Source organism: Camellia sinensis, chromosome 15, assembly GCF_055761805.1.
Source record: "Camellia sinensis isolate YWXY chromosome 15, ASM5576180v1, whole genome shotgun sequence".
Classification (NCBI taxonomy): domain Eukaryota; kingdom Viridiplantae; phylum Streptophyta; class Magnoliopsida; order Ericales; family Theaceae; genus Camellia; species Camellia sinensis.
The window spans coordinates 24,804,176-24,876,264 of record NC_138975.1 but is presented as its reverse complement, the minus strand read 5'-3'; the positions used below and the strand labels follow the sequence as shown (position 1 = coordinate 24,876,264).

At 34.7% G+C, this 72,089-nt stretch overlaps 2 protein-coding genes across 8 annotated transcripts in view; both read right to left on the bottom strand.

Annotated features, from left to right (window-relative positions):
* The window catches only part of LOC114304765 (uncharacterized), a 19,915-nt gene extending 2,220 nt beyond the window's left edge, over window positions 1-17,695 (bottom strand). Inside the window, exons 1-6 of one of the 2 annotated variants that reach the window (XR_003644148.2) lie at window positions 17,315-17,688; window positions 12,524-13,520; window positions 4,134-4,578; window positions 3,756-3,993; window positions 3,200-3,425; window positions 312-368 (exon numbers count right to left, since the gene is read on the bottom strand). Coding sequence is in view for 1 of the 2 variants with exons in the window: in XM_028249914.2 (XP_028105715.1) it covers window positions 312-368; window positions 3,756-3,993; window positions 4,134-4,578; window positions 12,524-13,508 (1,725 nt within the window). In the remaining variant the exon portion in view is untranslated. Of the gene's footprint in view, window positions 1-311; window positions 369-3,199; window positions 3,426-3,755; window positions 3,994-4,133; window positions 4,579-12,523; window positions 13,521-17,314 lie in introns of both variants that reach the window. The other variant, XM_028249914.2, reaches the window with a different exon arrangement.
* A 16,829-nt stretch (window positions 17,696-34,524) lies between these two features.
* Window positions 34,525-47,907, bottom strand: LOC114304766 (protein MLN51 homolog). 6 transcript variants are annotated; one of them, XM_028249918.2, is made up of 13 exons: window positions 46,924-47,907; window positions 42,237-42,339; window positions 41,934-42,130; window positions 41,006-41,841; window positions 40,113-40,227; window positions 38,944-39,066; window positions 37,029-37,084; window positions 36,859-36,904; window positions 36,652-36,721; window positions 36,491-36,569; window positions 35,346-35,374; window positions 35,071-35,156; window positions 34,525-34,977 (listed from the first exon to the last, which is right to left on the bottom strand). In XM_028249918.2, the coding sequence occupies exons 1-9, from the start codon at window positions 47,472-47,474 to the stop codon at window positions 36,694-36,696; spliced, it is 2,055 nt and encodes a 684-aa protein (XP_028105719.2). In that variant the 5' UTR covers window positions 47,475-47,907; the 3' UTR covers window positions 34,525-34,977; window positions 35,071-35,156; window positions 35,346-35,374; window positions 36,491-36,569; window positions 36,652-36,693. The 6 variants fall into 6 exon arrangements, with proteins under 6 accessions (XP_028105719.2, XP_082765391.1, XP_028105717.2 ...); XM_082909265.1 differs by having other exon boundaries at window positions 41,006-41,838; XM_028249916.2 differs by lacking the exon at window positions 35,346-35,374.
* Between the last annotated feature and the right edge of the window lie 24,182 nt (window positions 47,908-72,089).

The window sequence follows — 72,089 nt, the reverse complement described above, 5'->3', positions numbered from 1 at the left end:
AGTAAGGAAAAAAGTTGATGCAATAGAGCATAATTTTGATGATGAAAGCAAGGAATAGTGCTTTGCTCTTTGTTAGTTGACAGGAATTTAGGCAAATGAAAGATATCAGGGGTTACAATTGAACTCCATAATTTAATGGATGCTATTCTTTCTGTCACACGAATGCATCAAAGTGAACAGAAGATAAGCAGAGATTTTTACTCTGTGCATGCATATACATACCTTTGTTAGTCATGTGAGGACTAAACCAAAAAGATACAATGACTATTAAACATGAGGATATATAGGAAAAACTGAGTTGGTTGCCATACCGGTAGACCAAATGCCATTGCTTCAATTGTCACTCTCCCAAATGTTTCTCCAAGCCCCTGCACAACAAAATATTAATGTAATATTTGGATGGAGAAGTAAAGATCAACAGCAAATAAAATTAAATTTCAGCACAGCGTGAACTTTTCAGGGAAAAGTAAATACATTGATACATATTTCAATATTTTTAAATCTTAAGAGAATAGTTATAAACAAAGAGACTAATCCCATTAATAATAGTAGGTTTAACCTGGATGCATTAGGATGCTTCAATAAATGAACTTGTCAACTGTGTTCTATAGAATATTTACAGTGAGTTCATATTCTGTTTTACAGAATTCAACATAGATCTATTTGCTATGTATTATATCTTTATTTTTGAGGTTCGTGAAATAACTGTGCTTCAGCACATTGCTATGAATTCTTATGAATTAATTCTCTTGAATAACTCTAATCTAGTAAATAGATTTCTGCCTTTGAATTCTGTTGGACATCCAAAAGCACAATCAAATGGATTCATATTTGATAATCATGGGTTTTTCTTAGGGCCTCATGTGGTTTTGGATTAAAGTGCAATACTAATACTGTTACCAGAAGATGTAAAATGGCCTTAACACCTCTATCCCCTCAGTAATAAATATATATCCATACTTTTTAAAACCTAATTTCTAACATTTTTAACCTATTTTCTGCATGCGCGCGCACACACACACACACATATATATATATGGTGGGGAGAAGGGGTTTGCCAGGCGGATCCCAAACAAGGTTCCCAGTGCCATCATCAATTTCTCAATGTTTTTGGCACTTTCTCCTAGAGCATGTACCAGATAGGCAAGGCTAACAAGATTTGAATTCATCCCATCCCCCATCACATCAACTTGGGCATGTCTTTATAAATACTAGTGGTAGGAGATGTGCAATGCACATAAAGAGTTTCTCATAATTTTTTTAAAAAACTTTTTTAGAGGGTTTTAATGGCATGAAGTATGCAACATCATTAAATGCTATATTTTAGTTTTTATGAAATAAAATGCTATATTTTAGGTTTACATATTGTTTAAACATAGAAATTAAGCCTGAAGACTAGAAAGCCCCAACAGAGGCATAAAGACACCTGCACAGCACATGGAGAAGCAGACACCGAATTTAGTGGCAAGAAATCTACCAAGTGATTAGTGGCCGCCTAATAAGCAACTCTTGAAATTAATCTTTATAAAGCATTTCATAGTAGAGAATTCGTTTCTAGGTTACTTGAAGTTGTTGTTTTGTTTCCTTTTTAGGTAGTTAGAAAACAAGGGACGACCCACCTAGTGTGATTTGCAGGTCCTCATTTGCGGCACCACCACATAGACAATGCTACATGGTTACTCCAGAACTACCTAATAATTTTCCCTATAAGGATGATTGAGTAGGTTTGATTTGGGATTTAACAAATTGCTGATGAGTAGTTTTGGAAACCTAAAGTACAGAAAACATGGGAACCTCTTCTGTGTTTAAAGTAGTAGATAGATGTTTACATTTTATGTTTTTATTATTGTATATCTGATTTGGATTGTAGTTATTCTTTGACTTGGGTTTTTTTGTCAATCCACATATCAATATGGGGTTAAGTGTGTCATGTGTATGTATATCTATGTATGATTTTTATTATAATTATTGATATTGGTGTCCTTGAATTGGCATATCAAGATGGAGTATGTTAGTTGTAGATTTGGGCTTTTGCTAAGTTTGTCCTTTCGGATTTTTAGGGTTAGGTCTTTGGGGAAGAAGATGGCTAGGGTTAGAGTTTTGGGGAAGAAGATGAATAAAAGTGCATATTTTTCCTTTTACATTGCATTTTGACTTTGACTTCTTTTTTCTTTTATTTTTTATGCCTAATCTCAAATTAAGAACGTGTGGCACAAATTTCATCAATTGGACAGCATCACAAGGAGTGCAAAATTCTTTTGGCTATTTTTAAATGTCAAGGAGGTGAAGTGCTCTGAGGCCACATCACAAGGAGTAAAATGGATTTTGCTTTTGTTCTAATGATCCAATCAAACTTGAGGAATATGCCATTAGAACTAAAATACGAATCACTACTTGAGTTAAGATCAATTCTATTTTCACTTATATGTCAAGTTAATTTGAAAGAACAGATTAATTTATATGTCAATGTGACTAAGAGAGGAAAAAAAAAGGATACATTATTTTGAAATTGATTGTTTGAATTGGCTTGGAAGTGCCACAATACCATAATTTCGTGAGTTCTGATTGATAAGAGAAGAAAGTTGGTTAATCTGGTCCAAAAGTGAACTTTAGAAGAAGAAAACAATGTTATGAAGAACAAGATGGCTGAGTTTTTTTATTTTGACAAGTAAAGAATGAGATGGTTGAGTGTGGTAGGAGGGTGCTAAAAGAGGAACGTAGGAAAGGGAATAGATAGATATAAAGAATGTAGAAAAATGATATGGTTCACATGCCAATAAGCAAAACACAGCAACTTACAAAGCTTGGCAATTTCACTGAAAGCAGTAAGGTTTTGCAGAATATAAGGGCTAGTGACTTTCTTTTGACAGTCAAATGAGACCAACATTCTTCACACATAGCACAACACCACAAAAAAATTAAAGCTATAAAGTGTGCAAATAATTAAGCACATTGAGTTGCTTCCAGGTACCAACAAGGGAAAAGATTCATTCACCAGCAAAAATTAAAGCTACAAGGTATGCAAATTACCATGCCTTACTTGCTTGAAGGAAAAAAATTCCCATCTTTTAAAAAATAAAATAAAAAGTAAAATAAAAATATATATTCATATATATTCAATTGAATGTAGGACATGAACACCAACATCTACTCAATACACACTTTCATGATTTAAAATATGAGGGTATCTTAATTTTACCTTGGTTTGCGAGCCTAAGCGAGCCGAGCTTTAGCATATTTGGACTGGGCTCGTTTAATGAATGAGCTTGAGAATGCGGCTCGAGCTTGTTTGTTAGCTAAACAAATTGAGTTTGAATGAGCTTTACATGAGCCAAGCTCGAGTTGTTTATGAATGGCTCGGTTCATTTGCAGCCCTAATCTTAAGAAGCCTTGAATGTTTCTACTCACACAGTCTCTTAAAGAAGCTTGAAGTGGTGAAAGAAAAGGATAACATGAAAAAACAAATCATATTGCATGAAGTAATCAAATAAGACTAACTACAGCTATTTGATTCACTTGAACATCAAAATGAAGATTTGAGCTGATCTATTATATGTATGAAGATTTGAACATCAAAATGAAGATTTAAGACATGTTAGCAATTATTTGCATGACATCAAAAAATTTACGTTCCTTAGTTTTTTTACTAAATAAATTAATGGAAAATATGTGCAAGCACAAAGAAGCTTTCAGTGCAAAACTGATAACAAGTTCAAATGTCATGTTGACATTTTAAAACCATAAAGACTCATTACCTGGGAATTTATGACATAAACATCTGCCGCAGAGTAAAGTGAGGCAACACGTGTAGTTGTTGGAGTCCAGAGCACTGATTTTGATAGATTTGAATGCTGAGACAGAAAGCTGAGCATTGCTTTGACATAAAGCACCTTATTGCTTTTAGATCCAACTGAACCAATAAGAACTTTAAGAGTCTGTTCTTGCATTCCTTCACTCTCAGTCTCAGATACCAATTTTATTATTTTGTCATTGCTGTCAAACATCACAACGTCAAGGGTCATCAACACAGGTGGTGGTTGTCATGCAAGTACAAATATTTTCATTGTATATATGAAGCATGTTTTATTTTTATTTTTTTTTAAGTTAAATTATAAAAAAAACCAGAATCATACTTAGAAGATTCTTGTTCAAGCAGCATGTGTGCTGATTCAAGAAGCAAGAGCTGGCCTTTTCCAGCATTTATGCTACTCAGAGTCATCACGAGCATATCGCTATCTTTCAACCCCATCTCTTCTCTAACTGCATTTCTCAATATTCTTCTTTTCTCAAGCATCTTCTCAGTGCCAAACGATGGAGTATTTAGTGAACAAGCAATCCCTGCTACAAAAGCCAGTTCATCATTGACGGAAAGTGGAACCAGAGCAAGCTGAGAATTCAAATTGATGTTTTCTTCTGCACACCAGGCTTGCCACTGTTTAGACTGTGATTCAGAAAGAAATACAAGCATTTTCACTTGGTTGAGAATAAGTTTTGACCGATCAAAATATTCCCGTCGGTTCTCCATAATCCACCAAGCAATATGACTTGAACCAGCCGGAAAATGTGCTATATATTGTTCTGAAACCATAACAATATCATCAAGTATAAAGTCATAAAAACACAAATAAATACACACACACACAGTATTTATCAAATATAAAAATTACAAAAAAAAAAAATTTTCTATTCCAAAGTCATTTCTGGTGTCTATGACTAAAATTTGATGGAGTTAAGAAAACTATCCCCCAAATAAGGCACAATAAGAACTATGCCAGGACAGAACCACACAAAGCAAAAATATGTATTGTCAAAACTTAGTCACCAAAAGCCAGATACTGAGCCATTCATTAATGATGACAAGTTAAATACACTAGCCTAAAAGGCGAGGGGGTAGCAAAATATTCATTTTGATCTTTTAAATTATTAGTATTGAATTTAGTAAATTGATGCAAAAGTTGAAATGATTATCAAAGCCTTAGTTTTTGCTTTCGCATAAAGTTTGTTTCACTTTGTGGTAAAAGGAATAACTATTACACTCTGAAGCATGGATACAGATATAGGATTAGGATATGGTGATACAACAAAACCTTAAAAAGTAATATACGAGCATGGCCAAGAAACGTTCATAAAAAATAAAAAATAAGAAGAGAGTATAATTTTTTTATTGTGATATTCAGAAAACTCAAAAAGTGAGAACAATTTTAGGAATTTGGTATTAATTTAAGAGCTAGTAGTCAGTTGACTTTTTCATTTTTCTTTTCTTTTCTTTCTTTCTGTCTTTTTTTTTTTTGGGTAGTGGATCCTATAAAATTTCATTTTCGATATCAAACCAAAACATATTGGCATCGTGTTTTTTCCTTTCACATTTAAAAAGTGATATACAAAGGTATTGTATGCAAATTTACTTTCTTGTTTAATTGTTAAAAACCGATTTTAATATATCATTATATTTTCTTATTTATCCCTATTTTCTAAAAAGTATGGATATAGATATGGGACACAAAACACGTATGTGACAAATTAATGATACATCAATTCAATAAATTTTGAAGAAGGTAGTAGTGGGGCCTATATAATTGAGTGTGACAAATCAAAAGTTGAGACATGCTAAATCATTGTCGGTCAAATTAAGGGAGCTCTTTTTGGGATCTCAAACATTTTGCATTTGCAAAACTATTCCTTTTTCTATCTTAAAAAATATGAAAAATTATTATAATATCAATTCTATAATAGTTCGGATACATGACCTGTAACCGATAATTATCAAAATTAAGGAAAATTAATTTCAACTATCAAATATTGGTTAGATACGGATACGACTCCCTTCTAGAAGTATCCATGCTTCATTGCCTTTACATCTGGGACACTAGGGAACCTTTATGTATGAATGCACATCTTACATTTGATGATCAACCAGCAAACTCAAAGATTTTTCTGGTTCTGACTTGAGGCAGCCAAATGCATAAGCAGACCTTTAATCACTAAATTTAACCCAGCAATAGCCACATAGTTTTTTGTTACATTAATTCACCGTGTATACTCTAGGGAGTAGGGGGCCATGGCGAACTTAACTGGATAATTTTCACACCCGAGATTGATCAATTACCCCACAAGCTGCTTCCCATCATACGACTCATTCAACAAAATTTACATAGATATAATTCTCATCTGAGACTATGACACATATATAGTTTTCATCTAAGAAGCACGAACATTTCTACGGAGGAAGCATGTCACGTCTGGCACGAAACTCTTTGGACACTCCTAACGGCATGTCCGACACTTCTTCAACATGTCTTAATGAAAAAAACAAATTCATAATATCGGACACTTTAGCGTCATTTCGTAGACACTTTGACGACACTTTCTAAACTCTCTAAATAAATCCTTTATGATGAACCCTACCCCTTCATTCTTCAAAACACAACTTATGCATTCTAAATATGTTTTGATATTTTTTGTAAGACGAATACGTTATATGTAATACAATGTTCTATAACTGTTTGGCATTATTTAGAATGTTGTTGTGATATACATGTAGGTTTCTGAAGAATTTCTATATATTAAATTGTGTGTTTGGTTTACAAAGAGTGCATCAATTATATAACCCTAATCTATGACAGAAAAAGGAAATACAAAGAAAAGGAAATTGCCTAATTCCTAATATACAATATATACAATATATATTCTTACACCCCTACTCAAACTCAAGGTGTTTTAGCAGAAAACACTAAGAGTTTGCTAAGAAGAAACTGAAACCGAGCGGTAGGGTGAGTCTTAGTGAAGAAGTCCGCAAGTTGCAAAGCTGAGGAGACAAAAGAAAGTGAGATAGAGCCAGAGTGAAGATGTTGTCGGACAAAGTGACAATCAATCTCAATGTGTTTCGTCCGTTCATGAAAGACAGTATTGTGAGCAACCTGAATAGCACTGCGGTTGTCACAATAGAGGGAGGTCGGAGATGACTAAGGTACACCTAAATCAGAGAGAAGACAACGAAGCCAAACAAGCTCAGCAGTAGCATGAGCCATAGCACGGTACTCAGCTTCGGCAATAGAGCGAGTAACAACAGTTTGTTTCTTGCTTTTCCAAGAGATCAAGGAATCGCCAAGAAACATACAGAAACCAGAGGTGGACTTGCGATCAGTAACATCACCAGCCCAATCAGAATCAGCATAGGCCACCAAGTCTAAAGAGAAAGTAGATGACAATAGCAAGCCCTGAAAGATGGTACCCCGGAGATAGCGAAGAATACGAACCAAAGCAGCCCAATGAGTAGAGCGAGAAGCAGAAACGAACTAACTAACCACATGAACAGCATAAGCAAGATCAGGACGAGTGACAGTCAAATAAACTAAACAACCCATCAGCTCGCGATTGACCGTGGGATCATCCAGAGGGACACCATTAGTAGAGTTGAGCTTCACATTAAGCTCAATAGGTGTATCAAAAACCTTAGTATCAGTAAGACCGGCACGGTGAATAACCTCATTAGCATACTTGGCCTGAGACAAAAAATAGCCTTTTCGAGAAGAGGCAACCTCAATACCAAGAAAATACCGTAATGGACCCAGATCGTTCATTTCGAAGGTGCGGAAGAGATGTTGCTTGATCTCAGAGATAGCAGAAAGGTCAGAACCAGTGATCATATCATCCACATAAAGTAAGAGAGCAACAAAACCAGCCGAGGTATATCTGAGAAACAAAGCAGAAGAATGAAATCCAAGCTCGGTAATGGCAGTCTGAAAGCGATCATACCAAGCACGAGGAGACTGCATCAAACCATACAGAGCACACCGAAGACGACAAACCTTCCCAGAAGAGTAGAGAAGACCAGAGGGAGGACGCATGTAGACCTCTTCAATGAGTTACCAGTTAAAAAAAGCATTCTTAACATCCATCTGATAGAGAGGCCAATGTCGAACAGCAGCAACAGAAATCAAGATACGAACAATAGTCATCTTGGCAATAGGGGCAAAGGTCTCCTTATAATCAATACCATACTCCTGTGAGAAACCCTTAGCAACCAAGCGAGTTTTGTAGCACTCGAGAGAACTATCAGAATGAGTCTCGACTTTATAGATCCATTTGCAACCAACCAGATTCTTGCCAGCAGGCAAAGGAACCAACTCCCAAGTGTTAGTCTTCTGTAAGGCAAACAACTCATCCTCCATAGCTTGAACCCAATTAGGATCCTGACAAGCCTCCTTGTAAGACTGGGGTTCTGAAAAAGAGTGAATAGCAGTCAAAAAAGTACGATAGGAAGCAGAAAAACATGTATTAGACCAACCCAACCTGTTTGGAGGATGACGCTCACGAAGAGGATAGCGGTGTGCAGCAGGATCAGAGTTGTCAGAAGCAGAAGGAGCAGCAACAGGAGTAGAGACAACTGGTAGTGGAGAGACAACTGGTGGTGGAGAGACAACTGGTGGTAGGTGAGCCTTGCGACGAGAATAGACCAACAACGAAGGGAAAGAAACAGCCGAAGGAGAAGAAGGAGCCATAGGTGACATAGACGGAGAAGTAGGAATGACTTTAGGAGGAACAGTGGTGATATACTCATCTGATGGGACCTCAGAAAGAAATGGGTCAATGTGAACCAAATCCTCTTTGGAAACGGGAGCAGTGAGAGGGGGAAGCTGAAAGTAAGACAGACGTTCGAGAAAGGCAACATGACGGGAGACATAGAGGTGACGAGAGTCAGGGTCGTAACAGCGGTAGCCTTTCTGAGTAAGACTGTAACCCAAAAAGACACACAAGACAGACCGGACACTAAGTTTGGTTCGATCCTTACGGCGAAGGAGGACAAAATAAGCAGACCCAAAGACACGCAAGAGGGAATAATTGGGAGGTTGGGAATACAGAGCCTTATAAGGGGATTGACCAGAGAGTAGGGGAGTCGACATACGATTAAGGAGGAAAGCGGCGGTAAGAACTACCTCACCCCAAAATGGTGCCGGAACAAAGGCAGAGAGGAGTGATCAAGCTGTCTCAAGGAGATGACGATGTTTACGCTCAACACGACCATTTTGGACAGGAGTATCAGCACAAGAGGTTTGGTGAATGGTGCCCAATTTTGCTAAATACTCACAGAATTCAGTTTTAAAATATTTCCCACCCAAGTCAGATCGGAGTATTTTAATTGTAGCCCCAAACTGTGTAGTGATCATAGATTGAAAGGTACAATATATCTGGTAGAAGTCAGATTTATGAGCCATAAGATAAACCCATGTATAGCGGGTACAATCATCAACAAATGATACATAGTACGCAGAACCCCCTTTAGTGAGAACAGGAGAAGGGCCCCAGACATCAGTATGGACAAGAGAAAAAGGGAAAGCAGAAATAGAAGTACTGTTATTAAAAGGTAATGCTGTCATTTTAGCAAGTTTACATCCTCGACACTCATTAATTTGACTAGGAGAAACTTTACCTAATAATCCTGACTGAGCTAAAGACCGCAAGCATCAACAGACAAATGACCTAAACGAGAATGCCATAAATAAAACTGACTCAACTGAAAATCTAACTGAAAAGATGAAAGGGCAATGGGGAGGTAGATAGAGGAAGATGTAGGCTTTCCACCACATAAAGATCTCTAACTCTACGACCGGTCCCAATCTGCTTCTTGGACACCCGATCCTGCACACAACAGACAGAAGAAGAAAAGATAACATCAAAACTAGAAGCATCAAGCTGACTAATAGAAAGCAAGCTAACAGACAGTTGAGGAACATAAAGAACAGAGGGAATAGTAACAGCAGACAAGGCAGAGGGTAAAACAGGCCCAGTAGATGGGACAGATATACCAAACCCATTAGCAGTATTAATAGTAATAGGAACGGGAGGAGGAATACAGTTTTGGAGTAAAGAAAGGTGGGAAGTCATATGATGAGAGGCACCAGAATCAAAAAGCTAGATAGAAGAGGAATACCTGAAAAGGACCCAAGCAAACCTAAATGAAGAGAGGTGAGAGCAGAGGAAGATGATTGAGAGGTAGACCAGAGATGCTGAAGCTGGGCAATCTGGGCACTTAAGAAAGCCAAGTCAGGATCAGAAGCCGGAGTAGATGCAGTATAAGCAGCAGGAGGGCGAAAAGTACTCGGAGTAGGACCTCGGAATTGTGGCTGAGACGGCTGAGCAGACTGACGGCTCTTCTTGGGACAGTTGTACTTCCAATGACCCTTTTGATAGCAGAAAGCACACTCATCTGATCCTAAGGGCCCCTTTTTGGGCTTGGCAGAAGATTGAGGCTGAGAAGCAGATGGAGTTGCCAATAGGGGTGGCTGTGCTAAGAAGACTGAAGGAGACACGGTCTGACTGGCCATCTTGAGACGGGTTTCTTCGGAAAGAAGCTCACGAACAATAGCATCCACAGAAGGAAGAGGAGAACAGTGAAGGATGCCACCACGGATAGCCTCGTACTGAGGAGAGAGAGCCGTTAAGAATTGCACCAAACGACCCTCCTCCCTAAATTGCACATAAGCATCGAGAGCTGTAAGACGAGGAGGTTCCATAAGAGCAAGTTGATCCTAGAGACCCGTCATCTCAACATAAAAATCCTGAATAGATTTATCCCTCTGACGAGCATTCTAAATAGCGAACTCCAACTCATAGCGTTTGGCAAAGTTGGACTGCTGATAGACACTGAGTAAATACGCCCACACCTCCTTTGCCGTGGAATATAACATCATGCCAATGCGATCTTCCACAGAATTATGGAACCAAGTCAGAATCTGGGCATTATTAGAATCCCAAGCATCACATGCAGCCTCATATCCCAATTTCTTGGATTCAGATGGACAAGGGACTGAACCAGAAACATAACTCCACTTTTTACGGCCGACGAGAAAAATTTTCATAACACTGGCCCAATATGTGTAATTGGAACCAGTTAGACGACAACTAATGGCATGACTTTTGTCTTCAGACATGATGAGAACTCAGAAGGGTCAGATTGTAAATACCAGAAAATCTCGGGGTCAGAATGAAACAACCAGCAAACCAAGAATACTTAGCAAGCACACCACAAAAGCTGAGAACCAAATCCAAAGTTGAACTAGAGAGCAAACCCAAAGACGAGGGCCAGAGGTGGTTCGCGACTTGTCTAAGACAGAGTACAGTAGCAATCGTGAACCAGAAACAAAAATCGCGAGTCTGATGATGGTCAGAATTAGATCGCGACAGTCGCGATGAAGAAGACAGAGATGTGAAATCTCGGGTCGCACAACGATTGTGACTTCTGTTAGGGTTTTCAGAGCTAGAAACCAGATGGGTTGACCACGAAGGAGAGCCAGAGAGAGAAAACGAGCTGTGGGGAGCCAATGACTAGATGGGTCGAACCGTTGGATGGGTGTGACTACCAAATAGCACAAACAGAGAAGAAATCCAGATGGGTTGACTAAGACAAGGCATAATCACGAACAAGGGAGCAATGGAGACGGCTCTAGGGTTTCGGATCAGAGAACAGCTCTGATACCATGTAAGTTTCTGAAGAATTTCTGTATATTAAATTGTGTGTTTGGTTTACAAAGAGTGCATCAATTATATAGCCCTAATCTATGACAGAAAAAGAAAATACAAAGAAAAGGAAATTGCCTAATTCCTAATATACAATATATACAAGATATATTCTCACAATACAATGGGTTATTTATGTTATTGTTTTGCATTATGGAAGCGACTCTTTGGTCTTTGTGATGTACAGTGGGTTGCTCCGCGGGAGTGTACGCATATGCTGATAGTTTTCTACAGCGGGTTTGGAAGCAGTAGGAAAGCCAAAACATTGTGGTCTTGCATTGTTTTTGCTATTTTCTGGATCATTTGGTTGGAAAGAAATGATAAGATTTTTAATGAGAAAGAAGCAGGAGAAGGAACTTTTGTGGGAAAGGGCGAGACATCTGGCATTAGTTTAGGCTTGTGTGTCTCCCCCTTTCAAGGACATACCCTGTTTTTGATTTCTAGGGATTAGGCCGCTGTTTGCCATACTTAGTGGTTGATTGTTTTATGTTTATGTTTTAGTTTTCGTTTCTTCGGTTTTTAGCTTTGATTTCTTGACTTTGTACGAGAACTTCTTGTCCTCCATTTGTTTTCACCTTTTGTTTCAATAAAGTCATTTGTTGTTGTTCCAAAAAAAAAAAAAAAATTTGATATCTTGCTGTTTAAGTTACACTTTTTAATGTAAAAGATGTGTTATGTTACCTAATTTTTAGTATGTTTGAATAAATTATTCATATATATAACAGGACATGTAATAAATTTGTAAAAATATAAAATTTTAACGTTCCAAGCGTGTCATGCCTTGTATTTTTTTGAAAATCAACATGTCGGTGTCATGTCATGTTGTGTGTACGTGTACGTGTCCGTGTCCGTGTCCGTGTTGCTTAGGTTTTCATAATAACTCAGGTCATGCAGTTTGTTCAGGGAATGGAAGCCATAAGAAGCAAACAAGTTAACATTGAAGAATAATTTAATCACCTTTAACTCTAATGAACACTATTAGCATACTGTTGGAAAAAGCTCTCACCGATCCATGATGAACAGACTGCTGATCCTGCAATGACAAGATCTGCCTTCATCGCAGTTTTGAAGCTGAGATTTGATCTATCATCAAGTATCTTGATCCTTCTCCTAACAAGCTCTGGCATCAATCCACCCTTTTTGCTGACAACTACAGCAGAAACTGTGGCCCCACAGCTCAAAAGCTCTGTTGCCAACTCCATCATCGAAAGTGGAGCTCCAGTCATCGAAAGCTCATGGAATATCAACAAAAACTTCCTCGACCAAACACGTCGTGCAAACTCTGCCCTCCTGTCACAGGATCCTGATCGCTTCTCAGGACTCCATTCCAAAATTCTATCCTCTGTTGAGCCAAACGGACCAACAAGCAATCCATAAGAAGTATTTCGCTTAGGGATTTCCGGTTCTTGCTCCTCAATCTCAGTGGCCTTGACATCTGCTGTTGCTTTCTGCTTGCCATGTGTCTTACTACGTGAACCACGTCCTGATCTCTTACTCTTCTTCTTTACAATTCTACGAGATGGAACAACATTCTCCTTTTTTGCTAAAACCACATCTATATTCTTCGAAGTGGACTGGTTTTTATCATTTCCAGTTTTAACTTCCAAAGAGGTGTCATTTGCAATCATGCCCCGACTGTGAATCTCTTCAGAGTCAGAATTTCCATCATTTGGTTTGCTTCCACGGCCAAAAAAACCTTCCTTCCTCTCCCCATGTGCCCACCTGGACTGCACGTAGAATCCAGCATAAGCCCAAAGAGTGATTAACAACAACCAAAGCACTAAACGGTTACTCCGAAACCACTGAGCGCTACTTCCACTACTTCTGCCTTCTCTTCGAGGAGTCCGGCTAGAGTTCAATCTTCGAAAAGGAGGAGAACCCCTGGGAGTCGATTTTCCTGACAAAGTGATCTTCAAGTTGCCGCTTGTCCTCAATGACGATGGTCTCACTACATTTCCTAGCAAATCTCCTCTGTTATCACCTTCTTCCATTAGTCACTTCAACTACAGGATAAAACAAATAATTCATTTGTCACTGTTTCTACATTATGCACTAGTCAAAATCAGTCATTAAACTCTAATCAAGGCCGGTTTTATATAAAGCCAACAATACCTTTTCTTTTAGGCCCCTAATTTGGGAAGGCCGCCAATCTTTTACAGGAATAGTTTAGGCCCGTAAAATTTATATCTTATTTTTGTGTGTGGCTAAAGAAGGCACTACAACTTAATAAACAAAGCCCAAAAACATCGAAGTTCCTTAAAAGTCAAAAGGAGTCAACTTGTGCCACAACAACAAAAACAAAAAATAAAAACAGAATCTACATTACACATCATGGAGAGATTCATGCCCCAATAAAAAAGCTATGGATAAAAAAGACCTTGAAGGCCCCTACTATTTCATTTATTTTCCATCTATGAACAATTTCAAATGTACAAAGATGTTTTTAGCTTCCTATTTAATTCCACAAAATTAAAATCATTTGGACATAAAAATCTTACTTAAGATCAACCAAATTAGAAATGGATTAGCTATACTATCAATTGCAAAGGGATTTGTTAGCAAAACTTGAGTATAAACATTTAATTAGTAATTTTACATCCTAAAAAACTGGAAAAAATAATTTTAAATAAAACATTCCACAACAATATTAAAAAAAATTAAAACGACTAAGGGTGTCTTTAGGGGATACTGTGTCTAGAGCGCAGGGGGCTTTTGTAAAAAGAAGACAAAATTTAGATGTTGCCTTAGTGGCAAATGAAGTTGTGGAGGATTATAGGAGTTCAGGGAGTGTGGGTCTTATTTTTAAGATAGATTTTGAAAAGGCATATGACCATGTGGATTGGCAGTTTTTGAATTTTGTAATGGACAAGAAAGGATATGGTGAACGGTGGAGATCTTGGATTAGGGGTTGTTTGTCAACTTGCAATATGTCAGTCATAGTTAATGATAAACAAGGGGAATGCTTTAGGGTTTCGCGGGGGCTTCGACAAGGGGACCCACTCTCGCCCTTTCTTTTTATCTTGGTGGCTGATGTATTGGGCAGGATGGTCGATAGAGCTAAAGAAACAGGTCTTTTTGAGGGATTGGAGGTGGGGAGGGATAGAGTTAGTGTAACTCATTTACAATATGCGGATGATACTATATTTTTTTCTTCAGGGGATGAAAATCAGCTAGTTAATCTTTATTCGGTTTTGAGGATTTTTGGGCTGCTTTCGGGGCTCAAGATTAATTTAGGAAAAAGTAGCGTGGTGGGAATTAATATGCAGTAAGATCAACTTCAGAATAGGGCGTCTCTTTTAGGATGTGGTATAGAGGCACTTCCGTTTAAGTATTTAGGTCTTCCATTGGGGGGTAATCCTAGGAGTGAAATTTTTTCGTCTCCGATGGTAGAAAAGATTGGCAAGAGATTGGAAGGATGGAGTAAGGCTTTATTATCACGAAGGGGGAGATACATTTTGGTTAAGACTGTTTTGAGTGGAATTCCTATTTATTATTTATCTCTGTTTAAGGTTCCGGTTAAGGTGGCAAGGTCAATAGAAAAGTTGATGCGGGATTTTCTTTGGGAGGGTAAGGATGAGGGGAAAAAAGATCACTTGGTGAATTGGGAGATGGTGTCGTTACCTAAGGAGAAGGGGGGTTTGGCTATAGGTAATATTGTGGCTAGGAACTTGGCCCTTCTTGGCAAGTGGTTATGGAGATTTCTACTTGAGATTAATTCACTATGGCATTCGGTTATAAAAAGCAAATATGGGATTCAAGACAATGGTGGGGATTCACGAGTGGGGTTGAGGGGTAGCTGTCGTGCTCCTTGGAAGTCAATTTCTCAAATTTTCACATGTTGGTCCCGACATGTTTCTGTAAGGGTGGGCAATGGGGAAATTGTTCGGTTTTGGGAGGATGTTTGGATGGATCAATCTTCTTTTGCTGCCGATTTCCCGCATCTATATCGAGTGGCTCGTTCCCATAATTCTTCAATTGCTTCCATGGCTTACTCACTTTTGGCTCCAATCTCCTGGAATTTTGATTTTTCTAGAAATCTTAATGATAGGGAGGCTTCGCAGTTGATTTCTTTATTATCCAGAATTGATCATTTTTCTTTATCTCCTCTTTTGGAGGATAAGAGGGTTTGGGCTCTTCATTCGTCCGGAATATTTTCTTGTAAGTCTTTTTTTAATTTCATCATTGGTCATCCTCAAGCTCCGCAGTTTCCCTTTTGCAAAAGAGTTTGGAACGCTTGTGCTCCCTTAAAGGTAAAGGTGTTCATGTAGGCCTTGGTTCATAGAGGCATTTTGACAAATGATACATTGCAGAAAAGGAGACCTAATCGTGTTCTAAATCCTCAGTGGTGCATTTTGGGTTGTAAGAACGGGGAGTCCGTGGATCATTTATTCTTGCATTGTCCAATAGCTTTAAATTTATGGCATAGATTGTTTTCTTTGGGAAATGTTACGCGGGTTGCCCCAAAAGGGAGTGCGCATATGTTTCTAGTTGATTTTCGCACATTTGGAGGATCAAAGAGAGCCAAAATTCTATGGTCTTGTGCCGTCTTCACAATTTTTTGGGTTTTATGGATGGAGCGAAATCAGAGGTTGTTTGAAGAGAAGTTTCGGGAGGTGGGCTGTTTGTGGGATCATGTTTGTCACTTATCTTCTTTTTGGACATCAGTGAACTCATTATTTAAGGGAGTTCCACTTTTTTTGTTAGCTAGAGACGGGGTGGCAGTGTGTGCTATGTAGACTTTTACCCGTGTTTAGCTTGTTACGGGTTATTTTTGTGTTTGTATTCTCATTGTCCTATTGTAAGAGAATGCCTTATCCTCTTTTTCTTTTTTGTTTTATCAATAAAGCTTTTGTTGTTGATCCCAAAAAAAAAAAAAAACGATATTAAAAAAAATTAAAATGCCTCATTTTAAGTTTGCAGCATTTGGGCCTTGAATCTAATTGTTGTTGGATTAGCATTATGATCGCTGCAAAAGTTTTGGTACAACAACATATCCTCAATTTTTCCACTTCCTTTATTATAAAACAAAAAAATATGCCCTGTTTGGTTACTAAGAAAACACAAGAATTCAAACTTCTAGCTGATACTTGAAAAAAACTCAGTTTCTCTAACTTGTTGCCTTGCTTTCTCTAATTTTTTTGGTTTTAATTTAATGAATTTTTTAAACACTTTTATCAATTTTCTTTACGTTTTAGATCCATATAATCTAGATACACTTAAAAATATAAAATTTGTACGAAATTTTTTTAAAAAAAATCATTGAATACAACAAGATAAAAAAATATAAAACTGTTTTTGAGAATTGCAAACCAAACAGAGTGTTTTCTCTGCTTTCTCATCAACCAAACTGTGATACTTGAAAAAAAAAAAAAAAAAAAAAAAAAAAAAACTCAGTTTCTCTAATTTGTTGCCTTGTTTTCCCTAATTTTTCTGGTTTTAATGAATTTTTTAAACACTTTAATCAATATATATATATATATATATATTTTTTTACTTTTTAGATCCACATAATCTAGACACACTTAAAAATAAAAAATTTGTACAAAATTTTTTTAAAAATTCATTGAATACAACAAAATACAAAAATATAAAAGTGTTATTAAGAACTCCAAACAAACAGATTGTTTTCTCTGCTTTCTTATCAATCAAACTGAAGTTTAAATCAGTAGATATTGAAGAATAACTATTTGTCAATAACAGGGAAGACATATATAGAAGGTAAAGCACAATAAATGATAAATTAAATGCTCAAATCAAGGAATAGTAAGAATTTGAAAATCAAGCCCTAAAAACTTACTAGATTTACTGAATGATTGGTGCAAAGGAAAGTTCAGCTTCAGCAGAAGCAAACTGAGATGCGGATCTCACATGAATCGCTTGAAGCTGCTAGTTCGAGATCATCAGAGTTGAGTTTGATAGCGAACAATGCTCTACATATCTCTTCAAACGAAGAAGAGAGAGAGAGAGAGAGAGAGAGAAAATGCTGAGAGAGGGTCTTGTGGGAGTGATGTCTGAAATCAGTGAAGAATGGTCGCACGTGTAACGAATTCAACTCGTGTGAGCTGCTTTGAACAATGGTTTTTAATACAGTGGTGATACAAATCACTAAAATTGTAACACTAATCCCAACTTTATGAGTTGATAGTGCAAGAAAAAAAAAAAATTGTCAAATTATCATATTAATAGTGAGGTCTACGTAGTGATGTTAAATTAGTGGTCGAATCAATTTTTTTTTTTTTTTTTAGGACAATGATGATAATGATAATGATTGTGATGGAGGTACATGATTGGTTTTTAATCAGACAGCTGTGAAGGAGAGGACCAATCTCCTCACTTGAGGAAATTAATTTCATTGAAGGGATTATACTCTGGCTAATTCTAAAGATAATGTGATTTAGCAGAACCGTTTGTATTTTACATTTTGCTAGAATACTTTTATATTTATTAAAAAGAAATGTAATTTGAGATATTCATTCTATTTTCGAAAGAATAATGTTTTAGAACACTAAATTGGAAGCTCTATAGCATCACTAATGATGTGGCACAGTGGTCCCCACCAAAGTGATATGATGTTTTGGCTTGAGTTTTTTTTTTTTTTTTTTTAAAGCTCATTAGAATTATTAGTGGTCCAAAAATTAGTGGGATGAATTACCACTCTTTTTAAAATGATGAGGAGTAGAAAATTATTTATGATTTTAATGAAACTCGAATTATTTTTTCAAACTAAGTAGAAAGTTGTCAATCTCGAAGTAATTGAGGTCAATGGTTGCAGGTGGCAAGTATGCCAAATGTTGCTTGAGCTTCCTCCTTGGGTTTGAATTAACTATTTTCACCACTCATGCTCTAGAGTGTAGCCCAAGGAACCAAATAAATAAATAAATAAATACCTAGAAGAATATTGTATGATTAACTTGGCATTCCATTTGATTCTTTTTATAAATGATGTACATTAAGGTTTATTTTAAAAATATGATTAAAAATTAATTTTTTTATTTTTATTTTTTGACTTTTTTTAAAAATATTAAAAAATATGAAAAATAATATAACTTAAAATAAATTAGAAGTTAACTTTTAACTTTTTAACTCTTTCCAAAAGAGCTTTAAAAGACCTTATAAAAATACGTGGATTGTATCATTAAAATGAAAATAAAATTCTCATTTCATCTCTAAATTTTGATCATTCAAATATTGGACATAGTTGCATGTCCTCATCGCACATTAGTTACCGTTCGTTTCAATTCTCTCTCCCTCTTTTTTCTTTTTTGTTGAAATTTTTTTTATTGTTTTCCTCTTCACAATCCGATAAACCATACTTGGCATACCATATAGATGGGTGCAGCACTGAATCAGTTCTATATAAACAAACAATACTGCAAGTAACCACTACCCTTCCCCAGCCATTATATTAAACAAACTGGATTAGAGCATGGTGGTTAGAGCCCCATTCCCTTTGCATTGTATATATTACATTATTATTATATATTATATTTAAAGTCAATAACTCATTTAATGGTGTCTTGAAATCCACTCTTACCTTTCGCTAAGTGAATTTTTTTCTCTATCCAAAGAAAAAAAAAATTATATAATAAAGTAAACAAGACTTGAAGCTAAGATATTAAAGTGAAAATAACATCCTTATCACTTGAACAATACACAGGTCCTGTTTAGTAGGGTTTATTTTCAGCTTATTTTAGTTTTTAGCTTAATTTAAGTTATTTTGATATGTTTGGTTCAGCTTAACAATACAACTTATAATTTTTTATAAGTCAAAAATTAACTTATTCTTTGAGTAAGCTTACGTTCACAGTTATAATTTATAAGCTGTTAGGTTATAAATTATAATCACTTTCCCACAACTCTACCAAACGGGGCCACACTACATACATTTTTAATTTAAGATTAAAATTTATATTTTACGGCACACTCATCGAGTAGGCATACACCCTCTAATCATATATATATATATATATATATATATATTAAAATGAGTTTTTTTTTTCCATACTTTGACACATTGGCCCCGTTTGGTGTAACTGTTAAAACAGATTATAGATTATAGCTTAACGGATTATAGATTATAACTTTAATCAGAAGCTGTTAATCTGTTTAGTGTAGCTGTTGAATTATAGATTTAAGTTACTGAGTAGTGTTTGTTAAATAAGCTGTGAAGTAACTTTTTTAATTAATTTTTATTTTTGTTATTTACTACTTGTCTACATATCTCATAAAAAATAGTAATAATATTCTATAGTCTATTTGGGTTTTTTTTATTTTTAAAAAAAATAAAAAATAAAAAAATCTAAGAATATAATCGTAAATTAACATATCCACAGCAGAAGCTGATAATCAGAAGTAAGGGGTGAACAGCTTCTCAGAATCAGCTTTTTTGACTTGAAATAAGTTGTTAGAATCAGAAACTATTTGAAATAAGTTTAACCAAACAATCCAAAATAGCTTTTCAAAAGTCAGAAGTCATAAGTTGACCCAAAAAAGTCCAAACAAACACCCTCATTATAAGGGTGTAACATTTACTTTCCTACATTATTTTTATTTTTTTTTTAAAAACGTAGAATATTCTGAAAAATGTTTTTTTGAAACCAAAACCAAACAAGTTGAATACTATTGAGGAATCTCTAAAGTTTGAATTTACTACTTGAGTACTTTTTCAATTGTTGAATAATAAGTTCTTTTTATATTTCAACATCATATTACAAATGATTAATTATTTCACACACTGAGGTGTACATATCGTTTGGATATTTTCATTATTTTTTTCTTTTTGAGTTTAGATGTGGTTATATGATTCTTTCTTGGTTAGTCGTTGTTAATTTTTTTTATATAATTGATATTTTAATTAAGAGCATTTATTTTGCAATCTTATAATTTAATATATATATATATATATATATCATATATCATATAAAATCATTATATGATAATCCAACTACAACATATTTATATTTAATTTTTTTAATAAATTTTATATAATTTCTATTTCTACATATTTTTATTTTCCAAATGAATACAAAAGAAAATTAAATAGTTAGAATTACTTTTGATTTTATGTTACTAATTCTTCTTAATTTAACAATTATTTTTAATATCAAAATGAGTATTTATTTTACTATTTTATAATTTAATATATATCATACAAAATTATTATTTGATAATTATACTTTTATAATACGACTAGCAATTGACCCTTGCAATACATGTATTTTTTTTTTTTCAAAAAATATTTGATGGTACAATATATGTTATAAAAAATAATTTAAATTTATAATTAACGTATGATTTTAATTATTTATTTTGATAATATTGGTGCTATCGTTATAGCGATCCCAGTTTTCCCTTTATTGTTTAATTGTATTCCGGACTCGGCTCCACGGATGTGTTATTGTCTTATTCCCGTTCCCATCCTTTATTCTTTGTATTTGAGTCTTGGGTTGTGTTGGGCAGGTTTGAAACAGGTTGGTTGTGTTTGAAAACCAAGAGTTGATGCCCAGATTTTGGCCTTCACGCTCGAGCGGGCTTTTGACACTCGAGCAGGCCTTTTACTTTTGTTCCTCCGCTCGAGCGAGAATTTTGACGCTTGAGCGTGATTATTCAACCCTCAGTACTTTTCGCTGCAGGTCATCGGACGCTCGAGCGTCCACTTTCACACTCGAGCGGGGATCCTCGTCGGCAGAACTTCTGGAAGTGTGCATTCGACGCTCGAGCGTCGCTTTTCACGCTCGAGTGGGAGTCTGTGTCTGACGCTCGAGCGAGGCGTTCCACGCTCGGACTGTGTATTATATCAGTTCGAGTTTTAGCTTTTTGAACCACTTTTTCAACCCACTCTCTCTCTAGCTTTTCAAAACCCTCATTTGAGAGCTCATCTCTCTAGAATACATCTTCTCTCTACAAAATCATCTAGCTTTAGTGATTTCCTACCTTAGTCCCTTTGTAAAAAGTGTGGTGCTTGGTGTGGGCTACATTTTGATCCGAAAATCTTTGGGTTTGGAGCACCTTCGAATTTTCTCTTTCTTCTCCTTTGAGCTCTGAAATTTGAGGTAGGGATAACTACTCATATTTGTGATCTTTGACATAAACGTGTGGTCTTTTCGATTTAATGTTGAAGTTGGGTAATTTTGGATGTTAGGGTTTCAAAATGTATAAAGAGGGGTTTTGTTCATTTAACCCATTCATGTGTATTTTGGGTCCTAAAATGAGGGTATTGATGTTTATTGATGATATTTGGACCTTTGGGTCAATGTTGAGAAAAGGAGGAGAAAAGCCCTAATTTGTTGTGATGAATTAATTCGGGAAAGTTATGAAAAAATGAAATTGAGTTGGAAATAATAAAATTGAGTAATTATGAGATTTAATAGTGGAGTTGGATTAATTAATCACTCACATTTGAAATTGTAAATAATTTATCTGTTTGATAATTTATTATCTGTTTAGAAATAAATATTTTGGGCTATCGGTGGAGGATAGTCTTGATTGTTGTAGACACTGCATGATGGTTAGGTGAATTAAAACTAATCATATAAGTATGTCATTGAATATGACGGATGAAATAATACATTGAATATGTGTTTTGCTTTATCATTGTATATGATAAGTGTTTAAATACATTGTATATGTATGTTGTTTGGGAGAAGATAGGGGATGTACTCCACGGTTTGGGAGGAGATATGGAATGTACTCTACGGCTTGGGAGGAGATAGGGGATGGACTCCAGTGATAACTAAGTTGGCCGGAGTGTCCATGGTGAAAGCCCCGAAATCCTAATTGCGTTTGCGTAACGTAGATGAATTGAAGTATTGAAATGATTATAATATGAGTTGTAGTTTCATTTGAAATTAAATTGTTAAAGTGTTATTGATATGAGTTGGAGGCTCGTTATAAACTTTCTGGATGAATTGAGAACCATATCTTTGGATTGGTTTGGGTAATGGAGTAGAAAGAGATATATATGTTTGTTTGTATGAGCTAAACATTTACCAAATGCTAATATTTTAGTTATTGCTCGTATTATGTTTAGCATATCTCTACTGGGTGTTGGCTCACCCTATATGGGACATCATTTTCAGGTTCAGGTGTTATGCCACCTCCAAGGACGTAGCTTGGGAGGTCTTGGGAGTTAAAGACTCTTTTGATTATTTCTGTTATCTTTTTGATATTACATGTAAATTCAAGCCATAGGTTTAATGTGTATTTGAGTTAGTACTCATTTTTTTGCAACCAAGTGTTGGCTTGGAAAGTTGTAAGCCCGTAGGGCATTTACTTTTGTTGTCAACATGTAATATTTTTGTAAAGAATACTCTGATGAATGGAAATATGTTTTATTCTCTTGTCTTTGTATATCATGAATGTTGGGTTTATATGTATTATTTTGAGGGCGTTACAATCGTTCTATAAATTGTTACTTGAATACTTATATATATATATATATATATAATATTTTAATTAAATTATTTGTGTATTTTGATAATTTTAATTCTATTGCATTATAAAAGTATAATTATCATATTATAATTTTGTATGATATATATATCAAATTATAAAATAGTAAAATAAATATTCATTTTGATATTAAAAATAATAGTTAAATTAGAAGAAGAATTAGTAATATAAAATTAAAAGCAATTCTAACTATTTAATTTTGTTTTATATTCATTTGGAAACTAAAAATATATAGAAATAGAATTTATTAAAAGAATTAAATATAAATATGTTGTAGTTGAATTATAATATAATGATTTTATATGATATATATGTATATATATATATATATATATTAAATCATAAGATTGTAAAATAAACACTCTTAATTAAATTAAAATATCAACTATATAAAACAAATTTAACAATGACTAATCAAGAAAGAATCATATAACCACATCTAAACCCAAAAAGGATAAAATAATGAAAACATCTAAATGATAGATACATCTCAGTGTATGAATTGATTAATTATATGTAATATGATGTTAAAACATAAAAAGAACTTATTATTCAACAATTGAAAAAGTATTCAAGTAGTAAATCTAAATTTTAGAGATTCCTCGAGAGTATTCAACTTGTTTGGTTTTGGTTTCAGGAAAACACTTTTCAAAAAAATCTACTTTTTTATTTTCCATATATATTTTTTTTGTTTTCAATGAATTTTTTTTTAATATTGTAAGCAATTTTTTTTTTAATTTTTAGACACACCTAACATAAATACACTTAAAAAATGTAATATTCGTGAAAAATAATATTTAAAAAATTCACTAAATACCAAAAATATATACGAAAATTTAGTACATTTTTCATATTTTTGGGTATTTTATTATTATTTTTTAAATATTTTACTATTTAAATACATCTAAGTAAGGTGCATCTAAAAATTAAAAAAATTGCTTAAAATTTTAAAAATATTCACTAAAAGCAAAAAGACATGAAAAACAAAAAACTCAATTTCTAGAAAATTGAAAACAAACACACTGATTATTGTTGTACAGGTTTTTCCTTCTGTGAGTTGTGATTATATAAAATAATGTAAGAAATGAAATATAATTTCATATATAGAATCACTTTAAAATTTAAACAATAAATCTATAATATAGAATAATATAGATTTGGTATTGGATATATAACAATGTACGGAAAAATAAGAAGGCAATTTAGATTAAAAAAAATACTAATACCGTTGAAAGTATTAAAAAGAAAAATGTGAAATACAAAATTGGTATTGAGTTTGTGAATTATCTCAATTTACCATGAAAAATATATAGAAAAGAAATATTTGTCAAATAGGGTTCATATAAAATAGGTAAAATTAGTATAATTTTAAATTGAAGTTTGGATTTATGTAAAATTCTATATGTAATTAAGAAAATAGATGCTGGCGTGGTTTTCTTAAAAAAAAAAAAAAAAAAAAAAACCCTTATAATGTGTCACCTAAACATGGGAAAAACAGTCATTTTAATAATATATATATGATTCAATAACGACTGACCAATAAATAATCACATAACAATATCTCAATCAAAAAAGAAAAAATAATGAAATATCCAAATGATAGATACATCTCAGTGTGTGAAGTAATTAATTATCTGTAATATGATATCAAAATATAAAAGAACTTACAATTCAACAATTGAAAAAGTAACTCAAGCAATAAATCCAAACTTTATAGGTTCCTCGAGAGTATTATTATTGTGCAGATTTTTCCTCATGTAAGTTGTGATTATATAAAATAATGTAGAAAAGGAAGCATAATTTTATATATAAAATCACTATAAAATTTATATGACAAATCCATAATATAGAATTAGTATTGGGTATAGGATAATGCACGGAAAAATAAGTGAAAAAAAAGAAGTCAATTTAGCATTTTAAAAAAATCCTAATACCCTTGAAAGAATTAAGAAGAAAAATATGAAACGCAAAATTGGTATTGAATTTGTGGATTATCTAAATTTACGATAAAAAATATATGAAAAAGAAATATTTATCAAGTAGAGTCCATATGAAATAGGTAAAGTTAGTATAATCTAAATTAGGTTTGAATTTGTTTGAAACTCTATATGTAATTAAGAAAATATATACTGACGTGACTCTCTTAGAAAAAACATAAACCCTTGTATGTGCCACCTAAGAATGAAAAAAATATTACTTTTAATAATACATATATATATATATATATAATAGAATTAAAATTATCAAAATACACAAATAATTTAACTAAAATTAATATATATAAATATTCAAGTAACAATTTTATAGAACGATAGTGTTAATATTATCAAAATAAATAATTACAATTAAAATTATCTATATAATAAGCGATAAGGAATTTTGAAAATATGTAAAATGCATCAGAGATACATTTCATTTTAAGGGCTCAGATCAATTGTAATACACATCAATGGTTGAGATTATGCTTCAATTCCCGCCCAAACACTCAGTGCTCTCTCCCGCCTACCCACGTCTCCTCCCCCATTCCATCTTGATCTCCTCTCTGTTGCACGTCTCCCTTATCTCTATCTTGCTCTTTGTTCCTCTTCTTTATCTTTCCCACAGACGCTACCTCTCTCCTTCTCTCTCACCCGATCTCTGCCTCTCCCCTTCTCTCCCCACCCTCCCACTCGCTGCCTCTCCTCCTCTCCCCCCTTTCGCAGAGACGCTACCTCTCTCCTTTTCTCACACCCAATCTCTGCATTTCCCCCTCTCCTCCCACCCTCTCATTCGCTCCCTCTCCCCCTCCACCCGATCTCTGTCTCTCCCCGTCTCCCTCCTTTCGCAACCCTCCCACTCGTTTTCTGAAAGCTAGGGTTTTCGATTAAGAACCGCCGCTATCTTCTCTTTCTTTCACGCCATGGTTGTGCAATCAGGTAATCATAAATTGTTTTCATTTTTAATTTTGATTTAGTTTATTGTGTATGATCTTTCCATTTTACTTTTTGTTTGAACCCTTTACTAATTTTACCTAAGTTATATATTTGCAATTTGTTTTTCAAGACTCAATCTTTTGTTTGTAAAGTTTTTATTTGATCGGAATTTGGATTTGAATTCTTCTGCAATCTATGATTTTGTCGGTGAAACTGGCATTCATGAATTTATTTATTTATTTGATTTTGTTGTTTTGCTTATCAATTTGATTCACTTTATAGTTTCTGTGAAGACATAATTTTTGAATGACGAACACGTGGCCGAGGTGGCACCGAAGTGCTAGTCGGGGTGCCACGTGTCCTGGTCATGATGCCGAGATGATCTCAGCTAGGCCGAGGTTATCTGCGAGAATACCGGAATCCAGGATAAGTGGATAAGGGACAAAAGTCCTAGAATGAGAGAAGACTTCAATTTCGGTAAAGATAAGACTCTTAGAGAGTTTATCCTAATCCTACCGGGAGCCCATGATTAGCAATAATCCTAAATCCATTGGAGATAGGCTTCTAGTAGGACTAGGTTTATGTTGGCTATAAAAGAGAGGCGCCCCCATGGGTCTAAGGTATGTCTTTTATGCTTTGTCTAGTGAGTTAAGTACTATTGGTTATCTTTGAGAGACATTTTACTGACTTGATCGTTGGAGTGCCCCCGGGTGGACGAACCACCGCAGGATTCTTATCTTTCTGTGATAGGTTGTTCGGGCTTAATCTATTCTGCCGGTGTTCTACAGCTAAGTACTAGTTTAGCAGTGTGGTCGGAAATTGACACACACAGTTTCTTACATTGGTTTGAGTGTAGACCATTCAAGTTGGTGTGTCCAAACACGTTGACTCCTTTGCAACAACAGCTATTTTGTTGTTTTCCCTCTTACTCTCATCTTCAATCCCCTGCTGTTAAGGTTTCTTCACCCATTGAATGTTTGTTATTTTTCTCAGCTGATTTTGTTTCTATGGTGTGAATGGTTATGGGTTTATCATGAAATTAAATGGATTTTGCTCCTTTTTCCCCACTTTTCACAATTAAGTAGTAGACATAGCAAATGATACAAAATGGGTTCAGATTATCAAGTAAATTAAATAAGAAATGTTGAAAAAAATTTGATTATGGAGTGAACTATTTTGTTGTTCCAAATTTTATACCGTTGGGTTTAGGGAATTATTCTTATTCAATGTTTGTTATTTCTCAACTGATTTGATTTTCGTCATGTGAATGGTCGTGAGTTGATTTAGAAATCAAATGAGCTTTGCTTTTTTTTTTTTCACAATTAATTAATAAACATGGCAAATGATACCAAATGGGTTCAGAATCCCAAGTAAATTAAAGAAGGTATATTGAAAAAATATGTGATTTTGTGGAGTGAAAAAATATGTGATTTTGTGGACAGAATATATTGTTTCTGTCCATACCTCATCATTTTTTTCCTTATGTATTTTGATTTCAGTTTCACAATTTGAAACTACAGCATCTGTTTGAGTCTCATCTCTATGTTCATTTCATCTCATCTCAACTATCTCTCTCAATTACAATTTGTTATTTTGATTTTAAAATTTTCAATACTTATGTTTCTTATGCTTGTAGATTTCTGGTTTCTCATATTGAATTGTATTACTAGTTTTAATTTTTTTTTAATTGACATCGGTCAGAATATATTGTTTCTGTCCATACCTCATCATTTTTTCTCTTCTGTATTTTGATTTCAGTTTTACAATTTGAAACTACAGCATCTGTATGTTTCTTATGCCTGTAGATTTTTGGTTTCTCATATTGAATTGTATTATTAGTTTTAATTTTTTTTTAATTGATTCAACGACAATCAGTGTTCTAAGGGGCCGTCTGGTAATAGATTTTTTTAGTCATTTTATAAAAACAAACTTCTCTCAGCAATCCAAAAGGGAAAACCAGGGGCCTTTTCTCCTGTAAGACCTACAACGTTCTTGAAAAATTAAAAAATCAAGCTTAGATTTCTTGGGTCATTTAGAAGGTAAATTCTTTTAATTTTTTATTTGAACTCTTTTGGATTTAATTTTTTTCTTTTCAACAGAGGTGACTGTAATATTCAAACAGGGGCCTCCGATTCCTCTAGACAATCACAAACCTTTGCCAGTTTTAAAGAGTTGCAACCTCTTTCAATAATCTCTATGATGGCTATAGAAAAATTGTCACTTACTTTTCCAATTCATTCAATTTTCGCTAATTCTTCCTGCATATATTCTGCATAGTAAATTTCCGGGAGTACATAACATAGTTTTTGTACAATCAAATTTGTATGTGCACAAATTTGACTACGGAGGTGGTCATGTTAATCCTAACAAAGCCATAAATCCCGATCTCATATACGACATGAAAGTCATAGACTGTGTCAAATTTCTTTGCTCCATGGGCTATAATGACACTGCCATCAGCTCAATAACCAGGGATAACAGCCCATGCCAAAGAACACCGAACTTCCTTTTATACCTTAATCTGCCATCTATCTCTATTCCAGAGCTGAAGCATACTGTCACAGTGTCAATAACAGTCACAAACGTTGGTTTGATATTATCTTTCTATGTTGCTCGAGTTGAAGCTCCCCCAGGCATAAATGTGACAGTTGAGCCCTCGATTTTGTTTTTCAATTTACAATAGAGATGCTCAAGTTCAAGGTAACATTTTGCTCCCAACTGAGAGTTCAAGGAAGATATACATTTGGAAATCTGTATTGGGAAGATGGTTTACATGTAGTAAGGATACCATTGATAGTTCGACCTGTCATTGAATATTTTTTATTCTAAAACATGATCACATACTATATCATCTTTTTTTTTTCTTTTTTTCTTCTTTTTCATTTTTCATATTATTAGCCTGTAGTTTTTTTATAAGAAGAATAACATTGATTTGAGTTCATTTTGCAAAGCAATAAAATGCTATAATTGCTAAGCAGAAGATGGAAAAGCCGATGATGCCATGACCGGGACTTACCAGATTATTTGTCGTAGTTTCTAATGTAAAAACTGTGATTTATGTGTGTGCGCGCGCGCGCACGTTTGAGATGTTCCTATCTGTTCAAACAATCTTTGTATGTTGGAATAATGTTGCAGTTTTTATCATATTCCAGGTTATGCATTTCCTTTTACCTTTTCACGTAGTGGTAATTGTCTCTTTACTTATAGATTTTTATTTTTCTTTTTCTTCTTGTTCTTCTTCTTTTATTTCTATTTTTATTTTTTATTTTTTATATTAAAAAAAATGGGATTCGTGCATTTTAATCTTAATATTATTCAAAGTTTGGTAGGCTTATATGCCACCAAGCTGGGTTCCATTTTTTTAAAAAAAAAATTTTGATGGGTTTGGATCCTGATCAACATTCTTTATGTGTTTATAGATTTTTAAATTGAATGTCTAAATCTAGGGAATCACTATCCTCAATTGGGACAGTAATCCCATTAAATATGTTATCATACACTTGAGCCACACCAAATCACAGAAATATCCACGAATTCCATTTTGATTTATGGGTGGAAAATTGGTGGGTTTGATGTTTTCCACCCATAAAATCACAATATCGGCCCGAAATAGAGTACTTGGGTTATGTGTAGAATTGTGGATACTTTTCTCAAGGTTTCAAATATTTTTCCGAGTATCACTGTAATTTTCCCAACATGAGAGTTAGGCTACACTACACTACCCAAAAAAATAAAATTGAATAATTTGAGATGTTCTAATATGTTCAAATCTGTTTAAATAGTGTTGGGAATAAATTTAAATTTAAATAGTGTTGGGATTAAATTTAAATTTAAATAGTGTTGGGAATAAATTTAAATTTAAATAGTGTTGGGATTAAATTTAAATTTAAATAGTGTTGGGATTAAATTTAAATAGTGTTGGGATTAAAAAATAAATTTAAATAGTGTTGGGATTAAATTTAAATTTAAACAGTGTTGGGATTAAATTTAAACAGTGTTGGGATTAAATTTAAATTTAAATTTAAATAGTGTTGGGATTAAATTTAAATTTAAATAGTGTTGGGATTAAATTTAAATTTAAATAGTGTTGGGATTAAATTTTAGGGAAAATTAGTCTAAGGTCCCTCTCCCAATTTTAATAATGGAAGACATCCACAATATTATTTTTTGATGTCTAAGGTCCCTCCCATCTATCACAGAGAAATTCAGCCCCGTTGATTGTTGTTTCTCTTCTTAAGTTTATTTGCCTTTGTTATTCCAATCCCACCACTATCTCCCTCTATCCTCTCTCTCTCTCCTTCTCAATTCTCGCAGATTACAACCTTCCAATCTCTCTCTGCACCTCAAAACCATTCAAACTCAACTCCAAATTCACAAACTCAACCGACGAAGAAACCATCTCTAATCTCTTCGTCAATTTCATCGAAGACGTCCTCATTTACTACCCTAATAGAACTACATCGTTCCTCAGAATCCCCCAAATTAATTCATCGAACAACTTCAAAGACATCTTCAACGTCTCGTTTTTTACTCTAACTTTCCTGATTTGCATCTACGAAGCTCTCGCAGATCTCCGGTCGGAAAGTCTTAACGTTCTAAAGAATCGACTCGCGTGTCCACGATCGAGAGAGAAGACGAAGCTATTGGCGAAACTCGTGGGGCCGAGTTTGGAAGAGTAGTGGATGGGATCGGTAAATCTCGCGATCACGAATTGGATTGTGGAGCTTCAAGCCATGCTCAATCATAGCATCAAAACTCCATCGCCTCTGTTTTCGTACGAAGTTTCGAATGTTGAGTTATGGAAAGTTCAATTGTATTGTCCTGTGATTGCCATGGATGTTGAGAAATCGACCAATCCTCCTCCTGATGAGCGATTGTGGTTCTCTTTGAACTATCACCAACTTGAGGGGATGATTCAATTGAATTACAAAGTGATTGTTCGAGAGAACTGTGTTGACGTGATGGTGAACGTAGATAACATAAGGTACGTTGATTTCTTTGAGGGGGGAAATGGAAACAACAAAATTCAAAAACGAATTTTCAATAATTCTAGTTTAGTGTATAAAATTTGGTTTACATTTTATTTTATTATATAAGAGTCCAATTTTAATTCGTTTGTCAAATTTTCGCGATCTGTCATGGTTTCTCTGGAGAGTCCATGTAATCACAAATATCCATTATCTTGGGATATTTCTCTGGAGAGTGGGAAGTATATGGAAAGTATATGTAAGGCAGATAAATTTGAAATTTTTCTAGAGAGTCCATGAAAGGTTAGGGAGGCCAGAGAAATTTAAAATTTCTCTAGAGAGGTAATTTTGTGGGAAGACCTGTGAAGTTAGAGAATTTCTCTGGAGTATTGAGTCTAGAAGAGGCATGGAGGGCAGAGAATTTCTCTAGAGATGTAATTTTGTGGAAAGACAGAGAAATTTCTCTGGGAGAGTAGGAAGTATATGGAAAGCAGAGAAATTTACAGTGTTAATAGAAGTGTTGATTCAAGGCATTGGTGAACTATCAATATGAAGATGCACACTCTTTAGTTCCACGTATTGCATTGTGTCTCGTATTGGTTATATTCTTGAACCCTTCTATCAAACTGCAGACAACAAGTGAATTTCTCTGGTTGGAGGGAATTTTCTCTGGAAATGAGTAAATTTCTTTGGAGTGGAGAGAGAAATTTCTCTGGGTTGAATCCAGAAAAATTCTCTGGTGAGATTTTCTCTGTGATGTGTCCAGAGAAATTTGAATTTTCTCTGTGATTTGTCCAGAGAAATTCTCTGGATCGAATTTTCTCTGGATTGATGTTGAGGGACCTTAGATATCATGAAAATATTGAGTGTCCTTTATGTTATAAAATCATAATACCAGGGACCTTAAAAAAAAACCCCTAAATTTTAATAGTGTTGGGATTAAAAAATAATAGTGTTGGGATTAAATTTAAATTTAAATAGTGTTGGGATTAAATTTAAATTTAATCCGTGTTGGGATTAAATTTATAATAAATTTAAATAGTGTTGGGATTAAATTTAATTTTATCAAATTAAAAAATAAATTTAAATAGTATTGGGATTAAATTTATAATAAATTTAAATAATGTTGGGATTAAAAAATAAATTTAAATAGTGTTGGGATTACTTGAAGAACCGACCCGATCAGCAGAATACGATGGGGGTGGTTTCGACCAGTTGGCTGTGGTTGAGATTGATGAATTTAATTCTTATCTCGGATAGATATTGAATTTAATATATAAAAAATCATATAATCAACCCAATCAACTTATTCATATGCGTACAACTTGAAACATGTGTGTTTATTTTCTAAATTAATAACTTGAATTCAGCTTTAAACAATTGTTGCTAAAGGACTTCAAAGAAGCACTTAGAACCTGTTTTTGAGGTTTAAGATCCTTGAGTTTCATTACTTTGGGTTCAAGGTCTCAAGGAATTTAATTGGGTGTATGAATATTATATAGATATGGTTTGCGTGAACTCCTCGTTATGGTCTTGCTTTGTAAGTTATTCATGTATAGGTATGGTTTGGCTGATGGTTATTCATTATATATATAGGTATGGTTTGTCTATGACATTTTTCTGCTTCTTTTCTTTTCTTTTTTTTTTTCATTACCAAGTGTCTCATTTGTCTAATAACAAATATCAAGTTTTTTTTTTTCATTACCAATTGTTTAAATTGCTGATTAAACAGTTTTTTTTTTTTGGTCATAAAATTATGTTTGAAAAGCTTTAACCCACTTTTTTAAATAAAGTTTTAATCCACTCTTTTGGTATATGACAATATAATATTTGTTTTTCTTATGTAGTTATAATTTGATTGGCAGCAGTAGCACTAATTGGTGTGCATTTTAGTTTTAATTTCTTTTAAATTGCAAAGCACTAGTTGGTGTGCATTATTTGATATTTAATTTTTTTTATATTTGATTTGTTTGGAATTGTAGAGTATAGTCTGTTAAACATATTTTTATAACTGCATTTTAATCTTAATATTATTTACACCGTGCGTTTAGATACGGGCATACGCTAGTTTTTTTATAACACATTGTACCATCAAATAATTTTTTTATAAAAAAAACCATATATATTGCACGGGCCAACTGCTAATATATATATATATATATATATTTGCTCTTCTTGAATCTAATAAAATATACACATGTGTATCTTTCCTACCTCGGGTAGTTGTTGAAGAAAAATGTTTGAGGGCTACAATTTTTGTGGCCACAATGACTCAAAACTGCCAAAACGACGTCGTTTTGACAGTTTTAAGCCATTGTGACCCTCTAGCATTGTTGGTTGTTGAAATGCGTATTTTCCCTTTCAAAATCACAATTAAAGTTGTCATATATATTCTAATATATAATGAAATGAAATTCTCTTCAGTTGTACTCTTATTGCATTGCAACAGATTCATATCAATCCGGTTTAAATTGCGTATCTTAATTTTTTTTCAAAATCATGCTTTAATCTTAATTTTAAATTAAAATTAAAATTATTCTTTTATAACACATATTGTACCATCAAATAAATTTTTTTTTTTTTAAAAAAAATGTGTAATACACAGGTCAACCGCTAATATATATATATATGCTCTTCTTGAATCTAATAAAATATACACAAGTGTATCTTTCCTACCTCATGTAGTTGAAATGGGTATTTTCCCTTTCAAAATCACAATTAAAGTTGTCATGTATATTCTAATATATAATGAAATGAAATTCTCTTCAGTTGTGCTACTATTGGGTTTCAACAGATTCATATCAATCCGATTTAAATTGCTTATCTTAATTTTTTAATAAATTAATCATTAATAAAAAAATTAAATTAATTAGATAATTGTACTACATGAGTCATGTTTTCAAAATTATATTTATCATTCATTTATTTTTTATAAACAAAAAATAAATTATCTAATTATGTAACTACAATTTGATCAACAATATAATTGTTTGCATATATAATTTGGTAAAAACATATTACAAAATGAATAATTTGAATAAATTCTATGACAAGGCCACCAAAAGGCCAACAACACATTCGAGTTGAAAATATCAAGAAGAGAAAAATCCCAATTCTTTAATAATTACAATGAAGGCAACTACAACCCATTTCATTGTTCTTTCCATCAACCTAACTGCATCAAGTCAAAGCAACCATTATTACAAGCACTGAAGTCGGTGTCTCCTAATGTCACCCTCTCACCTGTTAGTTATTAAAAGTAGACAAAAGGAAAATTAAAGCTTAATGTGTAGATGAATACTATATACACTAATTAATGCACTAACTAGTATACTAATTAACAATGCGAGATAATTTAAAATATTTTTAATATTTGTAATTTATATAATGAGTAGAGTAAATAATAATGTCATAACTAATATTGATACACTAATTAGTACATTAATTTGTATACGTAACATGTGTGATAATATAAATAAACAAACACGGCAAAAGTTACAAAATAAGGATTTTGGCAATGTATGCCCTTAGAACATATGTTAAAAAGCTGAAAAGTATGAAGTGAAAGCAATAAATAAGATACAATACTTTTAAACTCTCTTAAGATATATGCTAAGGGCACATGTTAACAATACTCGTATTGAAAATCCATCATTCCATCACCTATAAATCATCAGTTAATCATAAGTTCACCACAACATTCATAAAACTCATATGCAATACACCAACCATCATAATGGCAGTACAGTTACAAGTCCTCTTGACATATAAAGCTTTGTCTCCACAAGTAGATAATCTCTCTCAACTTACAAAATAAGAAATCCCAATCATTAAAGGTACCCCTCAAAACAACAATTAATGACCGAGCAACTTGAGGCCACTATAGATGAATTTAAATAATAATAATAAAAATATAAAAAAAAAAAAAAACCCATGAGATGTACCATTCCCTAAGAACACAGCAGTCAACTTCACTAACCAAACAGCTTCTGCATAATACACCTGTCCTTTTTGGATCTCCTTTTTTTTTATTCTAATTTTCAAAGAAGCCCGCCAACAATTCTCACAAGCTTTCACAAGATTAAAAAAAAAGAAGAAAAAAAAAAAAAAAAACAAAGCCACAGGAAAACCTGAAATTAAAGATAAAAATAATATCAGAAATTAGTCCAATTTCCATGATATATACTGAAAAGTTGAAAGGTTCTCTAATTGCATTTTCATACCGCACATTTGCACAAAGAACTGCCACCCATCAGGCTGCAGTGTTTTCCAAATGACCACAGCATGAGCAGGCGTTTGTCACATATACCTGAAACGATAATAAAATCAGAGATGGAGAGGGTAATAACCGATAACCTGAAAGGAACTAAAGTACATTGTATTTAAAATGGAGGGAAAAAAAAGCTCAAATAGCGCCTATATATTCAAAACTAAACCAAGTTGACTCAACTTTCGCGATACAAAACACAGAAAATGGACTAATGCATCATTCACATACATGAAAAAAATTTCCGCAAATCCCAATTGCTGAAGGTAGTTCCATTTCCACAATCATTTGTTGCCCAAAAAGTGGAAGTGGGAGGGGAAGGAGGAACGGAGAATTAGATTCCACATTTTGTCATATTATAATGATAAAACATAAGATCCAAACTTTACATTATTGAGTTGACAAAATTAAACAAGTTCTGATATGACTAAATTCCAAAAAATCTACAAAAATTGAAGAAAAGCAATTATCTGAATTAGAATTAGGCTGTGTTTGGATCAAAGATTTGAATAGGGGTTGTAGTGGGAAACGAGAAGGGAAGGGAAAAAAGTGAATGGAATAGAAGCTAATTACTTTTTCACTTTGCCTTCCCTTTTCTTTTTCTTCCATAAATCCAGGATCCAAACACAACCTTGTCATAAGCCAATAAGCTGGCTTTTTTTTTCCCTTCCCAAAAGAGGCCAAAATTCCTGAGAACATAGTCAACCAAGTTGGACAAAAAACACTGCCGTTATCATATATGCCTAAATTCAAGATTACAAAGCAGAGGCATATCTGAATTTATAATTTATATTTGAGTTGTGAAGAGAAACATGGCCAACACACGCCTAGGTACTCCTAAAATCACTGCACTTGGTTAAAATTATCTAAAACCTTTTTCCAAAATTACCAACTCCCAGAGACCATGGTCGCACAAATGAAATGACTATAAAAATCTTCTACATATGTTCTGTAAGTAATACTACTGAAATTCATGTATCGGCAATCATGTAAATTCAATCATTTGGATTAACATAAACAAACAAATACTTGTAGTCAAAATGTACACAACCCCAATAATCAGCTTTTAGAAATTTCAACCCAAACCTGCTTCCATTGTGTGTTTCAGCCACTTAAAGCTACCCCTTGTATGTAAATGTAATACTTAATCCATATATATATAGTTGGGGCATTGTTCAGGATTTCAAAAAAAAATGGAAAGATTCACACAAAAATTGGCATGGATGTACAGTTTTTTCACAAGTTGAGCCTTTCAGTCACACGGCAATTCAGATTATTTAAGCCCAATGCAAGGAACATGATCATAACCATTACATATAAAATAGATAAACAAGTATGTGAGCATTAACAATACAACTCAAGAACCAAGTCATTACCTAACATATCATGGAGCATACTGTTGCCCAAAGTGCTCCAGAACAAATACTGAAGATTACGAAGGGCCTGGGACAGGACCTGCAGCACCAAAAAAGCACAATTCAGAATGTTGCAACTTGCAACAACAAAATATGCCAACGTTTAATAGGAAAAATTTAACCTTTATCTGCTTATTCAAATAGGCTCAATCTATCTAAGTACTTCACGGGCCAAAATTCATCTCCGTATATCTGCACACAGAAAATAAAAAACTCAAAATAATTTTCAAGAAAAAAATCAGGATATGGCTAGAGATGGACTGTAAAAGGAGATAATGGCAGAAAGTGGTCTCCTCTGCACTCAGAGAAGTTGATGAAATCCAACTTGCCTGCGAGTATTTTTTTGCCGTTGACCAAACTCATCACTCGCAACCTCTGCATAGAAGGGTTAGTTCAACTATGAGATAAAGGAAACTGATTAAGTCATGCTAGTTTCAAGTTTAGCCACTAAAATCAATAAATAAATAAAAAATCAAAAGGCAACGATTATATGTCTAACCGGGTCTCTGTGAAGGCTTCCACTCGTTATTTGGTTTGTTTGAATTGTTTTCTTTGCTGAAAAAGAACATGAAAGTAAAACATTAATCTCCCTTCACTCAAACTGCAAGAACAACATTGCCTATTCTCTTTCAAAGGACCAGGCTCTCAATTTTTTTTAATTAAAGCAATAACTTATAACTGTAATTAGCAATCATCGCAGTTATAAGAAAGAACATAAAATCAGTAACATATTGTACCTAATGATATAATTCTATGCTTAGCTCAAGAAGGAAAAGGGAAAATAAAATAAAATATTGCCAAAAGAATTTTTTTTTTTTAATTTAAAAAAACCAGACATACAAAAACTGCTCAAATTAGAACTTAAAATGAAAAAAGAAAAGATCTGAGGCATCTTGGGGGACTAGATGACAAATAGGGGAGAAAAAAAGCGAAAAAGAGAGGATGCGTATGAGTTGTTATGCCATACTATGTATACAAACATAAACATATATATATGTAGAAACATAAACTTGGGATCTTAGTTGCACGAAGCGGAAGCGGGAGCGGGAGCGGGGAAGCGTGAGCTGATAGAAGTTTCTTAGGTTGGGAGCGCCTCGGGAAGCGGTAATATATATATATATATATTTTAATACACATTAGAAATTTTTTTATAAATATTTTTTATAATACACATTAATTATTTTATTTATTTATTATATTTTTTAAATAATATGTTATTGTTAATTTATTTTTTTATTTTTAATTGATATATATATTATAAATAAAAAAAATATAACAAATAAGGAATAATAAAATATGTTAAAATAAATAATAATAAATTGGATGATTTATTTTATAAATTTTATTAGATTTTTTTTTTATTATATATGATTTAATTAGATTTATTATATAACAAATTATATTATTTATTATATAACAAATTATATTATAATTATATTATTTATTATATTCATTAAATGTTAAAAACGGGCGGGGACACAGATCGACGAGAGAGAGAGAGAGAGAGAGAGAGAGAGAGAGAGAGAAGAAGAGACGACGACGACGACAACAAAGAAGACGACGATGAGATGACGAGGAGATGCTGAAGAAGAGACAGAAGAGGAGATCGAGAGAGATGAAGACAGAGAGTGAAGAGGAGATCGTGACCAGATTGAAGGCGATGTAACAGAGATCGAAGGCTATGTAAAAGATCGAAGACGTGTCCGAAAAACCCATGCCCTAAACCAATGAATCCATGTAACAGATCGATGGCAAGACCAGGTTTCTCTCTCTCTCTCTCCCCTTTACGATCCTATCGTTGATTGAATCGCGTTTCTCTCTCCACAGAAACGCGATTTTTACACGTTTCTTTCTAGGAAACGCGGAATCGCTCACCACCGAGTTGCACGATTCCTGCAACTAAGCTTGGGATATGCCACATGCTAGGTGTAAAAAAAGGGACAAGAAAATTGCACCATAATATGCCACACGCGGGGTGAAAAAATGGGCAAAAGCACATGCAAGGACCCTAAAAAGCATTCTAAGCTTTCACTCTTAATATGCTTCCAGCTATAGGACAGCAGAAGAGAAAATGACTTGAGGAAGTAACTTGAGGAAACCATCTTAACAAATTGACACAAAAAAACAAAACTTTGTCGATCATCCATTCAAAAGTGATGTAGATGTTTTGTTGGCAACAAGAAGGAATCTTGTAATTGTTTTGTCGTTTTGTTGTTTTCTTGGAGGACTCCTTGTCCTCTCGCTGTACTCTTTTCTTTTAATAAAAGTTTCCTTCTTGTTGCCAATAAAAGAAAAAAAGAAAAAGAAAGAAACATTCAAAAGAGATGTAACCAAACGCGAGAACACACACACACACACACGTGTATATATAATCAGAAGATTAAAACGAGACTAGAAACCAATTGGCAGCTAACCTGGAAGCTCCTGAGGAAGATGCCTGCCCTGATGGCCGGGAGTGGTAAGCACCATCAACAGTAATATAGGGTGAGCAATATGTTGCCCCCAAAGCTCCTGCAGCACCAGCCAAAACCGGTAGCCTGGACATAAAAAACAAACCACTGTCACCCCTTAAAAATAACAAGAACGACAAAAATGGGGTAGTGGTAGTGGTAGTTGTAATAATCAGTTAATATCTTCTGTAAAACTTGATGGGTTCATAGTACACTGAGCTTGTATACATACATACATACATACATACATACATACATACATATGTAGTGGGAGCTAGAGAGCTTGTATATACACAAAAATACCACCAGATCATGCCAGCCCAGCTAATCTAAAACGTAGTTTTCTGAATGAAAGCATTTAAATTTTTACTAATGCTCCTAAAAACTATATCAACTTAATAAGAAAAACATATTAGGAAAGAACAATTCACATGGAGCATTAGCCATATAAACAATTGACATACATGTAACTGTCAATCATTTGTTAAGGTCCATTCATTAAAATGACAAAAAAAAAGGTAGCGTTTGGTAGAGTTTTAGAATTATGATTTGAGAATAGAGTTGTATTTTGAGTTTATGAGTTTTGGAATTATGATTTGAGTGTGGAAAATTTGCTTGGTCATGAGTTTTGAATTGAGCTTGAAATTTTTGATGTGACATGATATTTGACTAAAAAGCTTGCACCTCATAACCAAACACACAACCCAAAATTCTATTTAAAACTCATAAAAAATTTTAAAAATTTCTGAAAATATCAAAACCCCGCCTGAAACGAGTTTGCAAAAGTGTGTGGAATTAATTTTTCAAAGTTATAACCAAACACGACACTTAAATATGAGTGTAAAATCATGATTACAACTGCATACCAAACACAACCAAAGTTTTTTTTCATCTGACTATTCTCTTCCACTGACACAAAACCAAAAACCAAAAAAAAAATAATTATGGAATAGCTTGAAAATATCTATTATTAACAGGTCATTCTCATGAGGCTCATATCTCCCACTCCATAAGATATATCATATAACTAATTAAAAAATTGACGAATTAATTATCTCCCTAAAAGCTATGAATCAAAAGAGAATTGATGAAACAAATAATATTACACTTGACAGAGGGAAAAGGTAAAATACCATGTCATCTCAGAATTTCCCAACCCAAGCTGTGGTTGAGCAACATAACCAGGGAAAGCCATGCCAACAGCAGGAACTCCCATACCACCTGGATGCTGGCCCCCAAACGGCATTACTGCATGTCAAACCATCACAAAATTAGAGCTTTTATGTGGTTGAGAACATTAAGAAAAAAGCAAAAGAACAAGGAGCAATAATCTTGAAACTTTCAACATCAAAATAACCAATATTAAACAACTAAATAGTCATCCCATTTTCAATGCAACCACACAAAATGATTTAAGCAAGCACAGGGGAGGAGGGGGGGTTATTATGCTATTGATACTAAATGTAAGTAAACTCAGGCTTAGGTTTGTGCAAGAGATAACACAGAGTGAACAATTTCATTACATAGGTTCGATTATTAAGGAGGATCAAGAGTGATGCTTTTCATGATAGAATGTGGGCAATTAAGAAACAATAAATTTCATAAAATGAGTATGGCTAAGATGAAGATGCTTAGATGAATTTGTGGTATGACAAGAAAAGATAGAATTCAACATTCATGAAATAGTAAGAGTAGCACCAATTGAAGATGAGTAGATAAATAATAGACTAAGATGATTTGGTCATGTACAATGAAGATAGTGATGCAATTGTAAGAATGGGTGATATGACTCCCCTAAATGAAAATGTTGGGGAAAGACCTAAACTGAAATAGAATGTTGTAGTAAAATACAACATAAATTTATTTAATTTAACTAGCAATATAGCCCCCTGACAAAGCAAAATGATGAAAAAGAATTCCAGTAGCTAACTTCACTTGAATGGGATACATGGTTTCGTTTAGTTTTTTATTTGGTTTGGTTTCTCCCTTGACAAGTAAAAGTATAAAGCAGATTGTGAAGCTTCACCTGGCAAGAACGCAGGAGTTGCACCAAAGTTCTGATCACCATGACCACTGCCCATACTACCAGAAGTTCCCATGACCTGAGCCCCACCGTACAGAAAAGAGCTCATTCCACTACCTTGAACACCGCCTTTTCCTTTTCCAACCAATGCAGTCTTGGATTTACTTGATTCTGGAGGAGATTCCAATTCTCCAGATTCAAAAGAATTTATCGACAAAGCTGCCTTTGGTGGCGATGAAGTTTGAGATCCACTACCAGGACGCTGTCCCGACTGCTGAACAGAAGCTTGCAAAGAAGGTTGAACTCGGCTTTGAGCAGGATTTCGTTGGATAGTATGGTGTTGGGTTGGTGGAGAAGCTCTGCTGACTTGGTTATGAAGTGCTCCTGGTTGAAAAGTCATTTGCACAGAGGCTAGACCTCTCCCCTGCACCCTTGGCTGAAGAGGTTGAGTAGTATTGACTACAAAAGATCCAGAAGGTGGCAAAGGCAAGCTCGTTGAAGGTTTTCCAGTATTTGCAGAAATGGAATCATTGATATGAAGCTTTTCAACTACGTTCTTTCCTCTCATCATTGAATTGGATTGTGACATAGAAAAGTTCTCATCCACAACAGCAGACCGAGGGTTCCGATTGATAGTTCCAGCTTGTGCATCCCTTTTCTGTGTTAAAGTAATTTCCTTATTAGAACCAGAAGGGTAAAATGGCGGGGAAGCGGAACTCAAGCTTGATCCAAACGCTTGTTTCCTAGAAGAAACTGTATCAGAATCCGCATTTGATGTGGCTGTAGGTGCTCTCCCAGAAGTATGATGTGAAGTTTTCTCAATAGACTTCCCAGATCTACTACATACAAACAAATACGGAAGATTATTCAGAAAATCTTGATGAACCCAAAGAAATTCTATAAACTTGATAATCTCAAACTTTCTACTCACTGTTTGTATTGCATTGGAGGTGCCTCGATGTTTTTCAAAGGCTCATACCTTCTGGGGCCTCTGCCTCTCACACTCTTAGGTCCGTTGTTCTGATTGTTATTGTTGTAGGCTTTAGACTTGTTACCTCTAGTATATCCACGATCTATGCCTCGATTTTTTCCACGAGCTCGATAATTACCTCTAGAGTTCCTTGTACCCTGGAAAATGTACTTAGGCATAATCAGAAGGGAAGACTTTTTATAGGAAAAAAATGGTATTTTTTAAGAGTTAAGAGCAACATTAATCAATCAATACAGCCTTCACCTCTTCATAACGCCTATCCTGGAGAGTCATCTCTTCAAACTTATCATGCCCCCATTTCCTGTTATCTTTTGACTCCCACAACTTTCTTCCACCAAGTGTTCGCCTGAACAAATACAATTAGTAGAATAAAATAAAAACAGGTCACCACTATTGAAATCAAAGCAACAATGAGTATTATGTGGAAGCCTATGCAGAAGTGGAAGAAACTCTGTTCATATAAAATTCTCATTACAGTGAGTTGCATTCAGCATTGACAATGGTAGGAGCAAGGTTTTAAAAAGCAGCCGCAACCGTTACGTAATGCCGTTACGTAACGATTTTGGTGGTTACCGCCACCCGTTACGGCCGCTTTTGCAGTGTGATTGAGATTCACAGGTGTGTCGGCCGTAGCGGCTGCCGTAGCAGTCGTAATGGTGCCATAATAGTCGTAACGGCCTGTTATGCACTGTTACGTAACGGTTTTTTGTATAATACAAAGTCATTAATTATTAAAATAAAATGTAAAAAACTCAGTTTATAGTGATTTAAAAATATGAAATATATTAGATTATATTTAAAAATTTACAAAAATTGATCAATATTTATTTTAAACTCAATATATATGATCATGGGAAAAAAATATGCGTATCAGTAAATTTTTTTCAAATTGTGCGAAAAATAAAAAAATTCACGGTTCTGGTTACCGCAACCGTTACGCTACAGCCTTTACACCCCGCAACCGCAACCATGCCACCGCCACCGTTACGGCGACCGCAACCGCTTTTCAAAACCTTGGGTAGGAGCAAAAGTGAGGGTAGACAGCCTACTTACTGCCTTTCCCAAACTATGCTAGAATCGGGAGTCGTGTGCACTGGGTAAGGCCTTAATAGAAGATGAAAAATGGGACAGGGGGAGGTTACAGAAGCCACTGATCCAATGCTTTAAAAGTCAGAATTCAAAAATCAAAGGCTATCAATCAGTCATTCCCTTCCTGCACTAAGAGCAGACATGCGCTGACCACACTAAGTGATGTGTCCCAATCAAGTAGGATCAATTACATGAATCCTTTTTTGCCTGTCCGCTCTGTCAAAGGCTATATATATAAAAAAAATTTAAAAAAAAAACAGCACTCAAATAGTACAAATTAATGTGTGTTTGGGAGGGCAAAGATTAGGTACACACCTAACCTTTGGCATAGTGCACAAAGTAGTTGTCCCGAGACTTGAAGTCAAGATTTTACCATTGAACCAATGGTCAAAGGCTATATGCTCAATTAAATTAAATTCAACATTCTGAAAAGCGGTAGCGGTCGCCGTAATGGTGGCAATGGTGCGGTTGCAGTTGTAGGGTGTAAAAGCCATAGCGTAACGGTTGCAGTAACCGGAATCGTGAATTCTTTTATTTTTCGCACAATTTGAAAAAAAAACTTACCAATACACTTATTTATTTTTCTATAATCATATTTATTGGGTTTTAAAATAAATATTGATCAATTTTTATAAATTTTTAAGTATGATCCAATATATTTCATATTTTTAAATCACTATAAACTGAGTTTTTTACATTTTACTTTAATAATTAATGATTTTATATGTCATAAATCCACATTACGCTTGTGACAAATTTTTTTTTTATTGGACTTAGATGTAAAAAATTATTTTTTTAATTATTATACTTGTGGAAGCATATACAAAATTGAACTTGAATAGTTTTAAAAAATAAATTATACATACTAAAGTAATCATATAAAGATTAAAACATAAATTATAAAGTGTTTTTTTTTTTTTTTTTTTGAGTTTGGATCACTTGAATATTCATTCTTTTTTTGGATAACCTGTAAATAAAAATAAAATAAACTAACAAAAAAAAAAATTTGACATGTATAAAATATGTATTAATATATAATTATAGGTATTATGTTTTCTAGATATTTTACAAAAAAAATCAATTACTAAATATTATATATAAGATAAACAATGACAAAACTAAGAGAATAAATAAAAACCTCAATATATATATATATATATTTTAATCAAGCCATATAGATAATGACCACACTAATCATTATTTTCAAACAGTATATAGATAGACACAAACAAACAAAATGGTTAAGTGATAGCAGCCGAATAGAATAGCATAAGTCTTACAGTTTCAACAAATTAATAACAGGTTCTTGATCTTCCCTCTTCTCTCTCTCTCTCTATCTCTTACTCCTCCATCTTCCCTCTTCTCTCTCTATCCCTTTTCCTCCATTTTTAGCTCTTCCCCCCCCGATGCGAAAGAAGCAGTTCGAAACCGTTACGTAACAGTGCGTAACGGGCCATTACAGTTGTTACGGCACCGTTATGGTCGCTACGATAGCCACTACAGCTGACACACTTGTGAATCTCAATCACACCGCAAAAGCAGGGGTAACGCGTGGTGTCTACCGCCACAATCGTTATGTAACGGCACATTTTGAAACCGTGTAATGGTGTCTAACGGACCGTTACGGTCGTTACACATGTGAATTTCCGTTACACCGCTACAACGGCCGTAACGGATGGTGGTAACCACCACAACCGTTACGTAACCATTACGTAACGACATTACGTAACTGTTGCGACCTCTTTTTAAAACTTTGATAAAATTAAATATTATTTTTTATTACGGATAGAATGCTGAGTTACTAAAAACAGCACATTCATAAAATAAACTTAATTGAAATAAGAGTGCTTACATGGATTTTTTATAATATAAAAAATCTCAAATTAAAAGGGTGCCAAGGGGGCATTTCCCAAGTTAAAAAAAAGAAAAAAAAAAGACGTCTTCAACAATTAATAATAGCTGAAAAACCTCACTATCTTTCCTATAAATTACAATCATAATTTATCGAACAATGCAACCACTTTGATTCCCTTTCCTTCCTATTTGCCAAAGAGGCTTTACAATTACCCTTACAGGCAGTACAACCATCCTATCTCCACTTTTTTATTAATGTCCTCCAAAAGTTGTAGACCTTCCTTCTCAAAGCCCCCAAAAGAGACCCCTATGCCACCTCCCTGGCCTCGAGCCCCCATCACAAAAAGCCTCCTTCAACAGTGGCAAAACAACCATAGGAATGCAACATTGAGAGTGTAACCTTTCATCACCAAGATTGCCAAACCCTAGTAAACAAACAGCTCTGACAAATATCCATCTTCAAACATCAAATCTGTGCATGCCACCTCCATATTTATTTTCAATGAAACATCCCCAACCCCAATCACCCAACTCCAAATTAGTGTTGCAAGAAGTCGCCATAATCTTTGACCCACTCTACTCCCTCCATCTTTGATAGTAGATCACTAGTGCCCTCCGTACACTCCTCTAGGTGATCCACCGCTTCCTCTTCTACCGCCCCAACCACTTTTCCCACCTTTCCAAGTGCTATCTGAAACAAAATCATTTTGGGACCCCCTTCCTTACCACCCTCTTCAACTTCAGCTAAGGCCCACCATCTATTATTTAGAAAACATTGATCCATAACACCATCGGCAACTTGCTTAGATGAAGACGAAGCTACCTCTCCTCCATCACAGGAATCTACAGAACAATGTGTACTACATTGCGATCCAATGGAATAGCTAAAGACAAAGGCTAGGTTACTCCAATCTAAGATCCTTACTCGACATCTTGGGCTGGCCTAAAATGAAAAAACCCCTCAATATTGGGTTTAATTCCTAAAGGTGAAGCTTGACTTGACCCAGCTTATGAAAAGCCCATCAAACTGAAAGCCCACCTTGTGATGCCAAAGAGACGAGTCACCGGAGCCTACACACAAATTGGGCCTACATTATTTGGAACCCCCCACAGCCGATACCAAACACCTTGTTCTGACACAAAGTCTTACTGGAATATGAAATGACCAGCCCAGACCCAAACATCATGCTTGGCTCAAGTTCAGTTCCTAACTGCCCTGCCACGTAGCCTATCCTCAACCATTTGTCTATCAACGCCAAAAAGTTGTATTCCACCCTGTCTCAAAATTCATAACCTTACTGTACCTTCCTCCACATGTCGTCCATCCTCTAACCAACCCTACCTCACTCACATGCTTTCTCGGCAAGTACAGCTCATGCGCCAACATCACTTCCTCACACGACCCTGAGATTTGCACCAATCTACAATTGGAGGTTGCCATTGATCCACCACCTAACCATCATGCCCCATCTTGCACTCACCACTCACGTGAAAACCATAACCCTCCCCATCTTCAGACCCGTTCTCCAATCCACTGCTAGAGGAGGATAAGTCCCCAGACACAACCCTAGCCAGCCAGCCAGCCAACCAACCAACCAACCCCAATCAACCAATCCAAGCCTCCTTCACAGGTGTATCCATTAGCACCAATATGGCGAACAATAATGGGTTAATTGGCTGGTAGTACTAGAACCAAAAAGTAAGGCAGTTACTTTACGCAATTGCTGCTATATAAGTCTTACTCCAGTAATTTAAGTTAATACATATGTAGCTGACCAAGTTAAAATCAGTAAGCATTAAATGGTTCAAGTTCACATTTTTAAGAAAATCTTATTTCTTCTTTATGAACTTTGTCTTGTCTGCAGGACCACCAATAAACTTTATTCAAATGCATATCAGTGAGAAAAATATCCACAAACACACTCTACAATATAACTATGAAAATTGATGCTATAAACCATCTAGAATCAAAACTTGATGGCAATACCTGTGTCGACCACCAGCATTGTCGCGAAACCTATCGTCGTGCATGTAAAAAGCACCCGCCGTTGGCACGGCAAAAGGCTCATTCTCTTTCTTCTCCTCTTCAACCTGATTCACTCCCTGAACCTCCGTCGATTCCCCGACAGATCTCTCTCTGTCCCCATCCAATTCCCTTGCCACCACTTCACCTCCAGCTTCCACAGCCTCAACCTTGTTCCCAACTTCTACATCATCTTTGCCTCCTCTCTCATCATCTTCCCCCACCTCCACCTCCTCTTCCCCAAACCCCAACTCCTCTTCCTCATACTCCTCCAACTCTTCTTCTTCCTCTATCTCCGATTCATCATCATCATAATCCGCCGGAGCACCCTGCCCCTCCGATTCCCCATCAGACGCAATCCCAGCCATCGAATCAACCCTCCTCCTCTCTCTCTCTCCCCCATCTCCTTCCTCGCCCTCATCATCGCTCGCCTCTCTCCTCCGCATCGTCAGCGACCGCTTCAATTCCTCCGGATCACTCTCATACTCCCCCTCTTCCTCCCCTACAGCCGCCATCTCTTCAAACAAACAAAAAAACCCTAACTTCAGTGAAAAAACATCAACAACCAAAAAAATCTCAACAATTCACGGACAAATCAAAACCCTAATTCAAGCAAGGAATTGAATTGGATTGTAAATTGGGGTGATTTTGGGGTAGCGATCTGTGCAAGGTTGAGTTAGGGTGTCGAAAACCCTAGATCTTTACAGAGACGAAGATGGGTTAGATTTTTTTTGCACTTTTTTGGGTGTGTCGTCACTCGCTTCCAACGGCAATCGGTAGAGAGAGAGCGAGAGAACATATATATGTATAGAGAGAGAGAGAGAGAGAGAGAGAGAGAGAGTCGTGAGGGAGGAGGAGTGTGTGGAGTACGACGGTGGATTGGAGTCTGGTTCGGGTCGTTGTGGCTCTCTTTCAAAAACATGTGTTGTGATTGGGGTCCATATTTACTCTTAAGGGCAAATTACATATACACCCCTCGAGGTTTGGCTAAATTACAGATATCCCTGAGGTTTCAGAAATTACATCCCGCCCCCTGAGGTTTGTATTTTCATAACAATTTGCCCCCTGAGGTTTATATTTCATAACAAATTACCCCCTAATTTCTTATGCAAATATAGCATTCAGGGAGGAATTCGTAATTTCTGAAACCTCAGGGACATCTGTAATTTAGCCAAACCTCGAGGGGTGTATATGTAATTTGCCCTACTCTTAATTGGTCTGCCTATATGTACAATTGTTTTGCAAATTAGCTACAACAAACATATCCTTCTAATCTAGGGATGACAATTTACTCGTCTCGATTTCATTCCCACTTCTCCGTCCCAATTTATATGAATTTTTTCTGCTCCCATAAAAAACATAAGGAGGAGTGGTTTTATTCGTACCCACTGGAGTTTTACCATTTTGTTTCTATCGTGTTTGTTGAGAAATTTAAAAAAGAAGAAGAAAATATATATATAATTAGATAAAATATAAATATGTTTTATTTTATATTTATCTTTTTTCTTTCTTTTTTTTTAAATCATTTTCTAAATTCTCCAATCAAACATAAAGAATTGGACTTGTCTCATATTGAGATATCAACATGACAGAACTTAAGGGATATATAAGGTTAATTATGGGTTCTATTTCGATAATTCGAATCGTTCAATTTGTAAGGGCCTAATTTGTTTGGACAGACTGGATAAAAGGGATTGTAATCTAACGTATTGTTAGTCCTGTGATATATTGTCCTCGGACTTTTTGGTTGGACTAGATTTGTATCATATATTTGTTTAGTCACGAGATTGAATGTCTGAATTGAACTATTTTATTGAATCCAATATTTGATTGGATGGATTGAATAAAGATAAATGTTCAAAAGACTATTTTAACCTTGTAATTTATAATTTATATTTTATATTTTTTTATTTAATATATATTTTTAAATTTGTAATTTATAATTTAACAACAATAAAAAATTTTAATTTATAAAGCTATAATTTATAATTTATTATTATTAATTAAATTAAATTTATAATTTATAATTTATATTTTTATTACATATATAATTTTAAATTTGTAATTTATAATTTATAAATGTTCAAAAGACTAGGGAAAAATGTAGAGAAAAATTATTTATAAGTCCTATTAGAGAGACTTATGCTACATATGGTCCTACTAAAAAACTTATATTCCCATAAGTTCTGTGGGAAGTTTGTTGACATATTTACCCTCAATATTAGTTGTTAATATAATAAATAATGGCAAAGCCATATATAGGAAATTGAATGTTACCATAAATCATATCTATATGAATGTGAATTTAAATTTCAAAATACACATTTACCCTCAATATTATTTGTTAATATCATAAATAATGGCAAAATCATATATAGGAAATTGAAGGTTATCATAGATAATATTTATATGAATGTGAATTTGAATTTCAAGATACACGAACGAGCAACATTTTCACATTCAATTTAAAAAATAAAAAACCTATTAAGTTTGTGAAACGTAACGTGACACGTACGTAAACATTGAATACAACAACGTTACAACACAAATTCAAAGAAAAAATACAACCAAACGTAACACGCACAAAACATGACAACATTATAGATGTGGGTTAACATTACAACCTAAATGTAACATCATTGGAGGCTAATGAAAGTATGTCAATGTATGGATGTACCATTTTTCATAAACTAGCAACATTTTCACATTGAATTAAAAAAATTAAAAACCCATTAAATTTGCGAAACGTAACGTGATATGTATATAAACACTTAATACAACAACGTCACAACACAAATTCAAAGACAAATACAACCGAACGTAACACGCACAAAACATGACAACATTGCAGATGTGGGTTAACATTACAACCTAAATGTAACGTCATTGGAGGCTATTGAAAATGTGTCAATATATGGAAGTACCATTTTTCATAAACCAATAACATTTTTACATTCAATTAAAAAAATTAAGAACCATTAAGTTTGTGAAAAGTAATATGACCCCTACATAATATCAGATGCGATATTCAGATGCAAAGAAACACATTCGCATTGTAAAATGGTACATCCATACATTGACACACTTTTATTAGCCTCCAATGACGTTACATTTAGGTTATAATGTTAACTCACATTTGTAATGTTGTCACGTTTTGTATTTGTTACATTCAGTTGTATTTTTTCTTTGAATTTGTGTTGTGACGTTATTGTATTCAATGTTTATGTACGTGTCATGTTATATTTCGCAAACTTACTAGGTTTTTATTTTTTAAATTGAATGTGAAAATGTTACTTGTTCTTATATTTTGAAATTCAAATTCACATTCATATGAATATGATCTATGATAATATTCAATATCTTATATATGGTTTTGCCATTATAGGATAATATATTAATACCATTTATTCACAACTCATAGGACCTTGTGGAATACATTCCTATCTAAATAGGACTTAGAACTCTATAAGAAATTACGCAGGACTTCACATTAAATAAGTTCTCCTAATGGGACTTATAAATAATTTTCTCAAAAATGTAATAACAACACTAAAAAAATTTAATTTATATATATTTTTTAATTTTTAATTTTTTATCATTTAATTTAACAACACTAAAAAAATTTAAGTTTTAAGGCCATAATTTTTAATTAAATTAAATTTATAATTTACAAATGTTCAAAGACTATTTTACCCTTTTTCCAATTGTCTACTAAATAATAGCATGAGAGTAAAATGGACATTTCACACATTAGTCCCATAAGATACCAATTCCTTGGAAATAATCATACCCCCCCCTCCCAGGATTATTTAGTCCCTCATATGAGAGATATGGAGTCCGGTCAGATTCTATGTCCGGTGGACTAAAATTGCACCAAACGATGGACATTCCTCTCTAATGGATTCAAGTCCAAACAGTGTTTAGTCCCCCTTAATCCCTCCAAACAAACACCCTTTAAATGTATATTATTCATGAAAAAAATTAGTTCAATCTAATAATTGTAACTTTTTCATTTTATCACATTTGTCTCCAAAAAAGACAAATAAAATTTTGAAATAAACCACTTATTTTTTTAGAGACAAATGCGATAAATGAAAATATTGTGATTGTCTGAATGACCTAAATTTTTTCATGGATGATACACATTGAGGACTCTACAAAATGAACAGTTTAGATCATTAAAATGAAACTTGTAATAAGACTTACGGGCCCCTTAAGTTATCTCATGTTGAGACGCCAACATGAGAAAAATCCAACCCTATATTAAATACATTACATTTATAACTATATATAATTTAAATCCAATTGACAACAATAACTCTACATTTTTCAATTTTTTATTTAGACTTGCTAAGATATTGGTTGCCTTATTTTATTTAGAAGTTGAGTTTTTTGAAAAAAATAAAATTAAGACTTTGTCTCAAATTTGATTTTTTTAATGACTTTTTGATTTTGAATTTTTTATGAGGTGAAAAAAATTAGTATGTTTATAAATAATTTTAAGTTGTATGAAAAAACATAAGTAACTAGTGTGTTTAACTTATTGTTTTAATAACTTTTTATTTTTTAGCTTTTAAGTGACTTTTGAATTTTGATTTTTTTAATAATTTTTCTTCCCAAACTTATTGTGTCTCAATTTTTTTTGTCTTTTTTCCAAGTTATATATTCAGTGTGTTTGGTTTTAATTTTATTAAAACTGAGTTTTTTTATTTTTCATGTTTTTATGTTTTTAGTAAATATTTTAAAAAATTTATCCATTTTTTTACTTTTTTAGATGTACCTTACTTAGACGTATCTACAAAAGTAAAATATTTGTGAAAAAATATTTTAAAAAATTAATAAATACATAGAAATATACTAAATTTTCATTTTTTTTGATATTTTTGGTATTTAGTGAATTTTTTAAAGATTTTTTTTCACGAAAATTATACTTTTTAATTATATTTATATTAGGTGTGTCTAAAAATTAAAAAAAAAATTACTTAAAATATTAAAAAAATTTAGTTAAAACAAAAAACTATAGAAAAGAAAAAAGTAAAATTTTCTAAAAAGTGTTTTCAAAAAATTAGACACAAACGTGGTGATTAATTTTTTTTGTACTTTTCAAGTCAACCTTGTGCGGATGAATTTAAAAACTAAACAAAATGAAAAAAAATGTTCACAACAAACAAAAGTAAAAATAAATAAATAAAATAAATTTTTAAAAAAAATAATTTTTTTTTTAAATGTTCGTCCATCCAGTCAAGTAAAATCCAAAAATATAAATTTTTTCAAAAAATATATAAAAAAAATGTGTGCTAAATATGAAAAAAAAAAAAAACTATATAAAAAAGTCAACCCCAAACACCCCCTCAATTTATTTTATTAAATAAGGTTGTAATATGATCGTCTTTTATAATTTATTTTTACAAAAAATTTTAATTTTATGTTTTATATTAATTAAAAAAATTTAGTTAGCTTTTATTGTCCCTTTTGAATAAGACAAATTATTCCTCGTCCCTGTCCCCGTCCCGTCCCCGATATCCCCCACTCGGTCCCGTCCCAGCAAATTAGGAAATGGGGATGGAGGACAAAAAACACATCCTGCGGGTGCCGTTGCCATTCCTATTCTAATCAAAGGCATCCATGGGTATGATGTGATTGAGACTTACATAGGTTTATGGGTCGGTTGGGTTTACAAGTGAAATCGTCATTCAAATTGACTTTTTTTATTTAAAGTTTCAATCAACTAATATCAACCTCGAAATGAATCTTTCGAATTAGTTTAGTTTATGAGTAAGAGAATTGAATCATTGCTGACAGTTTCATGATATTAGAAATTAAATTAAATCATGAAAATTTTAGTATCAAATTAGATTAAACTAGTAAAACACGATTCAATTTGATTTGATAATTGAGTTGCGACACTAATCATTTTTTTGTTAGTTTACTATATGGTTGACTAACAAATGAGAAAAATTATATTGCAACTCTAAGTCTTAGGGAAGACATAATCGAACTAAATCAAACTAATAGTTATGTGTCTCAATCAAATGGGGATTGAGTATATGAATTCTTTTTCATATTAGCATTCAAGTTCATGAGGGATTTGATGAAAATATTTACGTATTAACTATCAGATTACTTGATACACAACCCTCTTTTATTTGGATTTAAAGCCAATTGTATAAAAGATTAGACATTAAGCACAACACAAGAAGTTCTTAAGGGAGACAATAAAATTTCTAAAATTTCAAGGGTAATATGTAATCGATTCAAACATTTGGAGGTATCACTGTAATTTTTTCAATTGTTTTGTGTCTATAACTGAAAAGTTAAAGAAGAAATCTACAACAATCTTCTATACCATACAAAAATGAGAAAGATAAGACATATAGAGAGCATTTCCATATTCAGACACCAACATCAGGTATACTCTACCACACATTGCCCTTGTTGTAAGTAAAATCATGTGCCATTGTAGCTTGCTTTTTGTGCTCCTTTCAGATACGATCAGCCCTATAGTTCAGACTCCTGTAGTTCTGAATCTGATCTCGCGAGTGCAATGTGAAACAGTGAAAATACAAAAAAAGTCCAAATTCGGTAATTCTTTTTGGAAAATCGACGTTTGAATCAAATGCCAAAAATAGACTGTTTTGTCAAATTTCAGAGTTGCCACTTAAATATTTTTTTTGAGAAATTTAGGAAACTCGTGACTTGTGTCAAAGGCCATTAGTCCGTCATTACCAAAGTATCTTAGCTCGAGAACTTAGGTATGAAAGGGGAGGTTATGAATTGAGCGCCTCACTCGCCCGATCAAAGATCGGCCACTACAAATCATGATGTGATTTTTATTTACATTATATGCTTTTGTTCTAATTATTGGCTAACATTATTGCGTGATGCACACAAGTATAGACTAATTTGCAAAAAATTGAAAAGCTTTGATTTCATGTTTGTTTGAAAATTATTGTTAATACTCGTCACTTGAAAAGGTGAGCTTGTATGTACACTAATTAACTTATTTCAATTTTAGCAATTAGCCTTCATCTATCGGCATTCAAACAAGTATATCAGTTAAGCAATTAGCCTCATAGAAAGCATGCTTGATATGGCAACACAAACATACGATGTGATATGCTAAAACAATAAGTGCTCACCTAGTAAAGGCAAGCCAAATAAAGAAAAATGACTAGAAAATATGCATGTTTCTAAACAATGCAATGTGACTAATACAACGCACACATTTATGCAAATTTTATAGGCTCAGCTATGAGCATGATATATGATCCAATTCAAGACATGTGATAAATCACGTTTTCAAATAATGAAGTTGAAATTGACATTGGTCCGTATGATGAGCCGAACCTAAATGTACATGAGACGAGTGTATGCAAACATGGAAATGCTAAGTAAATATGATACTACCATTATAAGCGGGTAAATAAAAGGGAGAAAGAAGTGGGGTTGGAAAACATACACCATTATTACAAGTTTGCCCTCGTGCAAGAGGGTCCGAATAAGTGTTCAAATGTCCGAATTAAACTAAATATTACAAATCCGAATAATTGAATTGAACTAGCTAACTACTAATTAGATATCTAAGTTATTACAACAAGGGTATTTCTAATAAACAACCATAATTGCACAAGGATATTTTAATAATTATTAACAATAAGAATTATTACAACAATTACAACAATACTAATGAGAATAGTAATCTAGGCAACCATGAGACACAATGATCGTATACACAGTGCCCAGAAGTTGCTCTCTTTGCTCAGACTGCTCTACCTCACCTTTAGCCACTGCTCTCTGTTTTTGCCAACAGTCTCTGTTTTACCATGTTTTACCAAACATTGGAAGCCAGCCAGCTTCAAATGAGATCCGGCCGAGCCAAAAAAGTGTCGACCGACACTAAATTTTATGCCAAAAAATGTTTTGTGCTCTGAGGTGAGAATAGTGCAGACAGAGCATTTCTAGGCCTTATTTGTCCCTTCTGCCCCTCTCTGTTATGTGAAACCCAAGAGAAGAGCAAATTCGCATTCGAGGCCATAAATTAGCACAAGTTGATGGCTTGATGATACCCAACACGTTTGGACAAAATTAATAAATGTAATGGAAAATCACCCTTCCCTCTTATCATGAAGGCTTAAAGAGGAAAGTAGACGCGCACCAAGTCTTATCAACATATCATGGATTGATACATGACAATTCCCGGAGAGATGGACTCGGCATAACGTCTTCCGTATCCAACCAACTCTAAACATTTTCTTTATGTCGGTTTAGTTCGTTTAAGCTAATTTCATTAGTCTTTACCATTCTTTAATCAATTTGTCCAAAGTAATGTTTAAGTGCACTAAATGAGAAGAAACGTCAAACGAGAAGTGATTCTTGGCATGAAAGAGAGCCTATGCCTTGACAATAAACCTTCGTAGAGGTTAAGCCATTGAGTGTAGGTTTCTTTCTCATGCTTTGAATAACCGTCGATCGATTGAAGTGACTCTCAAAACAAAACAAAAAGAAAGAAAAGAGGGAGGTGGCAAAAATGACTTATGCAAGATTGATTATTTAGAATGAGATTCTTGATATGAAAATGAACCAAAGAAAAATTATTAAAGCATAGGTGGCACAATACAACTAACTAGATATGAAGACTCGCAACATAACAAGCTAGATGTTCAAAGCATACACTAATTAAATAAAGTTGGACAACCCTAAAACAGTCCCTAATATGCTAAAACAGTGGCCAAAAATCATGTTAAGAGCATAAAAAAAAAAAAAGGTAGGAAAGAACAAGGCAAGGCAAAGCAAAACAAAGCTAGTGAACAAAAGTAAGGAGATGTGGCTAACCTCTCCATTTTTGAGATCTCAAACCATGTTTTTTTAGCCTTTTTTAAACTCTGAAAATCAGTTTAAAAGGCAAATAAAAGAGTGTAAAACAAGGGTGTGAACTATGAAGTTGAGAGCAAGAAAGGGTGTTAACTATCTCTACCCTTTGGTAGCCATTCAAACCCAAGTTCTAACACTTAAAATAGGATCAAAGTAATACAAAAACACTAGAAAGAGATAGAGAAAGGCATAAATGAAAGCAAGGGAAAGGTGGTAAGCTTATACTTCTTGAAGAAGGTAAGCTCTTGTTTGCGAATCAAACTTGGCCCAAGCACACTCGCAAGCTTGAATTATGATTCACAAAGCTCAACAAAGGTTCTAAGGCTTTTCTCTAAGGTTGACTATGGTGTATGGATATAGTAGAAGGATGATCAAATATCTCAAAGATAGCTTGTACAAGAAGAAAGGGCTCTTAACTATGTTTTTGCTTCTTTGAAATTTTTTCAACCTCTAATACTGAGATATATGCTCGTATTTATAGAATTTGAGCAAAATAGATCATAAATATCTTCAAAAATGGACAGATAGCCCATTCCCGCCCAGAACAGTGTCTCTCGCTATCGAGAGTCGGCCGGCTCCCAATAGCTACGGCCGGTTCCTAATGTGGTACGGCCGGCTCCCAATGCTCTCATCCGTTCCACTGTTTTAAACTCAGTGTAGGGTGGCACAATGGTCAAAAATGAATTTTTGGGGTAAGAATAGTATAAATGTGAAAGGTTTTGAATTGGTTTTAGAGCGCGAGTTTACGTTCCTTCGTTGAGAATTTGAATCACAATCTCTGAGGACAAAGCGTCCAAGTCTTGCTGGCGGTTAAAAATGGGGTGTCTACAGCCACCTAACGTGTAAGACTTTGTAGTTCATACTAGTCTTTGGTATTACTCAACTTGTTCAATGAATATCTTATTATACATTCAGTTTTTCTAGGTATACAAAATTTATAATAAAATTAAATACAATTATTTTATATGGACAAATTTACATATTTAGTAGATTTCATCTCATGAGAAAAAATTATGTCTAATTCTGTGATCAAATTTTGTATACTTACATATGGACATCATTCAGGAATAGTGATGCGCATTGTCTAGCTAGGATGGAGGTACAACAGGACGCCCCAAGATTTGGATGGAGGATGTTCCTACTTCTATTCGTTCAATTATTCTGATGGAAGCATTAGGTGATTTGTAGCTTGGTCTTTTGGCCCTTCCCTATCTAAAAAAAATTGTACACTTAAAATTTTTCTTATTCTTTTACAAGGTCAAGTTCACCATTGAGAATTAATGTAACAACCTGAAAATTTAAGTTGTCCCTTAAATTTTATTTTAGTATTATTTAATTATAAACGAGAAAAATATAATAAAAATATAATTTTATTTACGATTAATTAAGGTCAATATATATATATATATAATATGTTTAATTTAATAGTTATATGTGCTAAAAAAAATAATTTAATTAGAGGGTCATAGTGTCCTATCAAAAAGATAATATATAATTATGATATTATTTGGGCCAATGTGTAATTAGGCTAAAGTAATTAATTGAGCTGCAAGATAGGTATTTGTTAGGATAAGAATAACTTGAGATAAGGATAATAAATGAAGATAAGGTAGAATTCCTTGCTGAGCATGACTGGTTTTGTATAAATACTAGACCTGTGAACACAAAGGAAACTCAACAAGGTGTAGTAAAGGAAGAGTATGGAGGGAGCTCATACAAAAATTAAGAATTGATATTAAGGTGAGTTATATTATATTTTGAGTCACCATAATATATTTTATGTATGTTTTGAGTTACCATACGCAATTTGTGTTTTATAAATTATATTAGCATTTTTAATTTATGAACTATATTTTATATAATAAGGAAAACCTATGGATATAACTGTTTATTAAAATGTGTTTTGAGTAATTATTTTATAAGTATCACCACGGAGGTCCCATGCCTTGGGGGACTTAAATGACCATTGAATATCTGATTAGTCACTTTGTGACCCTCTGTCTGTTATGGATCCACTGACCCTCTGAATTTTGGTGTGGAGCAAAATGCTGTACGGAGCTAAGTGCTACACTATCGTGTGAGCCACCTCTAGAGTTCGTATGAGCCACCTTTTGAGTCCATACATCTGTTCTGTTTTGTTTTGTTTCTGGTGTGGAGCAAAGTGCTGTATGGAACTAAGTGCTACACTATGGTGGGAGCCACCTCTAGAATTCGTACGAGTCACCTCTTGAGTTCGTACGAGCTACCTCTTAAGTCCATATATTTTTTTCTGTTATGTTATGTATAGTTATGATTACTTTATATGATTTCTGTATTATATGTCAACTGGTTTCCATGTAATTATACTCTCAGTGTAATATTTCTCACTCTGCCATGTGCTTATAACTGTTTACGAATTTTCAGAAAACAATGTAATTCAGAAATAGTTTTTGGAGAGTCTTAGATATGGGGCTGTGGAATAAACACGCACAACACTTTTATAGTATTTATAATTCTATTATTCATATGTAAATATCGACCTTTTTGGTCAATAAATTTTGTTATAAACATAGAAGCTCTAATGATTATTTTGGTACCCACACTGAAATATTTTTCCGCTCGCGTTTAGTAATTTGTTTAAGAATTAGCTGGAGGTAACTTCAGTTACTGGCCATCACGATACTTAACCCTTGAGTACGGGGAGCGAGTCGTGACAAGTGGTATCAGAGCCAAGGCTTTTAAAATTATTTTTATAAAAGCATTGGAGCATAAGACACATATACAAATAGGATGGAGAAAACGTTGAGTTAGATTATAGGTTGTAGTTAAATTAAATATTTGTGTAGCAATATTCATATTATATATATATATATATATATATAAATATGGTATTTCATTAAATTTTGTAATTAAAAACGAGTTATTTGTCACTAAATATATAATTTTATGTACATGAAAAAAAAATAAGAATAAATAAATAAATAACGGTAGTGTATGTAATGTGCTGTGAGGATGTGTTAAGTGACTGATTAGTGTAAGAATTTGACAACTCATGTTATTTATATTTTACTCAGTAATAAGTAATTTAAAATAGTGAATCTTAAGAAAATCACACTTTGTGAATGACTCTGAAAATTCGATTAGAATCACATTCAACTGGTGTAGTTTCAAATTGGAATTCTTGGTAAAGTTTTAAGAGGAAATGAGTTAATAATAATTTTTTTTTATAAGACGGTTACTAATCATCAATTTATTTGTAATATACGTATATTTATCATAGTGCGCAGCAGATAGCCTAAACGTATGTCAATTTTGAGGACGAAATTTTTAAAAGGAGGGAAGATTGTAACAACCCAAAAATTTAAGTTGTCCCTTAAATTTTATTTTAGTATTATTTAATTATAAACGAGAAAAATATAATAAAAATATAATTTTATTTATGATTAATTAAGGTCAATATATATATATATATATATAATATGTTTAATTTAATAGTTATATGTGCTAAAAAAAAAAATTAATTAGAGGGTCATAGTGTCCTATCAAAAAGATAATATATAATTATGATATTATTTGGGCCAATGTGTAATTAGGCTAAAGTAATTAATTAAGCTTCAAGATAAGTATTTGTTAGGATAAGAATAACTTGAGATAAGGATAATGAATGAAGATAAGGTAGAATTCCTTGCTGAGTACGACTGGTTCTGTATAAATACTAGACCTGTGAACACAAAGGAAACTTAACAAGGTGTAGTAAAAGAAGAGTATGGAGGGAGCTCAGACGAAAATTAGAAATTGATATTAAGGTGAGTTATATTATACATTGGGTCATTATAATATATTTTACGTATGTTTTGAGTTACCATATGCAATTTGTGTTTTATAAATTATATTAGCATTTTTAATTTATGAACTTTATTTTATATAATAAGGAAAACCCATGGATATAACTGTTTATTAAAATATGTTTTGAGTAATTATTTTATAAGTACCACCATGGAGGTCCCATGCCTTAGGGGACTTAAATAACCATTGACTATCTGATTAGTCACTTTGTGACCTTCTGTCTGTTATGGATCCATTAACCCTCTGAATTCTGGTGTGGATCAAAATGCTGTACGGAGCTAAGTGCTACACTATCGTGTGAACCATCTCTAGAGTTCATACGAGCCGCCTCTTAAGTCCATACATCTGTTCTGTTATGTTTTGTTTCTAGTGTGGAGCAAAGTGTTGTACTTAACTAAGTGCTACACTATGGTGTGAGCCACCTCTAGAGTTCGTATGAGCCACCTCTTGAGTCCATACATTTTTTCTGCTTTGTTCTGTATAGTTGTTATGATTACTTTATATGATTTCTGTGTTATATGTCAACTGATTTCCATGGTAATTGTGCTCTCAGTATAATATTTCTTACTCTGCCATGTGCTTATAGTTGTTTACCAATTTTCAGGAAACAATGCAATTTAGAAATAACTTTTGGAGAGACTTAGACGAGGGGCTGTGGAATAAATACACACAATACTTTTATAGTATTTATAATTCTATTCTTCATATGTAAATATTGGCCTTTTTGGTCAATAAATTTTGTTATAAACATAGAAGCTCCAATGATTATTTTGGTATCCAGATTTAAATATTTTTCTACTCGTATTTAGTAATTTGTTTAAGAATTGACTGGAGATAACTTCAGTTACTGGCCATCACGATGCTTAACCCTTGGGTACGGGGAGCGGGCCGTGACAATTAAAGTTTAATACCTAAAATTTTCTCATTGTTAAAAAAAAAAATTAAAACAAAAAGAAAAAAAGTTATTAATGAGATGGCATTTATTTAAACTAGTGAAATACAAACCTTTAAAAAAACAAACCCCAGCTACTTCCGACTATGACCAAAAGAGAATTGCATCAAACAAGTTGAAACTTTGCCAATCCTAGTATAAAGTTACGAGGCTACCAAAAGTCATTGCCATGTGAAATGGCTGGTAGCTAAATATTGTACCTTAGTATCTCAATTTAGGTTAGGCCAATTATGTAGTTCATACTTCTTATGCTTAAGCATTGTGACAACCCAACTCTGGATTATGCTAATTAATCTTAATTATGCTTATAATTATGAGCTTGATATGATTTTGAATGCTAATTATATGATTATATATGTTTGTGAATTTATATCTGTTCACTATAGGAAAATCTATTTGACTTTCTGTTATAAAATTTAAATCGAAGGCCATAGAGGCGACAGAAATTGAGATTGACTGTGTTTTTGCATTTAGCATGATTTTTAAAGCCTACAACGAAATTTAATTAAAAATTGATTCGATAAAAATGATTAGATTAATTTGATTTAATTAAGCCTAAGCCTTAATTAGCCAATATGATTAGTGAAACCTATATATATACTAATTAAGGGCCTAATACACATTTTGAGCTCATCTTCTCACCTTTTGGTTAAAGTTACACTCTAGAGAAAGAGTAAGAGACGACCCTAGAGAGAGAGAGGGAGTGAAGGCAAAATTTGAGAGTTGGGCAAGGAGCTTGAAGATTGAAAAAGATAACTCAAGAACTAGCTAGGAATTGGAAGATTAGAGCTCTTAGGGTTAAGTGCAAGGATGAATCAAGCACCGGAACACAGTGAGTAATATCTTAGTAAACATAATTTGTGTATATATTATTCTCTAAACATTACCTGTGTGGTAAGTTTCTAAGCTTCTGATTGGATACTATGAATGAGTATTCTATCCGCTTGGTTTGCACTGAAATATGTGAAGTGAAAGATACATAAGTACGAAATGGGCCCAAGGCGATTCGGTTTACTTGAAAAGGATATAAAATGGGTCTAAGGCCATTTTGTATAACTGTTGAATTGAATAGGCCAAAGGCCGTTGAATGGGCCAGAGGCCGTTTCGAATAAGGGAATAATTGGACCTAAGGTCGTTTTGAATGCGAAGGTGAATGTGAACATGATCATGGATCATGAGTGCGCATAAATGCGAAAATGGACTAGTTGGACCCAAGGTCGTTTTGTGTATGAATTGGATCCAAGACTACTTTACATATGGTGGACCTAAGGTCGTTTCGCATATATCGGACCGAGAGTTGTTTTGCTTATGAATTGGATCCAAGGTTGTTTTGCATGTAATGGACCAAGGGTCATTTTGTAAGTACGAATTGGACCTGAGGTTGTTTGGTATATGAATATGAATATGATATATGATATGTTAGACCCAAGGTCATTTTGTGTTGGTATCGACCAACAAGTTTGGTCTGTAATTTATGATTAAATGAATCTCATTCATGAACTCCTTTACTTTAGTATTATTCACTGGGCGTTAGCTCAATCTTTATTATATGTATGTAGGTGAACAGCGGGACTTCCAACCCCAACCCCAGTGCGCAATGAGAAACCAAGTTTTGAGAGGTCAACCAAGGTCGCCTCATGCAAGAGGCCTTAGTTTTGTTTTACCTATCTTTTGCTCTTTTGTGGTCACGTATGATCGAACTTGTATAACCTTGGTTTTGAATTTTGTTAAATACTGACTACTAAATGATCCTGGACTTATGTAATACAGAATATGGATATTTGTGTATTGTGAGTTATTACATATATGAGAAAGTTTTTGGTTAAACCATGTATGCACAGCTTGTTGGACAATTTTTGTAAGTTTTGCTTCCGCAGCTTGGCCCCTATTATTAAATATGATTTGATTTCTGACTGAGGCCATAGGTAATCTCATGATTATTGGCCGGTTATGACTCTAATCCATAGGGGCGGGTTCGTGTCATGACAAGCATTCATAAACTGCATTAAACTGTTGTTCTCAACCCTTCATTTCTTTCTTTAAGTGAGAGCTTCTCTACCTTGTGGTAGGTTTTTCAGGGTCTTTCCCTACCAATCTCTCTGGCGACTGGAAGCCAGAGCTGGGTTTCTTTACTAGTGCTTTAACTTGGGTATAAGTTTCTTGTGGAAGGTTTTTCTTTGATCTGTGAGTTGCTGCAACACTTTCCACGGTTTACCCGATGAAGGATATGGTCCACCTGTTTCCCTTAACCAGAGATAATGGTCTGGTGGAGGAAGACCGAGTAGAGCTACTTGAAGAATTGGGTGAGAATGATGATGTATTTGGCCTTTGCCTCATTGGGAAGGTTATTACCCAGAAGAATTTGAATAAACAAGTGGTGTGCCATATAATCCAGAATGTGTGATGCCCTAGAGCACAACTAGACCTCTTGCTATGGTCGGAGAATGTTTTCTTATATGAGTTTAGCGATTTGGAGGACTAGTGGAAAGTCCTTTTTGAAGCTCCATGGTCGGTTATGGGGCACCTTCTGGTTGTGCAACTATTGGAAGCAAAAAGATCGGCATCGGAGCTAGAATTCCAGTGGTGCCCTTTTTAGGTCCTAGTGCATGGGTTACCGATGGCCAAGATGACCAGACAAAATAGAGAAATCATCGAAAGAAGAGTTGGCAAGCTGATTGTGGTGAAGGCGATGCATGCCGGACTCCCACTAGAAAAAAAGTTTCCTCCGAATAAGAATGAATGTGGATGTTTCTAAACCTCTCCCATAGGGGTTTTTTCTCCAACCTAGACCATCTCAGGGTAGCGAGACAAAAGAGATATGGATCTCCTACGTGTATGAGAAACTCTTAGACTTTTGTTATGACTGTGGGAGAATTGGTCACGACAGAGCTGGTGCAAATTTACATCCCGCGAACTAGAAGGAAGATTTGGTTATGGCCTTATAGCTCAACTTTTTCGCGCCCCCTTTCGGAAGTTCGAATATAAGCCCTACAGTTAGGACTCCCACGGTTCTGAATCTAATCTCACAAGTGCAATGTGAAATTGACAAACACCAAAGAGTCCAAATCCGGCAAATCTTTTGAAAAATTGATTTTGAATAAAAAATGCCAAAAATGAACTGCTTTGCCAGATATAGAGTCGCCACCTAAATATTTTTGAAAAATTTAGGAAACCCATTACTTGTGCCAAAGGCCACGTGTCTGTTATCACCAAGATTGTCTCGACTCAAGAACTTATGTACGAGAGGGGAAGGTCATGAATACATTTGAGCACCCCCATTCGCTCGATCAAAAATCGGCCTCTACTAATCATGATATGAATCTTATCAACATTATATGCTCTTGTTCTGGTTTATTTAGGCTAGCATTACTATGTGATGCGCACAAACAAGTATAGACTAACTTGCAAGAATTGGAATATTTCAAGTCATGTTTGTTTTGAAAATTGTTTTAAAATATGTAACACTTGAAAAAGTGATTGCATATAAACATTGCTCAAATTATTCCAATTCAAGCAATTAGCTTTCATCTACAGGCATTCAAGCAGTTATAGCAATTTGTAGGCATCCTATTTTTGACCGCCCTTAAGACTTGGGCGCTACTGATGGTTTACTTGGTGGTGAAAGATGTGCAGAGCAAAAGTTCGATTTCCTTGGCAAGGAGAGTCAAATCCCAACCTCACACCCCATTTTTGGACCAAAGCTATTTTTGAATGGTTTTTAGACCTTAAAACACTCTCTTTCAAAATATTTTTGAAATAAAATTTCTACAATATTTCGAGGCTCGCATTTTGTCAAATGTTACGCTTTTCGGTAAACCGGGCGAGGACAAAGTGGAAATAAATGAAAGAGAGATGAAATCTTTGGAAAATCCTTCAAAACACCTTGTTTAGGGGTTTGGAGTTGAAGAAAAGAGGAGAAAAGGGAAGAAACCTAGTTAAGGAAGAAGATGGGCATGAATCGTTAAGAGAGAGTCGAGCGGTCCTCGCTAAATCAGGCCTATCTATCTATTCACTTGGATTTAAGCTATGAGGTCACCACCGTTGGAAATAAAACTTCCGAGGCTTCATTTTTCACTCAAGAATATCCTAAAGCCGAGTCCGGATGGGGGAGATATGATTGGTTGAAGTTGTGCATCATTCCGGTTGGACCGAAACTGAGTGGCTTCACCAAAAGAGGCATAACTTTTTGCACAGTTGGAATTTTGATGCAAGGATGCCACCATTGGAAAGCTTACTTCTGGGGCTTCAATTTGGACACAATAATGACCTAAAAAGGAGTTCATATGAAGGAGTTATGGTGAAGCCACTCAGAATTTCCTGTTGGCCACAAATGTGTGCAGTCGGCCACAAAAGTAGCAGATCGGCCATCACAAGTAGCAGGTTGGCACTAAAGATGGCCGATCGGCCAAAAGTGACACAAATTCAGATTTTTTGAAGATATTTCATCTCCAGCTGTTTCCAGCAAGCTCCAGCTGTCCTATAATCAGTTATTTTCGGCCTTGAGCTCATTAGTGCTATATATGAAGATATATCTCCCATTTTGCAAAGATAGAACTTCTTGAACAAGTTTGGGATCTTCTCACACTAAAAAGTCCTCTCTCTCTAGAAATTTCAGATCTAAATCTCTGCCTCTCTCTCTAGTTTTCTCTCTCTTTTCCCCTTTGGTGCATAGAAGGGCATAGAAGTAGAGAAATACAACTAGTTTTCCTAGGCATCCTTCATCAAAGTTGATCCTCATTGGGTTGAGGTGCCTTGGAACCTATTTTTGGGCTGATTGAAGGTAGTTTGGTTTAGAAAAGTAGTTGTTTTGCTACTGTGCATCAAGAGGTATATCTCTCTCCCTCTTAGCTTGTTTTACATACTAGCTTTGCCATAGTTTTCAACTACTTTGGGGCTGTCTTTTGGGGTGGTGTTGAACTAAAAAAGCCTCTATTTTTTCTCTTTTTTTCAGTGCTAGAAGCCTTGGTTTGTGCCTTGTTTGGCTAGGGGGTTGTCTCTCCCTTTGCTGTTTGGCTTGTAAAGCCTTTTGAGCCAACTTCCTAAGCTTTTGAAACCAAATTTTCGTGGCCTTTTAACCACTAAAATCCAGAGGATTTTCAGTGGTAAAAACCCTATTTTGAGGTCCCAAATGGGAGGGGATAGCCTCCCCTCCTTGTCTCTCCATGCCATGCCTTGTTAGCTCTATAAAGTAGCATCTTGTTGTGGCTTATGTAAGCACTTTTCAAGCATGTTTTTGTGACTTTTTGGGCCTGCTCTAACTCTTTTTTAAGATGGTTTGGTTATTGCTTGCATGCTCCTTGCACTTGTAGTGCAAATCTTCTCACTAGCCTAACATGCTTTGTGCTTTAAGCCATGGTTTTAGCATGATTTTGGCCCAACTCAAAGAAGATTTTATTCATATTTCAGCATGATTAAGCTCTGTTTGAAGGTTCTTTGGTCATGCATGACTTGTTTTGTATAGCCATAGTGCATTCTAGCTTGTTAGTTTTGAGTTTCCAAGCCACTAGCATGCATTGCTTGGGCTATTTGCATGATATGGAATCATTTGGTAGGAAATTTCAGACCATAAACTTTTGCCATGCTCTCATGTTTATCACTCTTTAATTGTGTTTAAGAGTTGTGCCATTATGCCTGGGAGCCTATCTTTCTTGCCATCTTTGTTGCGAGTCTAGCATGTTTTTGCCACCATTTTGACCTGCCTTAGGTCTATTTTGAGTGCTTTAGGTCATTTGAGCATTGCTTAGTATGGTTGTAGTGTAAAGCCCTTGACTAGCTTTGTGTTTCAAGCTTCTTGACATGCTTTCTTTGAGCTATTTGCATGATTTAGCATCCATTGGAATGTAATTTCAGAGCTTACTTCATTGCTACATTCTCACATTTGTCACCTTTTCATCATGTTTCAGAGTTGTACTATTATGCTTAAGTCATGGGCCAATGCATTGAACATGCATTTCCTTACTTTTCAAGCCATCATTTCATCATTTTGGCTACTGATTTGGACATGATTGAGGTCTGTCCATTTTAGTTTAAATCCATCTTGCATATTATTGCATGCTTGTTGCATTGCATGTTGTCGCATGCTTGTCGCATTGCATGATTCTTGCATGTTGTTTACATGTTTAGGTTGGATTACATGGTGTTTGCATGCTCATGTTGCATTACATTGTTTGCATGTCATTAGCTTTGTTAAGTTATGCTTGCATTGCATTGCATTTGGCATGCTCATGTTGCGTTGCATCGCATTTCCATGTTATGTGCATTGCATTGTGTTTGGCTTGGGTGATATGCCAAATGTGAGGAACGAGGGACGTTTCATACTTAAAGTGATGAAACGTGCCTCAATTCTCGGTCGCCGACCCTCTTGATCATCCATGATAGAGGTTAAGGCATTTATGTGTTTTTGTGCATTTCATCCATATTGATTTGTGCAACTCGGCCTCTTTGGCCATCATGCATCGAAATGCGTAATTGATGGCTCGAGTGCCAAGAACTATACTCCTTTGAGCCTTAGACATGATAAAGAGTGTGGTGGCACACACATTTTCTTGCAAATATATTGCCATGCCTCTGTTTGTGCTCTGTTGCAGCAAAAAGGGAAGTTTGCAGGAAGCTGTGGCCGGTCGGCTACCTTGTCTGCCGATCGGCTATCAATGATTGGCCGATAGCCTGAGAATTGGTCGATGACCATTATCACTTGGCCGACCACCTCTCAGATTGTTCCTAAGGTGGGTCAGAAGCACTATGGAAGTTGGCACAGTTTTCAGAGATACAGAAGTGTGCAAACAGAGGCAACATGAGGCATGGCAACGGATTTCCGAGTGAAGCCGATCGAGCATGTATATGCCCCTCTTCCCGAGGCCTTTTTTTAATTGCTTTGTATAGTTAGTTAATTTGTTAATTAATTAGAATATTATAATAATTAGTTGTAGCTAATTATTCAATTTGTGTTGTGTAATAATTAGTCTAATTAGATTGTTAGATTAATTAGAATAGCTTAGCGTAGCTAGCTTGTATTATTCTTTCAGTCTCTCCCTCGAGAGAGCCAATTGTTGTAATAAGTGTGCGTGTGTGTGATGCATGTCTTCTAACCCCCATTTCTTTCTCCCTTTTACTTAACCGCTTATGATAGTTAGTTTTAGGACATATTTCATTTAGCATCCTTATGCTCGCATGTTTGCATCCATTCATCTGTATTGCATGCACCGGGCTTAGCGCATCATACTAACTGCATTGTATTTCAATCCCTACTTGAATACATGTATCGAATTGTCGCATCTCATATGCCATTCTTGAATAGCCGAGCCTATTTTAGCTGCATTTTTGCATGTGTTGCATTAGCCATCTTGACATGAATTAGGATCATGCATTGATTACTAACTAGTTTCTTGTTTTGGCTCGGAGTACATTGTAAGTGTTTATGCTTTAGCATCTTGCATGTATGTGAGTGTTAATATGATAGCATGCTTACCATGAGGCTATTTGCTTATTTGATATAACTGCCTGAATGCCTGTGGGTGAAGGTTGGATTGCTTGAATTGGAACAATTCATCAAAATCCACATTTTAGCCTACTTGCGAGTAGCAAACTTGAAACCATTTCAAACAAACAAATATGCGATGCTTTGTTCCAAATTAGGCGATCTAGTCTATACTTATTTTGCTGTGAGCATCACGTAGTAAAGATTAGCTAATTAACTAAAATAAGAACGCATGCGTTTTCAAAAACAAGATATCATGTTCAGTAGTGGCCGATCTTTGATTGGGCGAGCGGGGGTGCTCATAGATGACCTTCCCCAATCGTACCCAAGTTCCCGAGCCGAGGCAACTTTGGTGATGACGGACACGTGGCCTTAGGAAACGAGTCAGGGTTTCCTAAATTTTCCAAAATAAAATATTTAGGTGGCGACTCTGTATCTGGCAAAGCAGTCTATGTTTGACACTTCTTTCTTAAAAATATGTTTTCCAAAACGATTTACCGGATTTGGACTCTTTGGTGATTTATCAGTCTTGCATTGCATTTTGCATGATCAGATTAAGAATCGTGACATCTGAGTCCGAACTGTGGTAAGCATAGGCCCCTCGGGGCACGTCCACACAATTAAGCATATTTAGCCTCATGGCAAGCATGCTAGACATGGCAAAAATGGCAATCACACTCATGCAATTATGCTAAAGTGAGTAAGGACTCACCTAGTACTCCAAGCCAAAACAAAAGAGTTTAGAAAAAATGCATGATTCCTAACTTACGCAAGATGATTAATGCAACACATGCGATATGCAATTACTAGTCTCGGTTACTAACATGGCATATGAATCGATTAAATAACATGTGATCTAAGCACGTATTCAAAGAAGTATTGAACTACCAATGCAGTTAGAATGATGTGCCGAACCTTGGTGCATGCAATACAAATGGATGCAAACATGAAATTTGCTAATCAAAACGTGATGTCCCTAATCTAACCATCATAAGCTGGTGAATAAAAGCGAGTGTAGACACCTCATTTTTGACCGTCCTTAAGACTCGGTTGTGCTTGCAGGTACATCCAGACACAAGTTCGATTGCTCGTCGGGTATTCGAATTTCGCAGCGGAACGTCACAGGTTCAAGCTTTCCGGACCCTGTATCCTTTCTGCCCCATTCTTGGACCATGACTTGGTTCTTTCAGAATGCTTTTCTTGGTGCACTGCCGGCCATGGTATGGCATTACCGGCCATGCCCTTGTTGCTGCCGGCCATTGATGATGCCTGCCGGCCTTCAATGAGCCACTACCAGCCGTCCCTGATGGCCGGCACCACCCCTGTCTTAGCAGGTTTCACTCCAGATCTTTTGAGCCAGCTGGAATCCTGTTATCTGCCCTCCATACACGTGTATGGAGGGATGAAGCTCTTGCCAAGCTTCTTGAAGAAGCTTTGCATTGCCTTTCTTCTATATAAGGAGACGGCCTCTCCTCAGCAGGGGTTCAGCACTTTGAGAAGGAAAATCTCTCTTTCTCTCTCTCTCTCTCTATATATATATATATATATATATTGTTGTCCATTTGTGCCTTGAAGTTCATTTTCCTTGCACTTTTACACTACAACACTTAGAGATACACTACCACCTTTGAGTTGAGGTTCTTGGGAGGACTTCTTGAGCTCTGAAAGTAAGTTTTTGGCCCCTGAAGTTGCTGGTCTCGAAGTGGTTCTTCAAGGGTAAGCTTCTTCCCCTTTTTAGCACTTTCTTGTACCTCATTTTGGCCATACTTGCATGCTGTTTTAGGCCTTGCTTTCAATTGAAAAAAGTCTTGTATTTGAGTGCTTTTGAAGTTTGTTTTAGGTCTTTTGACTGTTGGGGGTCTTCAACCCTCTTGTTGGCCTTGTTTGGATTTGTTTTGAGCCATGCCTTAAGGCCTCTGAGCTAGCCTTGGTTTGGCCTTCTAACCACTGAAATCCAGTGGATTTTCAGTGGTAGGCATGTGGTTTTGAGGTCTCAAATCAGAGGGGATGGCCCCCTCTCTTTTGGTTCTTGTTTGCTTGCATTTTTGGCCTTCCAAAGGAGCATGCCTCTATGTATTTTTGATGCTTGGTTCAGGCCTTTTTTTGTGACTTTTAGGACCTGCCTTGGCCCTGTCCATGGCTGGTTTGGTTACAGTTGGATGCATCTTGTATGTGTAGTGTAATTCCATTCATAGCTCATCAAAGTAGCATGTTTACTTAGCTTGCGTTAAGTCCATTTCAGTAGGTTTTTGGTGATGTTTTACCATGCCTTAGATCTGTTTTGGGTTCGTTTTGTCACTCCATGCATGTGCAATACACTTGTAGTGTAAATCACTTAAACTAGCTTTATATGCTTCATGCTTTGACATGTCATTTTAGCTTGTTTTGTTTCCATTTCAGTAGATTTTTGGTGATGTTTTGCCATGTCATACCTCTCTTTTGGTTTGGTTTGGTTAGTCCTTGCATGCTCCATGCACTTGTAGAGCACTTTCATGAATCAGCCTAGTATGTCTCATACTTTAACATGTCATTCTAGCATGCTTTTGGCTTAACTTCAGGAAGACTTTGTTCATGTTTTACCATGTTTAAGGTCAAATTTGTGTTTTTTTAGTCATGCATGACTTGCTTTGTATAGCTATAGTACATTCTAGCTTGTTACCTTTATGTATCAAGTCCACTAGCATGTGTTACTTGACCTATTTCGATGCTTTGCCATCATTTCACATGTTATTTCAGTCCATGAAATGTGGTCATACACTTGCATTTGACATGCTTTGAATGCCTTAGAGGTTTGGCTCTTTATGCCTCATGAATGGATCATTGTGCATGCCATTAAGCCTAAGCCTTTGGCTCATCATATTAGTGGATTTTTGGGGTTATTATCCCATGATATAACTCTGATTTTTGTTGGTTGAGTCATCCCATGCTTGGTCTTAATAGGTGTAGTGTAATCCACATTATTTGCCTTGTATGCATCATGTCTCATGTTAACCATGCTAACTTGTTTTGGCTTCCTTCCATGCATGTTTCAGTCTCATATTAACATGTACTAGGACTGTTTTGGATTGCCTTTGCCATATCCTTCATGCTTTGTATAGCTGTAGTGTAATTGGCCTTGCTAGCTTTGTGCTTTTGATGCTTTATGCATGCTATGTTTAAGCTATTTAGATGATTTGGCATCATTTAATGCTTCATTTCAGAGCCTATAGCATTGCCATATTCCCACTTCAATCATGCTTTAAGTACTTTTGAGTGTTGTGCATTATTGCCTAGTTTATGGCTTAGCTAGTATGCTTGCATGCCTAGGTATTTGAGCTTCCATCTCAGCATGTTTTAGTATTTACTTGGACCTATTTAACCTCTGTCCATGGTTGGTTCAATCATTTGTGCCATGTATTGCATGTCCTTTGTGTAGTCCCTTTGATGGCTTTGTGCCTTAGGCCCTCTCGCATGCTTTACTTGTGTTGTTTGAATGATTTGGCATCATTTCACACTTGATTTCGGAGCCTTTAGTGTTGTCACACTTCCATGTTTATCGCTTTTTCATCATGCCAGAGAGTTGTGTTCTTAGGCCTACTTGATAGGCCAATGCTTGTGCATGTTTGCCTTGCCTTTTTATGCCTTAGTTTCATCATTTTGGCCACTGATTTGGGCCAATTCGAGAGCTGCCCATTTTGGTTTAAGTCCATCCCTTGCATGTTGTTGTTGCATGCTTGTCTTGCATATTGTTGTATGCTTGCTCCCTTTGCATGTTGTCGCATGCTAGTTCCACTACATGTTATTGCATGTTTATTACAATGCATTTTGCATGCTTAAGTCATATTGCATGATTACATGTTCAAGTTAGCATCAAGTATGCCATATAGTTGTATTGCATGTTTTCCATGCTTGCATTGCATTGTTGTTTGGATTAAGTGTTAATCCGAGCATGAGGAACGAGGGGCGTTTCATACTTTAAGTGATGAAACGTGTCTCAATTCTCGGTCGCCGACACTCTTGATTATT

Bases quoted from the DNA above. Each gene is read 5' to 3' on its own strand.
- LOC114304766 (XM_028249918.2), bottom strand. From the start codon at position 47,474: ATGGCGGCTGTAGGGGAGGAAGAGGGGGAGTATGAGAGTGATCCGGAG. The intron at 42,340-46,923 runs GTATTGCCATCA...GTATTTGTTCAG, and splicing joins AATGCTGGTGGTCGACACAG to GCGAACACTTGGTGGAAGAA. The intron at 40,228-41,005 runs GTGAAGCTTCAC...TTTGACATGCAG, and splicing joins AACTCCTGCGTTCTTGCCAG to TAATGCCGTTTGGGGGCCAG.